Source organism: Paramisgurnus dabryanus, chromosome 15 (genome assembly GCF_030506205.2).
Source record: "Paramisgurnus dabryanus chromosome 15, PD_genome_1.1, whole genome shotgun sequence".
NCBI classification, from domain to species: domain Eukaryota; kingdom Metazoa; phylum Chordata; class Actinopteri; order Cypriniformes; family Cobitidae; genus Paramisgurnus; species Paramisgurnus dabryanus.
Genome location: NC_133351.1, coordinates 599,833 through 671,921, shown reverse-complemented (window position 1 = coordinate 671,921; position 72,089 = coordinate 599,833). Strand labels below are relative to the sequence as shown.

At 37.8% G+C, this 72,089-nt stretch overlaps 4 protein-coding genes and 1 pseudogene across 5 annotated transcripts; 2 read left to right on the top strand and 3 right to left on the bottom strand.

Moving 5' to 3' along the window:
• Positions 1-103: 103 nt before the first annotated feature.
• On the bottom strand, positions 104-9,037 carry akap17a (A kinase (PRKA) anchor protein 17A). The gene is made up of 5 exons (XM_065252426.1): positions 8,892-9,037; positions 7,082-7,875; positions 4,544-4,692; positions 3,358-3,598; positions 104-1,465 (listed from the first exon to the last, which is right to left on the bottom strand). The coding sequence occupies exons 2-5, from the start codon at positions 7,835-7,837 to the stop codon at positions 770-772; spliced, it is 1,842 nt and encodes a 613-aa protein (XP_065108498.1). The 5' UTR covers positions 7,838-7,875; positions 8,892-9,037; the 3' UTR covers positions 104-769.
• A 1,394-nt stretch (positions 9,038-10,431) lies between these two features.
• sowahca (sosondowah ankyrin repeat domain family Ca) lies at positions 10,432-14,324 on the bottom strand. The gene has a single exon (XM_065252432.2). It carries the CDS (start codon positions 14,317-14,319, stop codon positions 12,814-12,816), a length of 1,506 nt encoding a protein of 501 aa, XP_065108504.1. The 5' UTR covers positions 14,320-14,324; the 3' UTR covers positions 10,432-12,813.
• A 567-nt stretch (positions 14,325-14,891) lies between these two features.
• On the top strand, positions 14,892-22,679 carry septin10 (septin 10). The gene is made up of 10 exons (XM_065252439.2): positions 14,892-15,031; positions 16,455-16,569; positions 17,224-17,419; positions 17,511-17,697; positions 18,101-18,262; positions 18,358-18,454; positions 18,875-19,043; positions 21,466-21,598; positions 21,855-22,039; positions 22,239-22,679. Exons 1-10 carry the CDS (start codon positions 15,002-15,004, stop codon positions 22,252-22,254), a joined length of 1,290 nt encoding a protein of 429 aa, XP_065108511.1. The 5' UTR covers positions 14,892-15,001; the 3' UTR covers positions 22,255-22,679.
• Positions 22,680-26,311: 3,632 nt separating this feature from the next.
• LOC135733634 (E3 ubiquitin-protein ligase SH3RF3-like) lies at positions 26,312-71,871 on the bottom strand. Of its 2 annotated transcripts, XM_065252413.1 has the most exons (10): positions 71,321-71,871; positions 44,050-44,325; positions 40,879-40,974; positions 34,947-35,297; positions 33,704-33,804; positions 32,465-32,635; positions 31,261-31,496; positions 30,199-30,518; positions 29,135-29,496; positions 26,312-28,143 (listed from the first exon to the last, which is right to left on the bottom strand). In XM_065252413.1, the coding sequence occupies exons 1-10, from the start codon at positions 71,675-71,677 to the stop codon at positions 27,975-27,977; spliced, it is 2,439 nt and encodes an 812-aa protein (XP_065108485.1). In that variant the 5' UTR covers positions 71,678-71,871; the 3' UTR covers positions 26,312-27,974. The 2 variants fall into 2 exon arrangements, with proteins under 2 accessions (XP_065108485.1, XP_065108486.1); XM_065252414.1 differs by lacking the exon at positions 40,879-40,974.
• On the top strand, positions 69,304-69,420 carry LOC135733681 (5S ribosomal RNA; annotated as a pseudogene).
• Positions 71,872-72,089: the final 218 nt, after the last annotated feature.

The following is a 72,089-nucleotide window of genomic DNA, read 5'->3' as shown; positions in this document are numbered from 1 at the left end:
TGACATCTGAAATGATTTATACCATAAACACAATCGATTGCTATTCGTGTTTCAAAGTTTCTGTTTGTTGTAACTTAAAAGAGATAAATGACAACAGTCATCATGAGATGCAAACAGTTTTATTTGAACCGGATGATTTAACACATGCAAGTCGTGGCTGCACTCCTGAAGCGAAACAGTGTAAATACTGTAGGTTAAATCTAAATCAAGCAATGTAAAGATGTCAACAAAAGAGAGATTCTTCATAAAAAAAGACATCAACAAGCAACTTTGAAATGAGGTTGAGTGTCACACAAAACAGCTCATAGTTCCTACACATTAATATTCAAGTAATAAACATTGTAGTCTATATTGTGTACTAATGATGATGAAAGTTACTTAAAGAAACGTTTAGCACCAAAATAACAACTTCAATCTGTGAGCGTCTTCAGACTCAACCTCAGTCTTTACATACTGGGACAAATAAAAAAAGATCAAACCCTTCTCTTAGAAATGATTCTCTGAACAGTAATGTACCGTAATGTGAATGACAGTAGCGTGGGATTTACTGCTTTTAACTTATGCTGATAAAACAAACAAATACAGCAATGTTAAAATAAATCTATATATGTAAAAAAAAAAAAAGAGTCAGAGAATAACAAACTAAACAGATTAATGATGAGGGCTTTAATGTCATGTAAATAATCTCAAAATCCTAAAGGGAGTTCTTTGCACAAACTATAATGGATTTGATATTGGGGTGAAACAGGAGCTGGATACGTTTGGTTATTTATCGTCTGGAACGGCTGTTAGAGCGTCGTCGGCGTCCTCGACTGGACGACCGACTGGAACTGCGACTGTGACTGCTGCTGCTGCGACTTTTGCTGCTGCTCTGACCGTGACTGTACCTCCTGCGCCGGCCGGGACTCGCTCGTTCACGCCTCCTCGCTCGACTGCTGCTCCTCCTCCTGTAACTACCGCTGCGTCTCCGAGTGCTTCGGCTACGACTGCGACGACTCCTGCGGCGATTGCTGCTCCGCTTCCCTTCGCTGCGGTGCGCGCGTTGACGTCCGTCGCATTGCTCTGTACTCCTCTTCTCCTTTGGTGACCTGCCCCGTTCATCACCTTTGACCTTTTTCTCCTTTTTCTTTGTTTTGTTGTCCTGGTTTTCCATCTTTACTACTGACGCAGACTTTATCTCGTCCGCCTGTAGCGTCGCGCATGTCACCTGTGTCGGAGCGTCACACGGCTGCAGATCAGCGAGGACATGAGCGCTGTCGTGGTTCTGCGTGTTGGTGCTTTTTTTCAGCAGGTTCTCCAGCAGGCGCTCGCGGAGCTCACACTCCTTTCGCTGCAGCTCCAACGCACGCGCCTTCTCGGCCTCGACGCGCCGCAGCTCCTCCTCCTGCAGCCGCCTGCGCTCTTCCAGCTGCTGCAGACGCATTAGCTCCGCCCTCTTCTTCTCCATCTGCTGCTGTCTCAGAGTCTGAAGAGACGAACACAAGAATCAGATCTGAAAACATACTCATGTCACATTGCTCTACATGTGAGGTTTATATCGAGACATTAGAGTATTTATTTAAACATAATGAGGAGTTTTTCGTGCCCTACAGGGGTGTCAAAACCATGTAGGCTGAAATAATGAGGGCCAAACTTTATCATGCTAAACATACAAACAATAAGATTCATCTGAATTTACCAGCTTGACTTCTCTTAAAATGAACACGAACGGAGTAATAAATAAAACCATTAGTTAACTTCTCTTTGGAAATAAAGGTTGTGAGCAGTAATGAGTAGAGTCCATTAGTTCAGGAAAGAAAATGCTATGATTGGGTTTGTTTGCATAATGATTTTTTTTTCTCTAAAATGGCTTATATGCCAAAATGATTTCATTATTAATTAAATATCTTGACAGATTCTTTACAGTCTTTTCTTTTTTGGTAAAATGTGACGGATGTTTTTACAGCTGATGCTTATAGATCGTTTTCATTTCCCTTATAAGTTGTCTGGTTTATTTATGTAAATACCCGCAAACGTTTCATAGTGACAATTAATGATGCAGATACCGGCGGTCATATGACAGAAAAACTTCCTTTCTACATCTCCCAAAATTTCTGCCTGTCACTGTCAAGTTACATTTCTTGTTTATTTTTTAGACAAATTCAAGATGGAATAAGCCATGAAATGAAAGAATATAACAATAAATATTTTTTCTTAAGGGTCGGAAATAAGTAGGCTAATTCAAACTCCTGACATTAACACCCTGCTTTCATGGACAACCTTTCTCTTTTTTGCCTTTTTTACTAGCGAGCAACACATTTTTGATAATAAGAAACAGTGATGCTGCTGAAACTGTTTGTGATGTCATCACTAATGCTGAAATACTGACGTTTGAAGTCTCGTGTTAGACGCGGAGGTCACTCGATGTTTAGCGCGTCTGCAGTGTTTACTGGGGCTTGTAGTGCAATGCTGCGGGCCAATATTAATGAATAAAACTATTGTGCAGGACGATGTAAATGCACAGCGGGCCTTATTTGACCCACGGGCTTGTATGTGACACATGTGCCCTTAACTTCTGTCAGAGACCACAGTTTAATGAAAATAAGAGCAAAATAAGAAGTATATCAAAAATATCTTAGGTCTTTAGGGCTGGGTATTGGCAAGGGCCTACATATCATGATACATGGTCCCATGAAACAATGTGTCACAGTACGGTGCGGTGCACCGCGTGTTGCGGTACATTGCAATACTTTTTCATTTATCCATATCAAAAATGTAAAACAAAATATAAAGCTGACTTTTTTTACTTTTTAAAAAAAGCCAAAGTGCTTCCAAACTTCAACTTCAAAGGCTGCAGGTATTTTCTGCCATTTTCTTACTCCTGCTAACTTCTGAGACATTGGCCGAATATAACAGAGAACTGGACAGTGACAACTACAGCAGCGGTGGAGGAGGACGTTTGATGCACACAGAGGGATTTGATGGTTAAAAAAATATCGATAGTAGAGATTGTAATATCGATACACTATAGTGGAAAAATGTATCACGATAGTTAACTGTATCGATATTTTTGCACAGCCCTAAAGGTCTAACTGGTTTGACAAAATGTTCCTTCTGTTCTGAACTAACCCTCGAGCTGTAAAATAATATAATCATCACAATTAGAAGTAATGATATTAAACTGAAATTTAAAAAAAATGTATGGATTAATCTTCAAAATAATCGCCCGATTACCAAACTACCTGTAGAATTGACGGCCCTAAACAGCATCCTGCTATGAACTGACATTTCCATTGAAATGACTGAAGCTAAAGATATTCTTTTCATTACTAATGTTGCCATTAAAGGGTTAATAATAAGGAGGAGAAGTGTTGTAACCTTTGCTCTGCTCAGTAGTTCAGCTATGAGTCGTATGGACTCCAGGTTTCTCTGAGCCAGCAGCAGTTTTCTCTCCTCTGTAGCGATCTTCAGATGAAGTTTCTTCTGTTCTTCCTCCTGCTGTTTCTTCATCTTCTTCTGGGTTTTCTTCTCTTCTCTCTCCTTCAGCTTCTGCTCTCGTCTGCGCAGTTTCTCTTCCCTTCTTCTCTCTTTCTCCTCTTCCTCACGCTCACGCTGTTTTCTGAAACATCAACGAGATTCACAGACATGATGATGAGATCAAATGTGCTGAGCCATACACACAACAAACACAAACACATCACTTTAAATTCACTCAACAGGAAAAATCTACTTGAGCAACAATAAAGATGATTCATTTATTTCTGTGAACGGTTCAATGAATCGATTCAATCTCTGAATGCTTTATATCAGTTTTTGTGTGGCATGTGTGTCAAAATCTTATAATCTAATGATGAGATGATGAAAGTATTTGAATGTCAAAGATTATGGGGGTCCCCTAGCTAAGCCCCCTATCATTATATGGTGGCCGTGATTTTTAAGATGTGATCCTGGATCAACATTTTTTGTTAGTCCTGGATCAATGTTTTCAAACCCTAACAATTGAATGTGAATAACAGTTTAAGAATCATTTTTAATAGCCCCAAACCCAAATCAAACAATCTGTCAATTCTTATAAAAACAGTGTGAAGCGCACTTGAGAGTTTACATTTATTTCAGATAGAAATCTTTTGGATTCATTTATTGCAAGGACAAATAATGGACCGTTGCGCTTTGTGGCAGTGCAGCATGAGAATTTTAAATTCATGTATTATTTTAATTTTATTAAAACCCAGGGGACCCCCCCAATTATAGGAGGTCCCTCAATGCTTGTAGGAGGTCTGGGACCACCCCAGCCCCCCCTCAATTCAAACACAGGATGAGGAGCATCAGAGTTTGATTTGTCATGATCTTAGTCAATATTGAAGTTGATATTTTCACAGAATCTTCATTACATCATGTATTGAATGATGATCTGATGTAGAAAACCATCAATCACCTCCTTCAGATCAGATTATTACTTCTGTACGTCTTGCATGAAACATTCTGATGGTGTCTAAATAGTGCCAGTTTGAAATGATGATCATAAACATGAAGACTGTTTTTGTGTCATGGGTGTGTCGTGTACCTCTCTTCTTCCTTGCGTCTCTCCTCCTCCTCCTTTTCTCTGCGTTTGTGCTCCTCACGTTGTCTCTCCAGCTCCTGAAGCTTCTCGCGCTCCTGCTGACGTCTCCTCAGTGATGCTTCACTCAGATGTTTACTGGTGTCAAAGGTCACCTGAGGAAACATGAACAACACTTTCAGCTTCTATTTCACACATGAATATAATGACAGCTTCATTTTTCTAATGCTTATATTTTACTCTCTTTATACTCATGTATTATATATACTTCATATATTCTTTAGCTTTAAAACAGCCTCATTTCTTTTGGATGAATACTGACGTCAATGTCCTCTAAATGAATCTTCAGTGATGTCAGGTGTCTGATAATACAGCCTGGACTTTCATTTCATTAAAAGCTCTTGAAGTGAAGCTGATATTCGAGTGCTCGGTTGAATCTCATTACAGACAATCCTCTTCTACTACTGAAGCTAAAAGGAATTAAAAAATCTGCAGTGTTTGACTCCAGCTTTTACACAAAAGCAATCATAAACTCAATTCTTTCCCAGATCTACTTTCAATTATTCATGAACTTATTACACAAATGTGCAGCAATTATATGGACGCAATATAATCTTTGTATATGAATTATGTTTATCAGATAATATATTTAACTTCTTCTGGGTTGATCACAGCACAGAAACAAATAATATGTGAGATTCACGCAGGCTAAATATCAGTGCTGTTAGTGCTGCCATAGACTGGAAATCTGGGAATGATGGGAATCTCTCTGGGTTTGTCCCTTAAAACAATTCAGGCCATACCAACCTAGTGAAGGATTACTATGAGAAAAAAGCCAACCAAAAATCTGAGTGACATCTTGCACCACTTCTGTGTAATATGTATAAGCTCATACTTAATGAAAAATCATAAAAAACTGCTTTCCACAGTTATGCAGATGACACCCAGATCTACTTAAAGGGATAGCTCAGCCAAAACTGATATTTAACCCATGATTTAGTCCCCCTTAAGCCATCCGAGATGCATATGTTTAGATGATCAAATATTCTGTTATTTAAAAAAATGTCCCAGATCTTCCAATTTGTATAATGTATGAATATGGGGTCCACCTCCTACACCATCCATTCTTCACAAAAGAAATCCATACGGCTCCAGCGGGATAAACAAAGGCCATCTGAGGGTAATCCATGCGGTGTTGTCAGAGAAATATCCATATTTTTAACTTTATAAACTAAAATGACTAGCTCACAGTAAAGCCGTCGTCTTAGACTCCTCTGTATTCAAGAGAGAGTATTAGCGTAGTGTACGCACTTTTCTTAGTGATGTAAGACAAATTCGGAGGGCGGAGGCACAAAGCAGCAGAGAACCCTCCGTAAACTGCAGACGCTCTCATCTTGAATGCGGATGCGACTAAGATGACAGCATTACCAAAAGCTAGTTATTTTCGTTTGTAAAGTTTTAAATATGGATATTTCTAAACCTCATGGATTACTTTAGAAAGCCTTTGTTTATCCACCTGGTTCCGTTTGGATGACTTTTGTTAAGGATGGATGCACAAATCTTTGGGCTTGAAGAAGGAGGACCCCATTTTCATACATTATAAACATTGAAAGAGCTAGGACATTTTCAAAAATTAGTGAAAATATGTTTGTCAGATAAATGATGGACGTATGACTCTTGGACGGCTTGAGGGTGAGTAAATCATGGGTTTATTTTCATTTTTGGCCAAACTTTTCCTTTAACCCCATCACTCAATGACTAAAGCCCCACTGACTCTTTATGTTAGTGCATTGATCAAACTAACTGTTGGGTTATGTGTCAAAACTCTCAAGGTAAACATTAGGGCTGGGCAAAAAAATCTATTTTCCAATTAATCGTTTTTTTTCCCGTGGTTGATTCAAAATCGATTCTCACAGGTCACAAATCGAAATTTTCCCCCAAATTTTTCGCAAACATTAGGGCGAGCCTGTCATTTATTAATTCAATATTTTAATATATTATAATATAATATTTAATATAATATATATTCATTGAGTTGAATCGAGAATCGAGTATAAAATTGAGCCGAGAATCGGAACCGAGAATCAAAATCAAATTGATAGCTTGTGAATCGAAATCAAATCGATCTGGAACATCTGAATCGATACCCAGCCCTAATAAACATACATTGACAAATGAAGTCAAAAATCTTGGTCTGACCTACTTTAAGAAAAAACGCTTTTTACCATCTCAGAATATTGATAAAAATGAGATGTTTTGTATCTTGTTCATGCTTTTATCACCAGCAGGGTGGATTACTAGAATGGATTTTTACTGAGATTCCCCAAAAGACCATTGGACAGCTGGAGCTCATAAGAAACACAGATGTTGCCAGACATCTGACCAGAACTAAAACATCTGAGGACATCACTTCAATCCTGGCATCCAGTTACATTTAGAATAGATTTTAATGAAAGACTGAATCCAACGATCGTACCTTATAAAATGTAATTAATAGTGATTAAATTGTTTACAGCATGCAGAGAATCTGGATTTATAACGGACCTTAATATTGCAGGCAACCGCTTTGCCGTCTTCCCCTTTGAACATCAGCTTCATTCCTCTTAAAGAGTCCATGGCTTTGACGAAACCTGTGTGATCCTGGTACTGCAGGTATCCTTCAAAGTTCAGGTGCCCTCCAAATGAAAAGGTGTTAAAGTTCTTCCCTGTCATCTCCTCGCGGTACGGATCCAGCATGGGAATGTCCACGTTCCGGATCTTGCCGAATCGTTCAAAGACCACTTTGAAAACATCCTCGGAGGGTCTGTCGGGAGAGCCGTCTTTCTGGGCGAACCACTTGCACGGAAGCCCCTCCAGATGAACGGTGTCGGGACGTTCTCCAGGCACGGTCTCGTTCATGTCCTTGGCGTCCCTGAAGAACGAGTCCCAGTCGTGGCGTGTGGGAAAATCCACTTTGTTCTCGGCCGCCCGCACCTTCAGGACATCCGTGAATCCGCTTAACTTGATGCTCTTCGCTTCCAGCTTGGCCAGGATTCGCTTCACCACGCTCTTGTTCTCCACTTCACCTTCGAAGCGGATGAAGTCCATGGTGCTCTTGGAGATGCGGAGCGAAGAGAACTGCTCCGGCTGTACCATAGCTTTCAGACGCTCCATCACCTCCCAGTTAGAGATGGATTTGCCCGGCATCTTCAGGTGGGGAAGAGCAACGCTGATGGTCATTTTTGCAATAGGCTTCAGGTAGAGATTGTAATCAGGACACAGATCAACAGCCTCAGCTGTATCATTTACTACTGACGTCATGACGGAGTCCAAAACAACCACGCTTCATCTGAAGAAAACTAAACAAAAAAAAAGATACAGATTTAAGTGAATAAACAGACCATTTATGTTTCTTAAATATAAAGTAAAGAGAGAGAGAGAGAGAGAGAGAAAGAAAGAGAGAGAGAGAGAGAGAGAGAGAAAGAAAGAGAGAGAAAGAGAGCGAGAGCGAGCGAATCTGTGTCCATTGTGACAGTGGTGAGATTGAGACAGAGACACACTTTCTCCTTTACTGTGGTAAATATAAAGAGCTTAGAGAAAAACACTTTGACAAAATCTCAAAGCTCATACTAGAGTTTCATAACTCTTCAGATTCAGATCAAATGAAGATGTTACTGGGGGAAGACAGACACCCATCAGCTGCTGCTAAATTCATTTATCAGTTACACACCATCAGAAATAATCCACAGCCCTGATCTTGTACAGTACTTTTATTTTACCTCTCATCTGCCTCCATAAATGTACATTTGTATACTTCATATGTTTATATTTCAAAGTCAACTTTATATTGTAAATATCCTCTGATTCTATTTTATTTTATTTGCAGTAACAGTACTTCATCCATCACCCAGCACCTTAGCTTAATTGCACCTTAATGTTTGTTAATATTGTGTTATTGTATGTTTCTTGTTTTATGTATTGTATATATTGTAAGTGACACAATCATGCCAATAAAAGTTCTTAAAATTGAAAAAAATTATATTGAATTGAATTGAGAGAGAGAGAGAGCGAGAGAGAGAGACATTAGATTCGTCTGAAGACACATTGCAGAACTGTCGCATTTTTATCGAAGGAATTTTTTATCGCAATCGTCATAAATCTGTTCTCTGTCAAACTAGCAATCAAACAAAACAGATTTTAGCCTAAGATGATAAAAATCTTTTAGTATTCTGAAATGTTGTCATCTAACAGTTACATCTGCGTTAAAACCATTCAGCGTCCGCTCGGTTTCACTGAACAATGACGATGATAAAACCTCTCAGATCCGAGGATAACTCGTGTGAATTAAACATTACAGAGATGAATTATTACTCACCTTTATGAATATTATCACAAACATACTGATGAGCCATAATGATAAATAATAACAACACTGCAGTCACATCCACCCGCAAACACACGGACAGATGATGACGCGCTTCCGCACACGTCACAGGAACCGGAAGTGTCTCCGCGTCGCTCTCATGTGTTGTGTTCTTTGCTGCCTTCGCGTGGAGATTGTTGAACCTGCAGCTTAATCTTTAGAAATCTGTTATCTTATTCTTACATGTTCATATAAACAATCAGTTAGGGTTAGGTTAGGGTAGTAACATAAAATATCTCTCGTCTCTAACAATGTTTGTTGGTTTCAAAGACCAAAAGTCAGAAAAGAAAAAATCCTACAAATTAAAATGACAATATTTCCATATTTTTGTAGTAGCTGTAGATTGGCTTTTAAACAGTTTCATGATTTTGAATTTCAGCTACTGTCTCACTGCCATATCTCACGTCATGTTAATAAAATTGAATGTTATGAAATAGATTGTTATATAACATTAGAATAACATGTTATATAACTGATAAAAACTGAGATTTATCCTCAATTATACAGCAAAAAATATATTTCAAAATATACAAACAAGGCCCCAAAAATATATGTATTTTTCACCGATATTTTTTTTGGCCATTTTTTGTATAAAAAATATTTTGTTAAAAATAAATATATTTGTTTTAAAACAGTTTTGAAAAGTTTAAAATTGAATTTAAACTGCCCAACTGCAAAAATATACTTATCATTTTATACATACTTATACATTGTACATTTTGTAAAAACTTTAATATTTTGGCCATGAAAAAATATATTTTTTGCTGTGGGTTGTAAAATAAGAAATGTATTGTTGCCTGAAATACATTTTGAAATATTTGTTTATATATGAAGGTTTAAACTTAATATATTTTCAAATTCAAAAATATATTTAAGCTTTACTTTCTACAAAATATATTCAGCATATGTTTAAAATAGCCTATATTTTTGGCCAGAGATGTTTGTTTGTTTTTTGCTGTATTGGCAACACCTCTTATGAAAAAAGCTACAACTAATAAAAAAAGTTGGCATCATAAAAAGACATCTACCTCAACCACTCCTCTATAATTTGGGAAACAGGAGTGTTTGCTGTCACACCAAAAGACTCAGACTCAGCTTCTTTATCTCAAAGCTGTCAGACAACTGAACACTAAAGTCAGACACTGAACACAACATTAAACCTTTTGAAGACTTTACACTTGTCCAAATCAAACAATAATCACATCTATAGTGCTACACCATTGTATAATGTTTGCAATCACCTCTATTATATTAAAAGGCTCATAATTGTAAAGTGTGATCAGGAAGCACAAGTGATGTGTTTGGGCATGTGTTGAAATAACTGAACATTTCTGCCTTCCAGCCAAATAAAGCTGTTATACCTGATTCACACTACTGACAACACCACTAATCCCAATGAGAGTCAGAAGTTACCAGTGACTAATCAGTGACCCAATAACAGTTTGTTTGCTTAGTAGTATTGTTGAGTTGATCTGTAGAGATGAAGACAGACTTCAGATTAAACAGGATTATTTTAATGGTCAGAATTAACCAAGAGACTGAGAAAGATCACTTAACCCCAAAACACAAACACACACACATAACCTGTTAACCCGCAAGTCACTCCAAAGTTCTCTACAGGTACAGCAGAATACCAAAACAAACAACACAAGTTCTACAAAACAAAATCTGTTCACCATATTGTGAGAAACTCTAATGCATCTCAAACATAATGGTCAAAACAAATAAACCATGAACACATAACAGGGAGTAAACTGAAGTAATTTCACACCAAATCATTTGTGTTGTTTTCCAGGTCAAACCTCCCCATATAATTTTTAAACCACTAAACTTAAATAATACATCTTAGCGTCTCTAGTGTATCTTGCACCATCTGTGTTAAAGACATACTGTAAGCAAATAAACACGTCAAATTGTGCATTTAGTTAAGAAGACAAGTGATGTTTCTGAACTAATTGTAGGGCTGGGTGATTTTGACCAAAAATCATATCTCTGTCATTTTAAGATGAATGAAGAAGATACACAATAAATATTTTCTACAAAGTGGAAAATGTTTGCATGCAAAAGCCTTATTCCTCCCTGTTTAAAAACTCAACCCAGCCCTAACAAAAAAACCACACCTACAGTAAGAGTTACCCACCCAGAACAACAGACGGAGTCGCTATACAACAGGATTTCTATTACTAATTTGAGAAATGTATACAGGAACAAATAAAATCTTTAAATATTAAAAAAGATAACAATTATTCAGCACTTTTTGGGGGTATGTATGTATGTTATAAAATATTTTCTTCTAAGTGTGATTATTGGGAAAATTTCACTATTCACAATGGTTTCTTTATTGTTAAAAAGGCACTTTAAATAATTAAAACACAGTGATTTGGGATTCATGTATTCTAGGCATATATAAGACAGACACTTTTCATTCACTTTGACATGTCATAATAGCCTAAAAGTGCCTAAATTAATGTATCTGTTAAAACTATATGAACCAGCAGCTATACATGTTCACATTTATAGGATAATAACAGTCATGATTAATGTTTCAAGATCTGGAAGACAGTCATTAAAAGTCTGAACCAGGAGAAAATAACATGCTACAGAGAAATTTGAACTGTTAAGTTAAAAATAATTAAATTAAAAAGTGCATCAGTGTGGCCAAGACTGGCTATGAAATAATCTAAACAATTTATATTCATATACATCATTTCTTTTTTGAAGATAATAAAGATGCACCATAATGTGAACACTTATAGGGTGCAGTCATTCAGACAGAACTAAAGATTACTGCTTAATCTCTGTGCTGTCGTTTCTGTGAAATGAAATAGGGAAAAATCTAGACAAAAAATAAAAGCAGCCTACAAGTTTCACAAAAGCCACCATAAGAGTTATGCAATAGGGCTGGGCGGTTCAATATATTAGGCTTGGGTAATATATCAGTCTTTTTTTCCCAGTTGGATACGGGATGATACAATAGTGTCCATATTATTATTGTGTTATATGAGCTGCCTTCTTCTTTAAAACAGAAGCTCTGTCAGGTCAGACGTAAGCATGTTGTTCAGATGTATATTTTTAAACACCGAGGAAACCCATGTCTATGAATTCATCATACGCTGTGTTATTAAAGGTGATTGTCTCACAGGAGGCTTTGACTTACATGTAAACATTTATTCCCACAAAATACTGAGATATTTACCGTACGACATCATTCAGTCTAAAATGACTGAGATATGAATTTTGTTCAATATCGCCCAGCCCTAAGTTATGAACTATTAGAAATCTTTATAAATAAATAAGAATCCTCACACTGCACCTTTGTCATGAGGGTTTGTAAATAATGGCAGCATTTCTACTAATTCTCCCAAATGGTTCCTGTATCTCAGTGAATTGTTTAGTGTCATAGTACCACATAAAATATTTGCATAGGTTATAATATATATATAACGCATGTAATTATTAAAAACACTATAGTATACTTTAATATTTACTATCCCTACTGAAAAAAAGCATAAGCTAGTGAGCTGGTTTTGCTGGTGTAGCAAGCTGGTTTAGCTGTGTTTTGGTCACTTTTTAAGCCACCTTAAACCAGCTACAAGCTTATGCTGATTTTAGCTGGATTTTTCAGTAGGGAGTAAACTGTAGCAACTTGCAGTAAATTGTGAAACAATGGTCACTTTGTACTGTACAAGCTACTACTGTATCCTGTTGTATTAACTAGAGTATATCAAAGTGATAAACTGTAGTAAATGCTGTGTGATAAGTTTCAAAACACTACTATAGTGTCGAGGTATTTAACTGGAGTTTGCTAGTAAATACTACAGTATTTTTTTCATATGGATGTTACAAAATCTACGTTGATGGCAAAAGTTCTCCTTCAACCGAAGAGATTTGACAATGGCCTTGATTTGACAGGACTCTTGAGTGAATCTTCTCTCTCATCATTCTCTCGGAATGAAGTGCTGTGGACAATCTGTGTCTTAAATCTGTTCCTCTGGATTCTGATACGGCCGATGGACGACCTGCGGTACAGTCCCCGGGCCTTCGGCTGCCCATCCGTTGACGTGTCCTCCAGGGAGTTTAATAAGCGCAGCGGGTTCAGGTTGGACGGTAGGACTTTAGGAAACCACCATCGGCCGGCACCAGGTGCATTCTCCGCATCCGAGTTCTCACAAGCCCCTATGATGTCCTTGATGTCTCCAGTGACCGTGGCTCGGAGGTACTGGGCTGCTTTCTTCCCGCTGTAATCCCTCACATCCACATCAACGTCGTAAGCCCCCACCAGGAGCTTCATGACCTCTATCTGGTTGTGCATGGCGGCCAGGTGTAGAGGGGTGTATCCGGCACTGGAGCGCACGTTCATGTTGATGACAACGTTGTGCTGTTTGGCGAAATTCACCAGCATGGCCAACAGCTCGTGTTTGCCCTGCTTGGCCGCCCAATGCAGACAGGTGAACCCGGTGATGAAGTCCTTCTTCAGGATGAGCGAGGGTTCACAGCCGAGCAAACGCTGGAGGGTGCCCCATTCACCATCTGCTGCGCACACCATCCACTCGTGCTCAACAGGGTCTAAGGTTACACAGGCACAATCCTCATCCACTGAGGACGAGATGAAGTCGCAGTGTCTGGATGAGATGTGATCGAGATGTATCAGTGAACGTCTCACCTGTGGAGAACTGCTCTTCATGAGCTCAATGAAGGTCTTACGGCTGCCTTTCGGGGTGGCGTCCGTGCCCAACCCATCACAGTGTCCGACATGAGCAGCATCTTCAGAGGAGGCCAGCAAACTGCGCTGAGATCCTCTCGATGATCTCCGTCGGATCGGGACGCTCCTGGAGGCGTGAGGAGCTTCTCCTGCACCACATTCCCGTTTTCCAGTTGCCTGTCTATCGGAGAGCTCCGGATCATTTGATTCTGGGTCATTGAAGTTCTCCTGCGAATCGTTTTTCTCGATCAATGCGATGTCTGAAATGCACAACAACGCGTCGGGCGTTTCAGATTCAGCGACGATCATATTCTCATCCGACGCCTCAGATTTCTTATTCACGTGGCATTTTCCGTGTATTTCTTCATCAACACTGACGTTTTCCTTAAACTGTAACGCGTTTATTCCTCTGCTGATGTCTTCATCGCCATCCAGCGCGCGTCCCCTCCGCGTCTCTCTGTATTTTTTCTTCAAACACACCACTTTCTCTCCATCCTCCTGTTTGACATACGCGATATTGTCAATAAATCGCTTAAATCTCTCTTTGAACAACGTCCTCTTAGGATTGTCGCTGCTCAGAAAGACTTTAAAATGCTCGATCAACACTTTGTTTTTCACACGCCCCCCATTTTCTAATAGAAAGTCCAGAACGGATTCTTGCGTGCATTCCGTCGCCATTATATAATGTTAAATAATAATAAATAAATAAACACACAAATCAGTGCGTCTGTGTCATTTTTAAGCGCTGACATCGATAAACCGTTTGACTGAGCGCAAGTGAACACTAATCTGTAGGTGACATGAGTCAGTGTGCAGACAGGGGGCTGTAGCGCCTATAATGATGTTTGCATCCTAGCAACTCTTGTTGGGAGAACAGAATCATTAATGTGAAACTGGAGTACACCGGCGTTCATTGTGGCTCAAAACCGCTGCGCGTGAACGCCGCCCTTGCCGCGCTGTGGTGAGCCAAGATGGCTTCTCATTCCATCGCCGCGTACACACAGAAGAGGGCGGATCGGGACTTGGGACATACCACTTTGCTAGCCCTACGGGGAGTTAATGTTCCACTGATAATAATAGGTGTTCATTAATTATAACGGCCGTCACTTCTAGCTTCCATTAAGGTTAAATTACTATTTTCTTACAAAAATGGCCGCTGACTTATGTTTACATGTAAAATAACTGCGTTTTGCGTACTATAATTAAGACAAATCCCTCCCAAAACTGTGAAATGGTAGAGCAGCTGTTCCCAGTGGTTTGTCAGCTGGAAATTATTGGACGAGGCGACTCACGGCAACTTTTGACTTTCATCAGAAACTAAAGCGATTTCTGTCATTTTCCCTCATTTTTGTGCGCGTAAATGGCGTCTTCTGATGTGGTTCGACAGATGGTACGTATGCGCACAACACATTCCAGGTTCTGCGGGTTTCCCGAGTTCAGTGAAGTTTGTGTCTGTGGGAGTGAGTTGGCGAGAGCGCGCTTGGGAGTGTCCCGCGCTCGAGCTTTAAGTGTGTTTGGTTTGATCATCACTCGAAATAATCCTAATGATCTAAATATATTGATCTAACTTGTCAATCTGCGTGTGATTTGTCTATCTGAATACACAGTTTGATTTATGCGATTTATTGAAATGGGATTAATCTGTGTCTGAATGAACGACATGATGTTACTGCTGTAAAACTAAACACGCACACAGGAATGACCAACATGTATCAACTAATCCAAACTAATAACTAACAATCTCTTAGGAATCTTTTAGTGTTTTTCTGTCAGACTTGTTAGAAACTGTTGCAGTTAAGTTAAGTTACGTTGATAATAATTATGCAAATGAATAGTTTTGGTTTTATTCTGCACACTATTCAATATTAATAGTCAAATGTAAGTTAAGCAACAGTGTGCACGTGACTGCTGATGATGTTAAGTTGAATTAACATTCAGAAATCATGAGAAATAAAATAGGTGTTTCTGTCAGAATCATAAGAACAGCAGGTCTTAATGTTAATGCATGGAATCAGAGAGCTTTATACAGCTGACCCTGGATCACAAAATACACATTTAAAGGTGCTGTAGAATAAAAAAATATATTTACTGAGGCATAGATGAATAATAAGAGGTGTGTACATGGTAATGAACAAGATTGTTTCCTCCTCCTCATGTAAACCTCGTGCATGCAAAAGACCACTGAAAAACCGACCAATCTTAACATAACACCAACTGTGACGTTACAGTCCAGATGTACATCATCAACATTAAATTAAGTACAATGTTATTACAATGCTAAAAAAAGTTGTGACTGCTGAGTTAGCGCTTTATGGTAGTTAATACTTAATGCTAGCGTTTAGTCTGAAGTTCTACTATTGACGTTACAGTTACGTTTTGGAGGTCCATACTGAAAAAATTCACTCAGAAACGTCCATTAACAATCTCCAAACAATTGATTATTCCTCAAAATCTGATACAGACTCAAACATAAGATCTGTTTACACACACATAGAGCTACTGAAGGAGAAACAGCCAATCAGAGCAGAGCTCAACATTATTATTCATGACCCTTTCAAATAAGGTCATTATAGATCATTTCATTATAAAGACAAATCCTAGGGTTGTAAATGGACACATAAAACTGACTCTGGATCATTTTTGCACATAATAAAGTTACATACCTGTAGATATCAGAAAGTAATTTAACATACTGTATCAATGCATTCTTTGGCACCTTTAACAATGGGATCTTTGGTTAATATAAAGAGCAGTCAAGAGTGAATCTGTTTTTGTGTAATGCTAGATTTTCTCTCTCATGTTTTCCTTTACAGGATAAGAACGCTCGTCCTTTGGCTTTATCAGGTCATGTTGGCTTTGACAGTCTGCCAGATCAGCTGGTGAATAAATCGACAGGCCAGGGTTTCTGCTTCAACATCCTCTGCATCGGTGAATATATAATCAGATTTAAATTATCTACAGAATCAGTGAAATCTTTATATTCTTCAAATAATTACAATCAAAGATATTGAATGCACTAATACTCCATAAATGTGTTTTAGCACAATTAAGAAACTAAAGTTATGATACAGCTGGTGTCAGGTTTAATTGTGATTTAGAGATATCTGTTCTTTCCTCATTCAAGATATATGACTTGAGTCTTGCCTGACTGAAATAACTTCCTGGAAGCGTTGCAAACATGTCCGCATAGTGGCTCAACTTTCCTAAAGAGACTTTATTGGAATTTACATAAGAAATAATTGACACTGGTGTACAAGATTTACAAATAATTCAAAGGACCGGAGTCAATTATTCCTCTTATACCACAGACATTGATCTGATGATTATTTTAAGACATCTGACAGATCAGGTGTGTGTTTATAATAAAATAATACATATACCAGTGAATCATTTCTCAACCAATCAGAATAAAGCATTCAACAGACCTGTGGTATAAAGTTGTATAGTATGTAGTTGCTGTTTCAGTGTCATGATTTACTTTTCTGTTCTTTTAGCTGTAATGAGTAGATAGCAGTATAAGATGGTAAAGCGTGTGTGTGTAAGTTAAACTTCTCATCTAATGCTGTTTATTTTCCTCTGTAGGAGAGACTGGGATCGGTAAATCAACATTGATGGACACTCTTTTCAACACTAATTTTGAGAATTTCGAGTCTTCTCATTTTGAACCGAAGGTGAAGTTGCGAGCGCAGACGTATGATCTTCAGGAGAGTAACGTTCGTCTGAAGCTTACTGTGGTTAATACCGTCGGCTTTGGGGATCAAATGAACAAGCAGGAGAGGTTTGTTTTCTTCATTTGGTGTCCATTTGAACAAATATTTCTAAATGAATAGACAATATAAAGGTTCAGTCTCTGTCTTCATCTCTTACAGTTACCAGCACATCGTGGATTACATAGACACCCAGTTTGAGTCGTACTTACAGGAGGAACTGAAGATCAAACGCTCTCTTCATAACTATCACGACTCCAGAATACACGCCTGCCTTTATTTCATCGCTCCGTCAGGACACTCGCTCAAATCTTTAGATCTGGTCACTATGAAGAAACTGGACAGTAAGGTCAGACGCTCATTTTTCACTAAATAAACACCATTGGTAGTTTTATTATATGAGAGAGTCTTTATATTATCAATAATAATAGCCCTTAGTAAGTAGAACCAGGTGATTTATTTTATTTATATATCAACTGTCTGCAGTCAATCTGTGAATTTATTCAAAACTCTGTGTCAATGAGATGCATCATGAATCTGATCGTGGTAAAAACTCAAGCAAAGTGTCTCAAACAAACAATGTCTGATAGGAGAAGTGAATTTGAGGCAGTGTTTGTATGTAGATTGTGTATAAAGGGCTGAACGGATGGAAAGTTTAAACCAAACCAAACCTGTGGTTACTCTAAATATATGACTGCAGTGTGTTATTCCTCAATCATGGAGTCTGTTTTCCCATCGCTGCTTCTCCTCAGGTCAACATCATTCCCGTCATCGCCAAAGCCGACACCATCTCTAAGAGCGAGTTACACAAGTTTAAGATTAAGATCATGAGCGAGCTGGTGAGCAACGGTGTGCAGATCTATCAGTTTCCAACCGATGATGAAACCGTGGCCAAGATTAACACCACTATGAATGTGAGTCACAGCTGTCAGACCAAATCTTCAAATGTGAACGGATCCTTGTGTCCCTGTTGGCGAGTTGACCCATGGTTTTGTTAACTTTGTTTCAGGGTCATCTTCCTTTTGCTGTTGTTGGGAGCACAGAGGAGGTGAACATTGGAAACAAAATGGTGAAAGCGAGACAGTACCCATGGGGTGTGGTGCAGGGTGAGCCATTTTAACAAGCAACACACCGTCATCTGCCATAAAACTATTATAATAATAACTTCTTATTAAAAATACTTCTGGAAATATGCCAAATGATGTTTAGTGACCCAATCAAAACTGTTCTGTATGGAGCGGATCATAAAAGATCACATGAACCCTGATCACTTCATCTAGACTCTTCTGTACGATCAGACTTCTGGATGTCAGCCAATCAGAGTAGAGCTTTCCACACTTATAAAGGTTTTAGTTTTTAGTAAGAGAGGTTGATCTGTGCTACTAATGCATCATAGTTTATAATCACATACTGCAAATGAAAACACGAGCCGAGGCTGGAATCGATCCTCATGACGCTCTGAATGTTATTATGAAAGACTTTGAGGTTTCTAATCATCATTTGGTCTCTGTACTGTGTTTGTTTAGTGGAGAACGAGAGCCACTGTGATTTTGTGAAGTTACGTGAGATGCTGATCTGTGTGAACATGGAGGATCTCCGAGAACAGACACACACGAGACACTATGAGCTCTACAGACGCTGTAAACTAGAAGAGATGGGCTTCAAAGATACTGATCCAGAGTCCAAACCCGTCAGGTAGATACATTTCTCTTATGAAGTTATATGATTGTTTTTTCTAATATATCAAGACTGTGGTGAAAAGCATTGAAGCATGAGAGGATTTATTTCAGCTGGTTCTGAAGGACATTCCTCACATTCCTTCAGTGCTTTTATAAACAGCTGTCAGGATCATTTGAGACTGAAAACACATCAGCGGACGCATTCACCAAAACATTCTTAAGACAAAAAATAACAACATTCTTAAGATTCATTAGAAGAAGTTCAGAGCTTCAACATTTCTTAAAAAGTTCTCAAACATCTTACTTTATTTTTGTCTTAACACCAGGGTTCCAGGGCTCGCAACATTTCAAAATCCCTGGTAGCCCTGCGGCCAGGCACTCTCTAGAAAATGTAAGAAAATGCCACTTGACTTTGTGGGAATAATTAGTTTTACCACGGGCCAAATTTTGCCAATACAAAGCCAATAGGGCCTCTAACCACAATGTTTAATCTTGTTGTTGTTTTGAAAAACATCATCCAGTTACAGATTGGATCATTATGTAGATCAGAAAAATAGTGTCTACTGTCGCTTTAAGAGTGATTCTGCACAGAGTCACATATACTGTAGCCTTTTTCGTAATTCTCTTCACTGCCTGTAATCTATATCACTTTGAAGCTTGCCGCGAGATATTTTTTTATTTTTTTACGTGAGGATAGTTATGTCTGACAGGACAAAGTTGGAGGATTTTGCACAACAAATCCATGACTTCCTGTACTGTGGCTTTGGACGATCGCGAAAGTAAAACTCAAGCAATTTACCCGATGCCTGAATTTCAAACACCACAATTATCCATCCAAATCTGTGAGAGAATGCAAAAGCATTTAAATATATTTTTCATCCCTATAAGTCAAGATAGCTCGACGGGCAGGGCAGGGATGCATTTGATAGCCCAACTGCAAAGCACAAAAGCCCCGGGACGTCGGGGTCCCGATTTTGTGAGCCATGCCTGGGTTGTAGATATTTCACAATACACACTATAATACCTGTCCAATATCAATTCTGAATCACGATTCTGAGGTGATATTATCCACGGCTCTTTCATGTATTATGACTCTTTGATCAGTAGAAAGTCCTTATCGATCTAAAATCACTGTTAGTTTCAGTCGTTTATAACATGTATTTGAAAAAGCAACACAAATATAATCATTATAAATATTCTTAATGATCATGAAAAGGTTTGAAGAACAGTGATATAAATCTGCTTATAGGCATTACGTGGAGATGCGTATTTAAATGGTTCTTCTTCTGTGACTCATATTGAGTTTCTGCACGAGAGCGCCCTCTGGATTTTGGATGTAGCGGCCTTTCACCATAATTCATTTGAGAAGCATAGCAAGAATCACCTGATGTATCATTACACCCCTACTTACGCATAAAATGACAAGCTTTGAAATGAATTATTCTACCTTGCTCATGAGGTTATCCATACATTAATCTTTTAAGCATCTGTGATGATTAACCTGTGAAGTGTTAGGACTATAAAAGATGTTATTCACTATTGTAACAGAGGCCAGCTAATGTATAAATGTGGTGGTGTATGAATTGCCGGTTCGACTGCTGCTCAGAGCGTCTTTAAGCTGTTAATCTTGGTAATTTCACAATGAATGTATTATGGAGGAAGTAAAATGTTAGCTAATATTATAATAATAATATTATCATTAATACTTATGTGTTTTCTGACGACATTACAGAAGTAAGTCATTAAACTTCATTATATCAGAATAAATTAATAATCTTTGGTAATTAAACGGTTTAAATAGCCATTTCTGTCTTCACAATACAGCATGTCACATTTAATTTATAAAACCTCTAAAGCTCAGGATACACTGCACGATTTTTGGCTGTCCCAGACGAAAGATTACCATTGTAAAACAATCGCTGTGATTTCTGTGATCGTCGTTCTTCATCGGTGGTCTTATATCGTACAGTGAGAGAGGTTCAAAGGGGGCTGTTCTCTCGGTCTTGTGTCCAAAGATAGCGTACAATAGTTTTCTGACAGTGTCAGACATTCAGCATGATCAACGTGCGGTGTGTTTGCTGCTGTGACCTGCATACCAGTATTTCTTAACCAGTAGAGCATGCTGATAAAGTCGCGCTAACATGTATTGCAACCATCACAGCGTACGACTCAACGTGTCATCATCTTACAGTCTACATGCTTGTCGTACCAAAGTTTAACTTCACAACTGTTTCTCAAGAAGAGGACAAAACATAACAGATGAAGAGAAATATCTGTACTCAGAACAGAGGTCACATCTGTGACTCAAATATTTGTTAGTTTGCTTTCTATTTCCATCAGCAGCTCACAGCAGGGCAGCACAAATCTTTAGTTTCTGCTTTAAGATTTTCATCAGGAAATGTGTGTGTGTGTGTGTGTGTATGTGTGTGTGTGTGTAGTCTACAGCAGACGTATGAGGCGAAGCGACAAGAGTTTCTGAATGAGCTACAGAGACGAGAGGAAGAAATGAGACAGACGTTTGTTCAGAGAGTTAAAGAGAAAGAGGCGGAGCTTAAAGATGCTGAGAGAGAGGTATGACAGACATGCACACACCTGCACAACAACACACACACACACACATCATGCATGTACACTAACACACCTGCACAACAACAACACACTCACACACACACACACAGAAATCTATGCAGCAACAGAATCAAACTAATATCATAAAACAGATTCTGACCTGAAATAAGAATGTGGAGCAGTTGTATAGATGTAAACGGACTCGTGTGTGTGTGTGTGTGTGTGTGTGTGTGTCGCCCTCTGTTGGTGATGTGTTCAGCTGCAGGGAAAGTTTGAGCAGTTAAAGCGTCTGCATGCGGAGGAGAAGAACGCGCTGGAGGAGAAGCGCAGGACCTTGGAGGATGAGATGAGCATCTTTAACAAACGCAAAGCTGCTACTGAGCTTCTACAGGCACAGACCTTTAACACCAGCGCCAACAACAAGAAGGACAAAGATCGGAAGAAGTGAGTATCACTCGCCATCATCATACAACCAATCTAATCAAAAAATCAATAGCAGTGAAATGAGAAACGGGTCGACTGAAGGAGCAACACGCACACAAAAATATAACATAGTAATACATGCTCATTGGTGCATTCTGGGAAGGTTTTTGTTGTGGTTTTGTTACCTAACTGATTGTTTCCCTGTGTGTGTGTTTTTCAGTTCTGGTTTCATGTGAAGAGTGATGCGACGCAGGCCAGCTGAACTCTTATAGACACACAATGTTTATGCACAGCAGTGTTATATAATGTTTTTAATGTTGTTTCTTTAAATAATTGACTGTAATACTGACACACACCAGCATATTTAAGTATGTTTGTATTTACTGTAAGCTGTATGGTACTGTAATGACACAACAGCGCATCACTTTAATGTGTCCAGATCATAGAAATGATTTTATCAAATGAATGCTGAAGCTCTGATGAGAAAATGTTCATCTTGTATTTTTACTGCTAAATGTTTGTTAGTGGCTCATGGAGAGATGTAAACATGAGCAAAATTATACTAATTTACTATAAACAAATCTTTTACATTTTATACTCTTGTATTTAAACAGTGTTATTATGGGTGATGTTTAACCAAATAAACATATTTTTCTGCCTATTGGATTTTCCATGTTGGACACATGTTAGATTATAAGTGACTTTTTATTAACACTAACAGAAATAACATCATGATATTTGTATAACGTCAGGATAACGAATAATACTTTTATCTCAAGATCACCAGAAAAAAATATGTTTGAGAATCACGACGTGAGAAAGTTAAGTCGTGATCATGAGAAAACAAGAAAGCAAAAATAATATCACATGGCTTCTTTCAGCGGACTAGGGTTAGGGTTTATATTTGACCTATAATTGTGTACATTAAAATGACCATCTAACACATTTTTATACAGAAGTGTGTCTGTCCAAATAACTCACATGTGTTGCTTTCAAACAAAAGGCATTTATTGCTAAAATGTACTTGACATTAAACAAAAAAATCAAAGCACATCATCATAATCTGTATAAGACAATGTTTAAATGAATAAATGTCAAATACCAGAGATCCAGTTTATGAGGAAATATCCCTCAACATCTCCACTCGAGCACCAACAGCATAAAAATATATGCCAGTAACACTTTACAATAAGCTTGGATTAGTAAATGCATTAACCAACATAAACGTACCATTTACATGCGCACTTTTCTCCTGATGATCAGATCACAGATCAGACTACATCACCTCTTTCAATACGATCAACATTTGCATCTGATCAACTTCAATTGTATTGATTCAAGTGTTTACATGAAGGGCTTTTCAATACGATTGAGCCGTCAATATGAAGACAAACAGATTATTTGGTTGCATGTAAACGCACCTAATGAGTAATCATTAACTTATGTTAAAAAAAATACAACCTTATTGTAAAGTCTTACCAATGAATACCATAATAATGATCTCTTTACTTCCAATGTAATGTCCACAGATGATCAAACATATGAAGATTTAAAGCAATAATTCAGCTTAAAACAAAGATTCTGTCATGATTTCCTCGCACTCATGTCCTTTAAACCGTCTGATAAACAGATAACACAACACAGAATAATAGTCACACATTTATTTGTGAGGTTAAAGTAAACCAAACAACCAACACAAAGATCTTCTGTGACTTCACATGAGGATCAGAGACTTTCTCTCATGAATTTAAATCCCACTTCATCTTTTATGATCAATAAGAGATTTGCAAATCTTCAGTGAATAACTGCAGGTGTTTCTCACATAAATCTCTGCTGTCGTTTCACAGATGAGGTTAAAGGTTAGTCTTAGACTAAAACACATGTTTAAGCTGTCTCAAGTGAAATTAACTTCATACAGATCTTAAAATAAACCATTGCCATTGATTTGTCTCAAGATACACACCAGTGACATCTTTATCAAAGTTTATATAGTCCTGGCTTTACCTAAGCGTCGTCTGTGATACCAGACCTAAAATACTTCACTTAAGTCAGATTTAAGAGACATGAATGATATTTGTATAAATAATTTTTTGTATGAATTTGAAATAACATAGCTTCATATTCTTTAAAAATCATCTTTGTGTTTTCCACAGGATTAAATGAAGACATGAGGATGAGAATAACATGACAGATTTAGTTTTAGGCAATTATCGCTTTGGGGTGGTTTCCCGGACAGGAATAAGATTAGTCCAAGACTAAAATAAATATAAGAGCCGTTTAAACTGAAAACAACTTGTTCTGACACATCTTAAAATACATCAATGCCCTTTGTTTTGCCTAAAAATGCAAACAGATAATGTTTTTAATAAGGCATATTTGTTAAAACTAGTTATATTTCCTAATTAAACTAAGGCCTAGTCCTGGTTTAAGCAAATCCCTGACCAGGAAAGCCCCCTTTAAGACTTTTCTTGCTGATCCCAAATAAAAGAGTAAAATCAATACATCTGCTTACAGATCCTCCATCACAGAGACAATAAACAAATCTTCAACACGAAGAGAAATCCAAGAGATGAAGTCTGAAGTGAAGAATAATCTCAATACTGAACCATGAGAACGAGATTCTCATTAAACTAAAGTTGATTTCTTTAATTCAGACACCGGCTGTTAAAAACAGATGCTCTCGTCAAATAAAATCAACTGTAAACGTCAAAGACGTCCATCTGTCCCAGAACAGAAAGATCAGATATAACCGAGAGATTGTTGCAGTAATATCTAATGCTTTAACAGAATAAATAAACCTACAGTCTGTCATTGATCAACTTCTGCTGATGTGTGCTTCACTGAGTTTGTGCGGTGAGATCTTCTGTGAATGAAGACTCTCGATTATGCTGGCTGGAAAAAAACAAAGTTTTCCTGAATGTCTGGCTATGAATCAACAACTTGAACTGAACTGAACGCTTCAACTTCTGGAGACACAACTGGCATGCAGACACTAAAGAAGAACAATCATAGAAAAGAAATAAAAGAGTTTGTGCTTCACATTTTAGTTTCAATGAATAAACTGCATGTAAACATTTACTGTCACTTCTCATGAAGACGTCCAGGAAAGATCACAACCCTCAAACAAACAATCAAATCCTTTTGAAATGATACAAATCCTAGCATCATGTACTTTATCATTTATAAAATATACAACATCTTTTCTTCATATTCCTGTAAAGGTCACAACATTAATAATCCTGAATCTTAACGCAGGACATAAATCCTGTAAAACACAATAACACTGTAATATTTTGTTCATTTAAGGGTGAGATTTGTACTGGATGTGTTCTTGACAGGTTTGAATAAAATTCATTCTTTATCTTCTCCTCCTTACATTCACTTGATAACTTCTGTATTGTGCCATTAATATTTAGATCTGCTCTTCATAAAAGTACAGAAACAAAAGAGTTCAACACTAAATCTAGCGTTGCAAACATCAACCACATCATTTCATCTCCGTCACAATCTGACACCGTTCTTGATCTTCATGCCGAGACTCTGAATCATTTCTGTATGAGGTTTGATGCAAACACATGAGAGGAAGCTGAACGCTTGTGGCTAGAAGGGATACAGCTATGGCCAAAATCTCGTGAAATATCACAGGATGAGCGCTGTTTTCATCCTAATCCTACCCCAAAAACCCAACACTTCACCAGATAAAGGCCAAAACTGTATCCTATCTAAACACACACGTACACACAAACACACACATGCACACGCACACACACACACACACACACACACACACACACACACAAACACACACATGCGCACGCACGCACGCACGCACGCACGCACGCACGCACGCACACACACACACACACACACACACACACACACACACACACACACACACACAAACACACACATGCGCACGCACGCACGCACGCACGCACGCACGTTCTGGTTTCCATGTTTTTTGGGGACATTCCATAGACGTAATGCATTTTATTCTGTACAAACTGTATATTCTATTCCCCTTACCTGCCCCATTCCCTAACCCCAACCATCACAGGAAACTGTCTGATACCTTAGATTTTCAAGAAACATCATTCTGTTTGATTTATTAGCTTGTTTCCTCATGGGGACATCAAAATGTCCCCACAAGGTCACAAAAATACTGGTATTCCTATCTTTGTGGGGACAATTGGTCCCCCCAACGTGATAATTACCCGGCCGCACGCACACACACACACACACACACACACACACACACACACACACACAAACACACACATGCGCACGCACGCACGCACGCACGCACGCACGCACGCACGCACGCACACACACACACACACACACACACAGTTTGCTGTGCTTGGCAGTTTCTCCGGATCAAAGGCACCATTGAGCCTCATCTCATCCGCTTGGAGGTGAATGCTGTCGAGTGTGCTGGACGAGTCTGATGTGTCTGATTCATCTGATGTGTGTGCTTTCTGTCTGTATCTGTTTGTGTGAATCAGGATTTGGTTAAACCACAACAATGTCACACTTTCCATGAATAGGGACAAACAGCATCTGAAATCTTTGGGTTTTTCAGTAAAGATTTTTTACAATCGGTATCAAAATGATCTTAAAAGTTTAAATCCACAAATTGTGCCTTTCTATTTTCTAAGTTAACAAGGGCCAGATTTACTAACATCATTTTGGTGTTAAACAATGACTGTCAGGATTGATTAAAGACGCGCAGTGATCATTAGCGCTGAAAAGGTGTGATCGAGTTATTTTTGGGACTGATCTTATTGCATATGCAGTTTCTCTTTCAGACGCAAAATGTATATAAAGAGATTATTTAAATCGCAACACAATTTAGTAATGTTTGTGCATGTGATATTACTGATATTTGCACCATTATTTAACGCAGAAAAAAGCGTCTTAAATCATTTTGCGATTTAAATGGCTACAATTGTTGCTAAAAAGTGTGACATCAAAGATCAGAGAGCGTGTGGTACAAGGCAGATCATTTTTTTAACACATAACAGTTATTTATTATTTGCTGAAGTAAATAAAAGAGGAGTCACTAGGAGAAGTCACACAATAGCAGGTGTTTTAAAAGTCTTCATCTTTTTGTCCTCTGGTTCTCTCAGTGTCCTATGGCTTCATTAGCTGTGATGTCTGCGGTGCTGAGCTCAATCTCATCAGGTGTTAGTAGATCACCAGCACCTCATCAGCTCTATTTGTGATCCTGAACTCATTTGTGCTGCTTTTAGTAGATTGTTGGTCATTATGGAAATCAGCTGTTGTGTCTGTGTTATTTAATTTGTGCCTTTTTAGTAAATGACCTGCAGATATATAAAACCGCCATCGGCTCTTTTTTCAAATTGTGCTCTTTACGCTACTTTGTCCCATTTAGTAAATTTGGCCCTAAATGTAATCTGTAGATTAAGTTGATAGACTAGTTTAGACCAGATGTTGTAGTTTTTTATAAACTTCTTAAACTTAAAGATTTTTTTAGAAATGTAAAAAAACATTTTTCATTATTTAAATGCTTTTCTTACTTTGGTTAAACGGTTAGATGAGTTTTTGCACTGTGGTTTGTATATAAAATGTTTATTGTTTATAAATATGTATAAAGAGTTTATTGATTTGTCCTATCGAGGTTTGTTGTGTTTCTAACATGTTAACCATGTGCTGTTGTTTATATAATTACAGTTCTGTAGATTTGTGCTTCTTAAAGAAACAGCACAGTAAACCGTATCCATGGAAAGTGTCGTGTGCGTGTGTGATCGATCTGTGATGAATGGCAGTAAAGATGTTTGGGTTTATTTCTGTTCGTCTGAAGACTCAGACAGCAGATGTTAAATAAACAATAAACCCGTCTGACGATATTTCACACGATGTGAAAGGATGATGAAATAATTCACATGTCAGTCACTCCCCAGAGTCTCTCGACACAGCCGTTTGATGACGTTTATTAGAAGATCTCTACAAAACTCCCAGGAAAAAGCCCGGTTCGACCCGTCCGCTGAAGCGTTCCCTTATACCAGCCATCTTCACGTTTCTTATGGACGTAGACGACGTCGCCCTCTTTCAGTTCGATCTCCGCTTCGCTCTGCGGTGGATACGGGACGACCACACGATACCTGACGGATGACAGCAGATGAAGAATAACAAGGAAACAGAGAGAGCACTGCAAAAAAGGACTTTCTTACTTAGTGTATTTTTGTCTTGTTTTCAGTACACACATCTAACAATTCATAAATCAAGATGTATTTTCTTGGTGAGCAAAATATACATTTTATATATTCAATTTAAGTGAACAAGCAAAGAAATCAACAAATGGGTAAGAAAATATTTCTTACATTGTCATGAGTTAAGTGTTTAAGAAAAAAGCTTTTCTTACCCCACTGGCAGATTTTTAAGCACAAATTCCCTTAAATATGATTTTTTTTTTGTTTGTTGAAAAACTGGAATTATTTTCTCAGGTCATTTTGCTCATCAAGAAAAAGCTTTTTGATTTAAGAATTTGTATATATTTGTACTGAACACAAGACAAAAATACTAAGTAAGAAAGTCATTTCTTTCAGTGAGAAATCAGCCAAGTTTTTATCTGACTGCTGGAAATCACCACAGAAATTCATCTAAAAGTCTTTGATGTAAAGTCAGAAATGTCGTGGAGAGATGTTTAGCTGTAATATCTCAATGTAATCTTCAATTGATGTATATTAATGATCAAATCTAAGCCTTCATTGTGTTGATTTATTTGATGACAAACATGTATTAGGGATCTTGAGATGTAGAGTCAAGATTAAATTAATATAAAGTCATCATATTCACACACCAGCAGATGGCGATCACTCACTGAAGACAAAGACAGATGTGTGATGTTTAACATCTTTACATTATAATACTCATTTTAACTTTTAATTTGATTATATTATATGTGTATAATGTTTATTTATGACGAGTATAATGTCTGATGTATAACAGTTTTGTTTATGAACTAAAGCACTAATAAACTAAAGCTCACATGATCAGTCATGAGACTTTAACCCATCTGTGTTTGATCTTAGATTTACACTCATCAATCATCAAAACTCAAAAGATCTTCATTAATATCATGTGCTGGCTCACCTCTCTCTGGATAAAGGTTTAGGTTCAGGTCTGATGGCCAGCGGTGAGGATGAACAGGGTTGACGTGCTGGTGGAGACACAGAGAAGTTCAGATCCAATGAACCGGACTTTCTGTGAAGAGGTTCAATACCCATAGCGCCGTGCATTTCACTCTCAATAGGACACGAGCCGGCTCGACCGTGACCACCGAGAGACCGAAGCTCTGGAGCCATAGCACCCTGAACGGATGAAGAAGAGGAGGAGGAGGACGAGTCCACGACACGCGGCTCATGGGTCGGAGACACGGACGGCGGTGAACGAGACTTCTTTTTTGCTGCAGCTCCAGAAAGAAGTTTAAGCAGACCACTACTCTTCTTCTCTTTCTGTAATCAAAAAAAATCAAATCAGCTAAAATCAACCCTGAAAACATCTTAAAATCATTACTAATAAAAATATTATACAGGCATTTTCTAAAAGCTAAAGTTGCCCAGCACATGAATAGAAAAAGTCTGTGATCACACGACATTATTAACAGAAAATCAGAGTCTTTTTCCTTAAATCATCACTACAGTAACATCTTTAGGCTTCGTTGTCACATAAACATAAGTTAAAGCAACACTAAAGACTTATTGCTCTTTGCTCCCCCTACAGGTTAGACGCGTAATTGTTCATTACCACTGTTGTAAATACTGCAGCATAGCTGGCTCTGATTGGATTGTAGGTCTGCCGTAAAGGACGTTTTTGTAGTTTTCACTCGAACTACAGGACCACGACCCGACGGTTGGAAACTTCTTTAGTGCGGTTCTGGCCGCTAGAGGGCTGCAAAGCGAATGTGAAAGTGCCATTCACCCTGTTTTGAGTGGATGAACCACTGAAACTTTTTTAGAAACGTTATTTTAAGGTAAAAAAAACTCTTTGGTGTTGCTTTAAGTACTGACTCAATGGGCAAAAAAGACCAAAATGAGAATGTGAAGATCATAGCATCAGACAGATTCATGAGATGAGTTTAAACTTTTGTGTGTCAAACAGATGATCTCAATGAGAATCAGTGCAGTATCCTTACAGAAACACATTCACTCGCTCACCTTCTTCTCCTCAAGTTTGGGGAAGCCGGCGACGGCGCCCTGTGCGTGTGCTGGAGACGAGGACGACGGCGGGCAGACAGACGAGTCTCCTCCGTTCAGATGAGCCGCGCTGACGTTAGGGGGCGTAACGGCGATCGCAGCGGAGGTCAGAGGTACGAGAGGGCGTGCGGATGCTGGAGACAGAGGACCGGACTGAAGCGAAGCGTGCGTCTGAGGAGCCGCCACCATTGAGAGCGGTCGACCGGAGCAGGGGGAGCGTGACGGACTGATCTGAGGTCTGAGGGGGCCGACGGCTGACGTGCCTCGTTCTGGACTGTGAACTGATGAAAACACACAGCATTAATGTGTCTGATCTCAGACCTGATCCTCAGATCATCATGTGTGACCTCATCTGCAGCTCAAACACATCTTCATTTATGTTCAGAATCACACTCATCTCTCTCGGATCAAAAACTGCAGACAATGCAACCCAGCAATTACTGCCAGCGCAGGGAGGAGAGACATTTATTACAACAGACATCTTATCTGAGTGTTAAACACTTGAACAAGATCCACTAACACACACTAATGCCTCACACACACACACACACGCACGCACGCACGCACGCACGCACGCACACACACACACACACACACACACACACACACACACACACACACAGAGGCGACCATGATTCCTGTCATCTGCAATGCAGTATGCATGTGTGTGTGTGTGTGTGTGTGTGTGTGTGCCTGTGTGTGTGTGTGTGTGTGTGTGTGTGTGTGTGCGTGCGTGCGTGTGTGTGTGTGTGTGTGTGCGTGCGTGCGTGTGTGTGTGTGTGTGTGCGTGTGTGTGTGTGTGTGTGTTTGTGTTTATGTGTGCATGTCTGTGTCTCTCTCTCTTTCTCTCTGTGTGTGTGTAAGATATCATAACTGAAGATAAATGAGAAGCGATGTGTGACAGGAATGTTAAACAGACGCTTGACCCACCTTTGGTTCAGCTGTCATCAATCATCTGATAAGTGATGGATCAGTTATGTTAAATATTCAAACCCAGTACAGATGAGTTAGTTTCTCTCTCACCTAACTGCATGGCAGAGCGCGTTTGATTGACAGTTTGTTGACTGGACATGCGCAGACAGTTCTTCAGATGCACGGCTGCCGGCTGCAGCTGAGGAGAAGACGGACTGTTGAGCGGAGTGCTGGATCGTGACCCAGATGCCATCAGAACGGGACTAGAGGAACCCGGCGATCCAGGAGATGCCTGAGTCAGTCTGTCTGAAACACACGCACGCGTCTGTCCGACTGCAAACGGAGCCCTGCAGACACACAGTTAATCACACCGACATCATACACACACATAACACACAGATATACACCTGATATGATAAAGACAGGAGATATGATGATGGTGATGAAGATGATGATGATGTGTGTGTAGCTCCTGAAATAAAGCTTAAACTGAGACTCACACATCTACAGACGGCACACATTTACAACATAACAGATCATTTTTGGATCGCAGGTGTTAAAGGATCAGGGGTATTTTTAGCAAACATGTGATGACACTGTATAATGAGAAAAGTCAACTCTATATAACAGTACTGAGATTTATGAGTCTGTTTAATGTGATGTCATTGAAGGATTATAAAATGTTTTATTTACTGAAGTAGAATGAGTGCTGTGATGATTTGATTGTAATTCATCAGCTGTATTATTCTCTCTCTTATCAATGTGACACACTTTCATCATCACAATCACAGCTTTACTCTCATGAGAAAACATCAGTCTGATAAAGTAAGAAAACAAATGAGCTTTATCTGAATGGATTCATTCAGACATTATTAACAGCCTGTGCGTACATCCTATCCTATCATTATTTTAAAATGATTAACCTCTTGATTTAGGGTCATACGTTCAGGAATGTGCTACTTAACTTTATGTATTATACATGTAATATAACGTTAAGCAGAGGAAAGTAAACAGGTGTCAATATTGGTCTGATGCTTGGAAGGCAATGCCTTGTGGGAAAGACACCCAGCATGATGTCACTTCCTGGGGAATGATGTCACTGGCTTGTTTTGGTTAAATAGAGATTTTACAAAACTCAAACAGGATAGACAAAAATACCAATGAACAACTAAACCAATATTCCCAACAAAACCTGTTCTGGACTGAAGAAGATTAAAGAAGACACACATACACACACACACACACACATGGACACACAGACGCACACTCACATACAGACACACACACTTACACACAGACGCGCGCACACACACACCTGGAGACGGGCGTGACATAGTTTCCCGGGAAAACTCCAGAAGCTCCAGAGCGCATTGACGTTCCTTTAAACCATCCGTCTTGACATTTCTCCATGACGCGATACATCTCTCCTTTCCTCAGCTCCAGCTCATCTGCTTTCTGTGGTTTATAAGCGTACATGGCCAGATAGCTACAAATAACCAGAAAACAAACAGATTTACTGCATGAAGGTTTAATGAAATCATTTCTACTGTTCACACATTCAGTCCTGCCATCTTTATAACAAAATATTCACGCAAAATAAAATAAAATAAAATAAAGAATCTGCAGACAGATAACAGGACAGAACCGATGAAACACTCGCCTGTGTTTCCGAGATCATCACAACTTATCAAAGTCAGAGATCAGAAAATCCCACAGGAAATGTTTATGATTTATTATTCATAGTGATTATGAGCTCTCACACACGTGAACGTTTGGAGATTTGTACTAAATCCTCCTGACGTGTGTTTGTAACTTATGCATCTCTTCTCTTTCATGCGGTTCTTGTGTGCATGTGTTTGTGGGTAGACAGATCGGATCAATCCTGACAGCAGGACTTTATTATACAGACCGACCCAGACCTGCTGCTCCAACACACAACCATTTCATTCCGCCACAATAAATCACACAATACAGACGCTGTTCACTTGATAGAAATCCATCACCACACAATAAATGAAGGGTTTTTAACTCTTTTTCTTGCACTTAAAGATCCAATGTGTAACTTTTAGAAACGCAATATAATGAACTTAACTATATGATCAGTGGTCGACTCTATAAAGACCTTTTATTATCTTAGAATGAGACGTTTTTATCTTTATACACTGCAGATCTCTACATGAAAGTCACAGTCATGTTTCTACAGTAGCCCTAAATGGACAAACTGATCTACAAAGCGCATTTTGTCACTATGTTGACTTTGATGATGACATGTTTGTCCATATACATTTACAGTAAAGTTGGGCCTTTTTACATGGAGGTCTTTGGGAATTGATTCCCTTTTGGAGCCTCAAGCGGGCAGTCGAAGAATATCAGTTTAAGTCGCTTCATGACAGAAATCTGAATGTTGTCCCTTGGTTTTTCCTGTGGCAGCTACCATATAAATGTCATTGTCATGTTTTTATTGCACACGCGTGTGTCATCATATGTTGCTCTTTTGTCTTACAGATGTGAATGCGCTCATACGATATCTTGTACTGATGGATGATAAACTCACATGTTAAGAGGCAGCTGGACTTTAGCAGCGGCGAGCAGATCTCCTGATGTAGATGTGACTCGTGGAGCTGAAACGCCTGACGCTGTTGTGACCGAACAATCCTGTCAAGACAAAAGACAACATCTGATTCAACACCAGAACAGATATCAAACCCTGAACATCCTTTAATCTTTCTGCTTAAATTCTAAAGAAAGATTCATACTTCACAAGTCATTGTGTCTGTGATATTACACTCACTGGGTTTTAGGATTTGCTCGACTGTTTAACTATTGATTTAAAAGAGCTGATAGATGTTTGATCTGTAAAACTGAGTCATTCTCAAAGCTTTCTGAAGTTGATAAGGTCTGAAAATCAATGGCTTTATTCTTCTGTGGTGACTCAAGTATTTGTCTGCTCAATAAAAGTGAATTTTCATCTCCCTCATGATGTAAGCAGATGTAGTTTATTGTCTGAGTGATCATTTATGAAGCTCCCCATCATTACAACGACATGTTCTTCAATTGATGCACAGAAATGCTGAGAGGTGCATTATGGGTAAAGATCCATTAGGTGAATTCATACATCTGTTTTACAGCAGCAGAAAGACTGAGATGATAAACGTGCATTTTATTATTTTCTAAATATAAATGAAAACAATACATTCAGCAGCAGCAGACACAGATGAATCTTTTAGCACGGGAGTGACGTCTAACCTGAGATGTTTTATAAAAGCCATTTACAGTTTAACTGATGCCCACCAGTGCCTGATGAAATGATGCGTGTGTTTGAAACCATCCATGGGATGGGACTTTACATACTGTGACCCTTTGGCACCTGAGGTCAATGAGGGATGACCTTTGACCTCTATACACTAATGGAACTGAACACACATGAGGGTCAGTTAAGTCCAGGTCAAAGGTCAACAGACAAACAGCTACAATAAAAACAACAGACTGCAGCTCAATGTACAGTATATACAGTACAGTATACTCTCTCTCTCTTTCTCTCTCTCTCTCGCAATATAAGTGTGCTTTATTCGCATGGTAATAATACATTAAAAGAATAGGAACGAAAAGCTAAACCCAAAGTTTAATATACATGAAGTATCAAAATATAATGGATTTAAATATCTGTATATCACAGAAGGCTGTCTGGAGGTGTTAATAATAATGAAGAAATCTGACAGGTTTGATTTGTAATAATGAATGGACTAAATCTACATGTTCTAGTAAAGACATTACAGTTTAATAAAAGCGTGTTGTACCTGTGAGGTGGGAGCGCTGGAGGAGAGATGAGGACAGTCGCCGATCCGAGCCGCAGCTCTCGGGTCAGAGGAACTGATGAGGACCGGAGCGCTGATCTCCATGGAGTGTCTGTTGTTTCCCAGCACCTGTGCCGTACGCTGAGTCATACTGAGCGCCGTGAACGAATGTCGCTTCTTGGCGTTTTTCTTGCCCTCCATTCGTCTGTGGATGCCATTGCCATTACAACTGAGAGCTGCGCTGGATCCAGAACAGTGAGGAGAAGCAGCCGGAGGAGATCCTGGATCAGTACTGGGTCCTGGTGTTAATGTGGGCTTGTCAATCTCCATTAACTGCTTAGCGGTCTCATTCAACTGCAGAGAAGAAACTGAATGAATTATTTATTCACTACTGCAGAAATATTTCACACATAAACCAGCAGCTGGTGAGTGTTTGCTCACATCATTCACAGACTTCATTAACTCAGACTTTAAATGTCTTTCATGATCCTTTATTCTGGGGCTTTTTCTTACACTTTTGCGTTACAAATCACATCACACGAGACAGATTACTTTCACAGGATCAAATAAATAACAACTCCTAAATAACAATAACTTTAAAACAACATGAAAGCCCATCACAGGTTTATTTTTGAGCTACAGGCAAAAGTATAAATGTCAATTTTGGTCAAAATGAAAAAAAAAGCTACATTAAGCCCTCGTCTAGCGATCTCAATGCTCTAAATGATCATTAAACATCAAAAATGATCTTTATTTGAATGTTTTCTGAGAAGTGTATCGTCCTAAATGATTTAATCTAATACAAAGATGAGTGTACATCCACATGTGCGTCTGACATTTTGGTTTGAAAACTTACAGGAATTAGAAAATAAAGTGCAGGACTTGCTTGATATTAAAATAGTTATTAAGAGAGATAAAAAGAGACTCAAAAACGATCTTCCTCACACTGACTGAGGGATCGGAAGCATGCACACAGATCCCGATACACAAAAAATACTTTTAAATATCTGTTTTGAGAAAAATTCATGCAGATAATCTTTCTTAAGTGAATGTTTGGTTAACTGTTAGGGATCTGGGCCTGGTTGCATAAAGCACCTTAAGTTTTTCCCTTAAGTATGACACTTAAGGGGTAAATTCCCCTTACCTACTGTAAGAGAATAATTTAAGGAAGTTGCATATAATCCCTTAAATGGTTCTCTTAGGTAAGGGTAATCGTTAAATGTTTCACGGCAGTGACCCATGTTTGTTGTTATAAAATACTATTGTTGCCATGGAGATGCAACAGAAAAAACTTCAGTGTTTTTTTGCAACACCCTTAAGTTTAAGGGAAACATAAGGGTGAACTTAAGGGAAAATTACACTTAAGGTGCTTTATGCAACCGGGCCCTGATGTGTAAGATTATATTACATCCTTACATTACTTAATTAACATTAAAACTGTTTGTCTCAATGTCAATCAAACAATAAAAGAAAGAAAAAAGTTGAAGATATATTTTTCCTATAAATATTGTTTTTGACTGTGTGCTAAATCTATTAGTTTTACTGTGATTTTCAACATATGAAGGTTGTGATTTAGTTTTTGAACCTTCAAAAAATCTTTAACTCAATTTTTCTCTAAATTGAATTTGCTGACTTTGTCAACTTCAAACACTCTGTCATATTAAAACAAATCAAACATTGTTTTAAAGTTTTATTAATAGAAAATGTCAAAATATGAATAACTGACTGGTCACATATGTTTAGACACACGTGTGGTTATATATGCACATGGATTTCATTTCAGTGACTCCATTACTGTACATATCATATTTAAGCAATAAGGTACGAGAGGCTGTGCTGTAACAACTGATGTGAAGTGGAGTCAATGCAACCCCTTCAGCCGTTACTTATTCACGATACAGCACTCGCCTCGAAAACCTTATTGCTTTTATTAAACGGTTACCACACAATATTAAAGTAAAAAAAAAATATTAGTGCAACTTTCATGAAGTTAAATCAGTAAAAGCATTCCTTCCGCATGGAAAAAATAGTCACAGCTATTGACCAATCAGAATCAAGGATTGGAACTAACCGTTTTCTAATCAATAATAAAACACTGTAAACCTTCGATAATTCCCTCTAGAGAGACTTTATAACAGTTCTGCTTATATTGACATGCACTCTTCTTTAATGGGGTTTCTGACTTGATTTTAAATCTTTATGAAAAGATCATCAAATGATCTGAGCATCATGATAGAGAGAGAAAGAAAAGACAGAGAGAGCGAGTGAGAAGAGAGCGATAGCGAGAGAAAGGGAGGAGAGAGAGGGAGAGAAGAGAGAGGGAGAAAGAAAAAGAGAGAGAGAGAGAAAATGAATGGTTGATGTGAAAGCACATTGAGGTTTGAGGACAGACTTTATTATTTGGTAAATGAGTTGATGTTTGTTTCATATAAAGAGCTGAGAGTCTGCTGGTGTTTCTGCCCAGAGACAGATGAGTATGTGGATTATTTGAAGATAGTCTGCGTTTATTTTCACCCACGCAGGACTGAAATGAAGCCAATCCTCATATTCATCTGTCCTGATCTGAGACCAGCACACACACACACACACACACACAAACAGATCATTGAGAGAAACCACTGTTTACTAACCCATATGATGTTTGTGTTTCTTTAAATGCTTCACATGACGCACGCACGCACGCACGCACGCACGCACGCACGCACGCACACACACACACACACACACACACACACCCGTAGTAATGCTCTACAAGACACAACACTCAAGTCTCCATCATAACTCACAATACAAAGATGTTTAGTCCTTTATATTTCAAGTGTAGATTATTCAGTGTTTTCAATCTACAATGAGATCACAGCAGCAGAATTATACTGCATTTATGTGTCTTTTCTATATTCAATATGCTAATGACATGTAAATGATATGTAAATGAAGCTGATTGATTGACCCCACAGATGCTCTGGTGGTCCCTGTGGAATAACACTGATAGTCTACTGAAGGTCATAATTTAATTATTATAACATTGGGTCAGAAGAAAGAAACCTTTGAAACCAGACACGACTACAATCCATTTAACATCACAATCACTTCTAGACAAAACAAACCTTTAATGCTGTCTGAAAATCACAACAGACTCTAAATCAACATTTCTGTAAAAAAAAACTTAATTTCCTACAGTCAAGCTTTGAATCTTTAAATATTCAACAGTGAGAGAAAATCCTTCAGTAAATACACAGATTCCCCACCAGTCTGAACTTCAGGATCAATTACACATTTATAATCTTTAATATTGTTTACAGTAACTACAACCCAATAGAAAATGAGGATTAATTCTAGATATTGACCTAAACACAAAGATGTTTAAGGGTTTGAATCAATGTGTGTAGATGTTGTTTCTTTATGAAGGTTTTGTGTTCAGCTCATTACTGAAGTGTGGTGTGTGTGTGTGTGTGCGTGCACGTGTGAACTATGTGTGTTGTGTGTTGTGTGTATGTGTATGGTGTGAAATGTGAGCTTTCGCACAGAAGTGAAAACTTCAGACGTCTCACAGTCTTCAGTTCAATAATGATACTAATAATAAAATCTTTCATCATGTACAACACAAGATGATGAAAAAAAATCATAAAAAGCACAAAATGTGTAGTAAAATAATGACAACAACTGTCAACACTGAAATAACTGGCAGAGTTTCAATGACACACAAGTAGAGATGTTTGCCAGACTTATATGAGATATGTGTGATTCATGCAGTCATGGATAAGCAACAAACACTTTCATGGATGAGACGCTGTGATTTTACCACAGTAAAACCTCTTCACATTTCTCATGTGTTCACTTGGACATTAATGGAGAGTTTAGATAAAGGATTTAACTGATAAACAAATGAAGTTTTTCTTCATGTTTCCAGTAGAAAGGAATGAGAAAAGGGTCGTTCACAAAATAACAATAACTATACAATCATAGTTATAAAAATCATTTCATATTGAAGAGAATAGCGGAGTTTACACCACAACTATACAGATAAAGATACAATGAACGATATCGTTGGGATTACTTTCCAACAGATGAACGATCAACTATTGACAGCCAATCAAATCTAAATTGCACCCACATTAAAAAGACAGATGACACTGTGAAGAAGCTCAATGCTGAGGTCTATAACATAAAATGACCTCAGCGCTGTGCAACTGACTTTATAAATGTTTTTATTCTACTACTATAACTATTACATCAAAAGGTAAGATATTAGATTACACAAACTACTAGATTCACTGTTGAAGACATCTGCTGGTTACCCGTGGTGCTGTGTAAATGCAATAAGAACAGCATATTTATTCCTTTATTGACATGTGAACAATTACAAGCGTTTTTGTTCAAGGAAATATGCAATATTAGTTACTGTTCCTCACAAGCAAATTAAAGTTCTTGTTATGATGCAGTGGTATGGACGCTAATATAGTTATTGCTATAGTTAACGTTATAGTTATTGTTATAATGTGAACTGCCTGTAACCCTGACGGTTGTATTTCCTCTGACAGGTGGCCAGAGGCTCGTTCTCAATGATCTTTATATGAGCGCTGTGAAGGAGGCAGACCCCAACATGACCACAAGTAAAAAACAGATAAACATCATTTATTTTCTCATTATCATCTGAGGAGAAACCCCAGGCAAAGAGGAGCGAGTTCAACACATTCAGCATCGTCTAATCAATCCGACAGAAATCCCTGAATTACGTTTCAAATGAAGAAAAGTCAGCCGATGAGAAACGACAAATAACTTCTGTCTGAAATCTCCATGAGAAGAATTACAGCCTTAAAGGATAAGAAGATGTTTGTGTTTTATCAGATTAACACACACAAAAAAAAACACCATCCATGCATACAAACACACAAAGTGAAACGGGTAAAGATCATGTGATGAGATTGATTCTGAAACACAGTAAAGGACATCAGGACATCTCACAGTAAAGCAGTCAAGTAGTTTAAACTCCTTTATCTCTTCAATCTGGGTCTGATTCTCTCTCATGCTGAAAATAAATCCTCATTACTCATCAACACAAACCAATCCACACAGCATTCAGTACTCATCATCAATTAACCCTCATGTGATTATCCTGCTAGTTTATTTCCCTGTCACCTCTCTTCAATAACCACTTCACATTATTCTGTAGATAGCAGACAGAAAGATCCTAACTTTAAAATCTTATCTTACCTGTTTGATAACCATCATGGTAATTCAGTTAGGACCTCATTTAAGATAAACGCTAATTTAGAAACCCCTAACATCTAACAACAGAAGCCTCCTAACTTGACAAGAATAATTAACTTTAAGATAAGCTCAGAGGTTATGTGTTAAAGAAAAGATGAAGACTTTAATGTAAGCCATCACATGATGAAAGCCCTGCTGGAGAACTGGTTGCTTGGTAACAGACCTGAGAGTTGATAACCGAACATGACTGAGTGATTTAACAACTAGAGATCAGATGAGATTTGGTGAGATGAGATTTCTATAATTCTGTAATACAAATGTGCAAAAATGTAACACATTATATATAAGGTTAAGAACGTGTTTGTAATATGCCTTCAGATCATCATCTGATTGGATGAAGTACACATGCATGAATGCAGCAAACAAATGACTGAGCAGAACAAATTCATTCATATACTTTTATATTATGATCAAATATAGGAAAGTTCTCCATAGTGTTGCTGTGATTTCATGCTGTTTATTAATATCACTTTATTTCAGTGGCTTGATGTTGTAATTAATCAATGACCTGAAGAATAACCTATTATTAAATCACATATCTGATCCTGTATGAGAGTTGAACTATCGTTATGTGTTAGGAATTAACATTTATCTTCATTTTTAAATGAAGTCTTTGCCTTTTCTTTAACACATAATGTATGTGCAGATATTCAAGAGCATTTACCTCCACATACAGGATGGGAAAGATCCCAATCTTATCTCCCAGCATTCCTTCTGCCCAGTTATCATCCACTCTCCGTATGACTGTGAGAATTTCATCCTGTGACAGAGAACACAACATGCACGCACGCACGCACACATACACACATATACACACGCACACACACACACACGCACACACACACACGCACACACATAGACAGACAGCTGTAAGTTTTTTATGGCTCTTATTGAATGTCAGTCATATCTCTCTCTGTACACTGTAATTTGTGTTTCTGTTTAAAGTTCATTACATGATGACTACAATATTAAAGAGATTATTCTTAAGAGCATCGCACACTGAGGTGAGAAGCGCTGCGTGAACCACAACTTACAGGTAACGCACACTGGACATGCACATTCAATAACACAAGCATTGTCAGAGTCTACTTACAGCAAAATATGTGTTAGCAGCCTAAGTTAATGGTTAAAGATGTAGGACAAATATGATGTTATTTAATGTTTAATGTTAAACTGTGTGAGTGAGGTCCAAGCAGTGTCACAGCGTACGGCTGCCATCAGACGCCGCCGGTGTGGTCATTCATAGAAAATAATGGCTAAGATTTTTAGAAACGCGACGCAGCGCTTCTCGCCCAATGTGTGACCCCCTTTATGCTCTTTCATCACAATCCTACAGACAATCACATTTACTTTATACATTATTACACTAAAATATATATATTTTAAAATAATAGTGCCATGTCTTTGTGTGTGTTGTGTACAATATGCTGTGTGTGTGTGTGTGTCTTTGTATTGTGTATGTCTGCTGTGTGTAAGGTGTGCACTATATGGTGTTGTGAGGTATTGTGTAATGTGTATGCCTGTGTTTGTGTTGAGACAGATGGACAGGAAGTCGTTGGGTTAAATGACGAGACTACAGAGCTCCTCCAGTGTCTTCACAACACCTGCTGTACAGCAAAGCATTGTGGGTAATGAGAACTGATGTACAGAAGTGAGTAAGTGCTCTATTAGTTCATCTCATATCTGAAAGCTGAACATCTCTAATCGTTCTGTAATCTGTTGTTTTACAGTAGATTATACACAATACATTCACAGACAGGGTAGAGAAGTGAATACATGTGTGTTTCTTCTGTCATAGATAAGATGTTAAGATGATATATATTATATATATTTAGTGACTGAGATCATTAATAATGCAACTAACTGGTCACGTTACTGTTGATAATTTAATCTGTCAGATGTCAATAAATCAGAGGATATTTGAAACCGATCCTCATATAATCAAAGTTAAAAAGGCCCATCTGTCCAAACACAAGAGTGAAGTCAGGACCGGACAGGACAGGAGGTTTAATGGACATCTTTGTCTCTGGAGATCTGATCCAAACCCATCACGCTTCATTATATCATTTACGGCACATTGGAAACATTAAACAACAGAACTATAAAGTAACCTCCACCTTTATTAAGATTTCATTTCTGAATGCTACAATACCACAAACAACATTAAAGGGTTTGATTCAAGTGATTCATAAACCATTACAGTGATCTTACAGTAGTGAGGCGTCTGTATGTACAGCTTAAATGTAATGCACTAAATTCATTTTTATTTTGTTTATTGATTTGATAAAAAGCCAGCAATAAAAATATCATAAAATAAATATTTACCAGTAAAGTTCATCATACAGTTGAATTGGATCTGAAAGTGTTGCTTTAATAATGATGTGATAATAATTCATGATTCTTTAGTCAATAACGTGTTAGTTAGTTTTGTTAGTGAATATTTTAGTATCCAGCTTGTGTCTCTCTCCTGTGACTGTCTCTCTGTCTCTCGTCCAGAGCTCATCTGATTTTCATCACACATCTTTCCGTTTCCTCTGTGGAGACTCAATTGAGTCCATCAGTACAGAGGATTTCATTCATTCACACAGGGCAGCTCTTCAAAGCACTCATTCAGATCAATCTTCAAAGGCTTTAAATGCTTAAGAAAAGTCTTCACAATAATGTTTTACATGATCTTTAGGTCTGACAAATTAATTTTTTATTGTACACATCTACTTATCAACTAATATACAGTACATACATATATTATACGTACATGATAATAAATAAATGTGCTGTTGAAAGCAGTTTGACATTAAGCACTGCAATCACACCGCACATCATTCTAATGTATTTGAATAAATGAGGATTAATGATGCAGATATTATATAATTTGTAATGAGACAGATCATATCTTGGTCATTTTGGGGTGAATGTTGACCCATTAATGAACAAAAACCTCTAAATCAACTTTCCACAGTTATAAACAACAGAAACACTAAGGGCCGGTTTCTCGCACAGGGTTTAGATTAATCCAGGACTAGGCCTTAGTTATATTAGGACATTTAAGTCGTTTTTGCGAACATACCTTACACAAAACATTACTGGTGTGCATCTTGTGACAAAACAATGGGTGATATATGTTAAAATGTGTCAGTGTAAGTTGTTTATAAATGAAGGCAACTCAATCATGCATTTTAGTCTGGGACTGGGATAAGATCTGTCTGGGAAAACCACCCCTAAATGTTGACATCTCTGAACTTTACTGAGAGTCTGTATGATCTCCTAAACGTGTCTGATGATGAAGGATTACAGTAAGAGTACAGTTGAGATGAAGAATGAGAAGATCCAGTGTGAGGTCCTCATCAATGCATATGAATGAACCTCTAACAGATGAAGATCAGTCACTGTGACATTCACATACTAAAGTAAATGAGGTAAAAACAAGGTAAATGAGGTGCTTCTGGCTGTGTCTCTACATTTACACAATTCTGCCATGAAGATACAAAAAAGTAATTTATTCCAACAACACACCAATGACCTTAGATATTCTGATCAAGCATGTCAGTCCTGATTGGATGAACAATGTGTGACATCACTGTGGACTGCACGCATTCACCTGTGACCTCACATTTTATATAAATGCACTGAACTGCACTGTTGCTAGGCAGCTACAGTATAAATAGTCCAGAGAATGGTGAAACAAACGACTTTGATGATTAATTATGAATATTGAACACCACTCGCTGTCACAATAATCCTGTTTATTAATATAAACTAGTTCACTGACAGACTCGATCAGATGATACCAGACCAAACAAACAAACAGGCTGTAAATGTGTGAAAGTGTCTTTACCTTCGTGAAAGTCAAGCAGTCTTTGTCCTGGTCTTTATCTTTAACCTCAAAGTCATAAAGAGCTTTGCCCTGCGGAGGCGTCTGGGAGAGCGGTCGGATGCACTGGATGTAACTGGCCGGCAGGAACCCGTGACTCCCGTTTAACTCCCCGTGATACCAGTTCTCATCTACCTTACGTCGCAGAATGATGATGTCACCTTTGTTGAACTTGAGGTCGCCCGGCTCTTTCCCCTCATAGCTGTAAAGAGCTTTACCGCACGGCAGCTGAGGAACATTCTGAGGAATAAGAAGAAAAACAACACATGACGATGGATTGGTCATTACAGTAGGGTCACACTGCTGTACAGTAATAGTGTTAGAGGTACACACAAACACAAACACACACACATTTACATCTACACATTTGACAGACGCTTTTATCCAAAACGACTTACAGCGCATTACAAGGTAAACATGGTGTTTTTATCATGAAATAATTTTCACACATTGTTGTAATTAGTTTTATTAAATATTTTGCAAGGTTTACCTGGCAGTAAATATGAATACACATAACACATATTTAAAAGTAATAATTCCAAGAATATATCTTTAAAAAAACTGAAAATTCTCCATTAGAAATAAACACAAGAAAGTCTCTTAAATATAAAATAAAATGCAATCAAAATAAACTGACTATACCAAAACAGGCCTTAAATAGCAGCCGATCCTACTAAGGTCATATAAGTACTGGACCACATGGCTGCATGGCTGTAAAAAAATTACTTCCTTACAGATCCTTAAGAATAGCATCGTTCACTTCTCTAAATTATGAATTGCTGTTTTGGAAATGTATGTTTTACCTGGCAGTTCATACTGCTTATCAAAGTTTTGCAGCATTTCTTTAAATACTGTTTTTTCCACTGTATTTAATTGATTGGCAGGCAATGTATGGCGTTACACTGTCAGTTAAAGGAACATGCCCACATTTGGGGAATTTAGCTCATTCACTGTATCCCCCCCCCCCCGAGTTAGATAAGTCCATACGTACATTTCTCATCTCCGTGCATGCTGTAACTCTGTCTGACGCAGCCCCCGCTAGCTTAGCTTAGCACAAAGACTGGAAGTGAATGGCTCCAGCTAGCATCCTGCTCCCAATTAAGTAAAAAAATAATACCAACATTTTTCTACTTAAATGTTGTGATTTGTATAGTCACATCATGTACAAATAACAAGGTCATATGAGACACAGACATTTTTTAATCCTATAATTCTGGGAACTATATTCTCAGGCGAAGCAGTGCTGCTTGGGTGGAGTGATTTGCTTGCAGCACCTGAGTGAGAAGCCCCATGGTGAGGAGCAGAGCGTTCGCTCAGAGTTGGAGTAACAGAGTTAGTGATTGCTAGATAGGAAATGTATTATGACTTTTTTCAAAAAATGGAATTTGCCACACGGACAACGAAATGTGTGCTGAAGGATACGGACATCCCATCAATCGTACAAACAGGACAAAGTGGATCACCTGTGGCTATGGTTAGTGTTCTGTTATGTTTTTAGATGACTAGTTTACTGTAACAGTGCCATTAGCTAGATGTAACGTAACAATTTGCTTTGTGCTATTACTTTCACCTTATTGTATAATAATAATTATTTGTACACAATGTGACTATACAAATCACAACATATAAATAGGAAAATGTTATCGTTATTTTGTCACTTATTGGCAGTGTTGGGTGTAACTAGTTACTAAGTAATTAGTTACTGTAATTAAATTACTTTTCCCTTGAAAAATTAAAGTAAGGGATTACTCTTATTTTTCTTGTAATCTAATTACAGTTACTTTTGATGTAACTAAATACTGTGTATGGACTCTAAAACTATTATGTTAACAGTAATACAAAGGTGGATTTAACATGGTTTAAGTTTAAAATTATCACTATTAACTGGTTGATTATTAGCATTAATAATAATGAGATGCTGGCTGTTTATTAATGCTAGCACATATCTGATTCTGCAAAACCTTATTCTACGTCCTTAACCCTCACCATTTCTACCAACAACTTCTTTTGTATTAATAAGCAGTATTTGGAGTATATTGAGGCAAAAGTAGTTAATAGTTAGTTAATAGAGATGATTGGACTCTAAAGTGGGACCAGAATAATTGATGTACTTTTATATATGATTTTTTTTAGCCATTTCAAGCCTATCCTTGTATCATGTACTAAATAGGATTTAGAAAGTAATTAGTAATAAGTAATTAAATACTTTTTTTAGAGAGTAATTTGTAAAGTAATCTAATTACATGATTAAAGATGTAATTAGTAACTAGTAATTAATTACTTTTTTTGAGTAACTTACCCAACACTGCTTATTGGGAGCAGTTTGCTAGCTGGAGCCATTCACTTACAGTCTTTGTGCTAAGCTAAGAGAGCGCGGGCTGTGTCAGACAGAGTTACAGCACGCATGGAGATGGGAAAAGTATGTATGGACTTATGGGGATACGGTGAATAAGCTAAATTCCCAAAATGTGGGCGTGTTCCTTTAAGGAGAGCCATCTGATATGGTCTCATTCATACAGGGGCTGCAGGTCCCCCTTGTGTTTTTTTAAGAAATGTGCAATCATTGCGGTGATCTAAAATCATCAGGATGAGGTCAATCAATTACAATGAAACGATTAAAAATATTGATACTGCTAACTATCATGATAAAATTTTCCATGATAGTGTGTCGGTATTTCAGTCTCTACTATAGATATTTTAAAAAAAAAAACAGACGACCTTTTCCGCCACTGCTGTAGTTGTTGCTGTCCAGTTATCTGTCATATACGGCCATTCGGCCAAAAAAAGTTTTTTTTACGTCATGTATGTGTGTGTACTGTGTAAAATAATTATGTATGTATATATAAATATACACCGATATTTAACAAATATTTATATGTATAAATACATTTTATATTTATATTTAATTTATATTATATATAACTATCAATACTTAATATATAAATATATTTTTTCTTAAAATGTTGGGCTGAATACAACCAACAAAACATATATAACTGAATCAAAAAGTTAAACGAACATCTTTAAGATATATGTGATATAAAGAAAACATGGACCTGCAAAATGGTCTAAATAATTATTATACACAGTGCACACATATATATGTAAACAAAAACTTTTATTCTGCAAACGATCATTATTCAGCCCTACAATAATGTTTATAAAAGAAATAATAATGTTTAACTGTACAGTATTAACAGACACAGCCTGTCTCTCTCTCTCTCTCTCTCTCTCTCTCTCTCTCATTGATTTTCTGCAATATTGATCGTCTCAGCCTGCATTATTAATGTTGCAGTCTGTGTTTCACACAAATGTTGATATAAGGCTGTAAGAGCTAAAGAAAATCTTTTAGATGTTATACACATCACAACCTCAAACAAACATTCATTTATTTACAGACGACCTTTGTCTGAAACATCATGTTTCTGTAATGGCTAATCCAGCAGTATCTGTAAACTCTTCACTCACAAACAGTAATATTTCTAATGCTATAATAACTTATATATATTAGTTGTTGTTACATGAATGTTTGAGTTTCCTGTTATACAAAATCAGAAAAAATAATAAAGCACTTTATTTATTGATTTTATCTAGATGCTCAATCACAGTTATTTACTTTCAATCCTAGAGAAATACGTTTTAGTTTTAAAATGTTAGGCTTGATTTATTCATGACTTCTGAGAGAAGCTGAATGTGCCGACTCAAATTTGGGTAAAAAAACCTTTTATCTGTAACTCTAGAGGAGAGAGTCCCCACTGTAGTGCATGGGTCTTCAACAGGGGGTCCGGGGACCCTTGGGGGTCCGTGGTGGTATTACTGGGGGTCCCCCAAATATTATTTGAATTCAATGTAAAAACTTGATTGAAATGAATGTTCCCATATATAATATAATTACTTTACTAAAATAAAGGTGCCCTGATATGTAGTTATTTCAAATGTAGGTTAAATGCTAATTTAAAAGTATGTTAACAGTATGTGAATATGTATACAAAAAAGATAATTGTATATATTTGTAATGTAACCATCAAAACAAAAAATATAAATCCAGTTTTAATTTGATACATTTATTGGGGGTCCTTGGTCCTCCTCTCTATCCAATAAGGGGTCCTTGGACTGAAAAAGGTTGAAGACCACTGCTGTAGTGAATTAGAGACAAATAGACAGATGATGTAATAAATAATAATTATAATGTACTATATGAGTTAAACACACACATTTACTGTCTCTTGTTACACATCTAACATTATAGTGTTGGCCTTTAGACTAATCATTTGAATAAAGGTTTTTGTTTACATCATATATGTGTGTGTGTACTGTGTATAATAATTATGTATATATAAATACACACACATGCAAGAAATATTTAATTTTTTAATTTATATTATATATTTATAAACACTTAATACATATTTATTTTCTTAAATACTTGCATATGCAAAACAATTATTCGCGTTTAATCGTGTTATGCAGCCCTACTGTAGAGTTCCCAGCATGCCTCTGTTCTTATGTGCTGGACACATGACTTAAATCATCACTAGCATGCGTTCACATTTTCTCTCATACATAAATCCCACCAAACTGTAGTCTACGCCTGTTAGCTAACAGCTGGAAAACATCAACGGTTTTTGGATACGAGCTAATCCTGTTGTTGCTGCTGGCCCGATGCCCTGTATGAGACCCTTCACACCATCACAAACAACAACAACTAACATCGATCTCAGAATTTGATATTATCAGAACTATATCATTAGTCTGAGTCTGATCAGATCTCTTTGACTGCATCATCACAGATGAAAGGAACCAAAACCCTGACAATAACATACAGATATTTAGTTGTAGTTATTTAAGAAACATTTCATTCATTTTGAATATGAGTATAAATGAGCCTGAATTAAACTATACTTGCCAAGACATTCCAGCTCAAAACTGACTTTAATGAACTGGTTTAATAAACTTCACTTTAAACTTAAACTTTACAAATCATCAAACAAGCCAATGTTTTCTGTATGAGAAACACCCACATATGCAGCTCTAAATAATCAAAGTTTTTTAATAAATCATATTTACAGCGATCTGATTCGATTTCTAAGCTGTGAGCGTTCAGGAAATGTGCCGAGTTTCTATGTGGATTTATCAGACCCAGTAGACACACCAGCAGTCTGTAGTCCACTGCACTTCATTACGTCTGCAATGCATTCTTCTTGTGTTAGGTCAAACATCTCTGCATCTTTCTGGACTATTTTATTTTTTGTTCTTATTACAGTGCCTGAGGCTGAAACGCCAGCACACGATTTACTGCTGTTGGAGAGAAACGTGCACTAAAGGTCATGAACACAAGATGATCAACGATGAGTCTCAAAGCTAAATGTACACTACAGTAATTATTAGGACGCTCTCGTGAGGCATCAGACACAACGCATTCAGCCTGCAGGTGTTTCACGACATAGAGAACAGATGAGGGAACGACTGACATTGAACTCGTTCTTAAACACAGAGAGTGAGAATTTGATCACACGCGGGGACGCAGGGGCTGAAAATGACTTCATTTATCACCGTCTGTCCCTGCGGTGGGACTCACTATACACCGTTCACACACTCGTCTCTTGTGCCGTATACACACACAATAATTCACAGGATATGAGAAAAGCCAACGGTGCCGAACACCGCATGACTAACATACTGAATATGGCCAAAGTCTGCTGCACATCATTCTGACTGTGAGCCAAACCACAACACTTTATACTCCGAGTACTGTACTGTACTGTACGTATATATGTGTGTGTAAGACTAAGAAACAGATTAAATGATGTCTGATCAGCTTTAGGCACTACATCATAGTCATCACACAGTGACTGCATGAAGATCAGACAAGGTGGTTTAGATGAATGAACACAGATACCAGAACCAGATGAGATCTTTGCTTATCCTTGACCTACAAAAACCTCCATGACAGAAACCAAAGGCTCTTATTAATCATACTGTAAGGTGAATATTTACACAGTTATCTCTAGTTTTTATATTCTACTCTAATAGATAGTGTTAAAATAAATACAACTGTATAAAGACTTGTGGTTTGGTGTATATGGATGAAGATATGACAGAATGTGTCATTGATTCATTTGTCATTCTTGTTATTAAAAGCTTTAGATGGTCCTATAGCATATAAATTAAACAGTGATGATTAAAATAAATCTACCAATTCAACAGTATACCATACTCTACTCAAATAAATCTTTTTATTATTTTTTAATATATTATTTTATATTAGGTAGTTTGCATCATTTTGTAGTATGCATCATTTTGCGAGGGTTGCAACTTTTTATAATCAGGCGTTTATTCTTTCGTTTAATCGACTATTCAGATAAAAAAAATCCATACATGTAGAAGTGTACAAGTAAAAGTGCAAAAGCCACACACTACTACAGAGTTTTACAAATATCATCTTTTTGATTCTGATATTTTAAGCCCTAAAATAAAAAAGTTTGTGCAATTTTTAAGTAAAACATCTTTAAATGTCAAAATATAAATAAACAAAACAAATTGAGTCTTCAGGGAAATTTTGCCAAACATGAATAAACTCATTTTAATCTTCAGCTTTAGACCTTGATAAGAGTTAACATTATTTGTTATCAACAAAATAAATAATTCATATAATGTGAAAGTGATATAGCCTACATTGTTGTTTGAACCTATTACAGTAATAAAATAATTGATTCCCCCCTTACTTTAAAACAGATGCTTAGTTTGTGGTTCGTAATATTTTTATGAAAACCCAACAGCAATTAATCAAATAAAAATTAACTTATATTAAAGGAAATTTAACCTTTATTAACCAGCGCTCGTTTGTGCTTTTGCTTCTGTCATTGTCCTGTCAGGGTTGCCAGATCCGTGTAACAAAACTAGCCCAATGGACATTCAAAATAAGTCTAAAAGCATCCCAATGATTATTCAAAGCCCAAATACCAACAACTAATGAAATCCTTCAATCTCTAACCCGCAGAAAAACATCAACCTGCAGAAACCCAACAAATTTCATTATTGTTTTAAGTTGTTGCAGCCCTAAATGTTGCTGTACACATCACATAGTATGAACTGCAGAAAGACTGAAGAGTAAACTACAGTATGCCATGTCACAAAAAGCCACAGTTTTCATATAAAATCACCTTGAACAATAATCAAACGTTATATTTCACTGTAAAAATGTTGCTGTAATTATGCAGCTGGTTGCCAGTAACTTACTGTAGAAGATAAAGACTGAAAATGTTTCATGTTCATTTAACTTTGAACAAACTGTTGCCAGTAAATAAAATAAATGTAAAATCTACAGTAAGTTACTGGCAGCTAGTTGTAGTCAGTGTAAACTGTAGTATGAAGGTGATGTAATGTGTGATCTGTCATAATTCTCTAGATGCTTCAGGTTTTGTGCTGTTGACGTACACAAGATCCTCAATCATTTACAAATAATTTATGGTGAATATATGCAGGAGAGTCTGTCAACATTTATGGATACAAACAGTGACATACGGATCCAATGCTCTTTGTTCAAAACTATAATAAAAAAGACAGAAAGCAACCAGCATCATTCAGAGAAACACATGGACACTGAACTGTAATTATGTTACCATGGTAACAGTAACATTTCTGGTGAGAATTATGGTTAATGCAGTTATCTAGTTGACCTCAGAAGTCATAGCCAACACATCCATATTAAGCTAAAAACGGATGATCTCTATAGAAACTGATCTGAGAACAGTGTAGACGTGAGAAGATGAGGTTGAGACTGTTACCAGCATGTGATTATTAATGAACTTCTGTAAGAGCTGTTAACTCCAACACTTGTGATGATATCATCATGTCTTAACTTAACTCTCTATATGAGGTTCATCTGATGGATATCTGTTCTTGTTTTCTTTGTTTCCTGATTTTCACCCTTCAGTCTCTAATGGTGATGTTTAGAGGAATCAATAATCTGTCCCATCTACCATAACACTGAGCTCATTGCTTCTGTTATTAAAGAGAAGACAGAAGATGATGATCTGCTCAACCATTTAAACCTGCAGCTTACAGCCGGGTCTGAGTTTATGAAGTTAATCAGACAGAAATGCATTGGAGAGAGAAGAGAGATGTGCATTGATTTTTATGTTCCTAAACCCAGAAATAATAGAGAGACAAGCAACACCAGTTACATTACGACATTTACACCACCTGCTATTAAGATGCGTTTTTGTCGATCGGATCACAAGTGGACGGACGACGTTTAAGGCAGAGGTGTAAACTGGGTGTAAAACGTTTGGAGCTCATCCATTTTCGATCACATTCAGAGGTAGTCGAAAACCCTTTGACCGGATTGCTTTTGTGGTGTAGACGCTCCTGTAGTTAAACGTATTATAACAACCACAAAACACGGCTTACTCTCTGCCTGTTGATCTAATGTGTGATGTACTGAGCACACTGAGTGCGTTTACATGCACAGAATAAGCGGATAACTATTAAAAATCTGCTTGTTATAGAAAACTGTTTTCATGCGTTTACATGCAAATCAATAAACCGGCTATGCAGACAACTGCGTTTACATGGGACTTGAAGAATTATCAGTTTTCTCTCAGGCAGTGACGTCACCACCTATAGTACACAATAGTCGATCAAAAAGTCAACGACATATCTGTCGTAAGCTGTACTGTTGTATCTCTCCTCGTGTCTGCAGAACCTGTAAATGTAACATGAGTTTTTATTTTCACAGTTTCTCTGCCAACTGCTAGTCGAGCGGAGACTTTTATGCGTTACCTTGCGCTTACTTCCGCGTGTGACGTTTATCTTTCATACGCGGGGACATGCGCACATGGACAAAACCGTGAGAAAGCGGGTTAAGGTGTTTACATGCCACGCGAAATCGGCGTAATGAGCAAAAAACTACCTGTTCCGATCGGTTTTTGCTCACGCTGTTTATGGGCTTTCCCCGATTAAAGAAAACCGCTTTACGTGTTTACATGACCCCACGTGTTATCAGTTTATTAAGCATAATCGGCTTAAGACTGTGCATGTAAACGCACTCAATGTTTTAACTGGACTCTGACCTAATATTAGTTTGCGTCAACTTAAACTCGTCATTACTGCGGCTCACATTTAAAGCAAAGGTGGACAAAAGAGACGGAGTTAAGCATCAGGGGGCGTATTACAGAAAAGTCCTAACTTTAAAATCTTATCTTAACTGTTTGGTAACCATGGTAATTTCAGTTAGGACCTCATTTAAGACAAAAGCTATTACAGAATGATGTTTCTAAATGCATTATCTTATCTTAACTGCAGATAGGAAAGTGGTATTACAGAAGCATCCTAACTTGACAAAACATCCTAAAAACGGTCTTAACTTTAGGGTAACCTCACAGGTGTCCTAACTTAAAACTTTAATGATAGCCAGCTGAAACAATCACATTATGATAGAGATGCGGGAGAATGACATTACATTTTTAACAAAGTGGAGGATGAAAAACATCAATGTTTGTTTTTGGATTACTCTTTGAATGTTTTTTTACCTTCACACATTCACATAATCACAATGTTTCTCACTACTGGAGCGGCCTTTCAATTTCTGTCATCCCTCATTATTAAAAAACAGTTATCTTATCCGATGATGGGATTATAGTGAATACAGTACATACTTGACTCAGCATCTATTTCTTGTCATGTCTCTATCAAATGTTGAAATGTACAATAGTATCCTAGCACTAAGGAAGAATAATTTTTTTAATTTGTGTAAGTCACATTTGCTTAATATTTAAATTGAATGGTAACTGATAGATGATGTGCTAAAACACTAATACAAAAAACACAGACTATAATTACTATGAATTTAATAAAATGAATTTTTCTGGCCCATTGAAATTAAAAGGACAATTCTTTTGTTTACTGTAGCAGCAGCTCACGCATTGCTGGTTGCTTGGTAACAGACATGACAGTTGATAGCCGAACATGATTAAGCGATTTGGGATTTCCTAACTAGAGATGAGATAAGATTTGTTGAAATAAGATGAGAATCTTAAATCAATTTAAGATTTGCTTCTGTAATATGAATTTGTGAAAAATCTTAACTTAACACATCATATCTTAAGTTAAGACCTAAGGTAGAAAGTTTCTGTAATACGCCCCCAGGTGTATATATGACTGTCTCCATCGTCCACTTGTGATCCGATTGATCAAAAATACATCTTAATACCAAAACCAGGTATAAACAGCCCCAGAGTTTCAACTAAAATGAATGTTTTGTTTTAAATCAATCAAAGGAAATTTACAAAATCACTTCAGACAATAAACCTAAGCCAAAGAGATTCAAATTAGTATCACATGGTTTGATGTTTGCATTGTTTTACTAAATAAAAACAAGGAAAATTATAATTAAGAGTTTTCCTTTATATGTAACAGTGGCGTGCCGTGATGTGATACAAAAGCAAAAATATGTATCCTACAAACTAATTTTGTGTAAAAAGACTGTAGACTAAACTGATATATTTCAGCATTGAATGATTCATATTTATAAAGCAGCTTGTATATTTTAGTTCATCTGGCAAATTTCTGTTTTCTTACGGAGATTGTTGAAATGCATTCTGGGATTGCCTCTTGTGTATAATATAAACACCTGTGATGCTGAAGTGTGTTCAGAAACAATAAATCAAACATCAGTAAGTCATTAAATAAACATTCAGATCTGAAGAGAGCTAATAAAACAGATGGCAATTAACAAACCAAACCTCAGTAGTGTCTATAAACTCTGACCTTTATATAAATGCCAAGCACATCATCATTAAACCACAGTCACTCAGAACCCAAGACAAATACTGACTGCAGCTCTACACTTACTCCACACTATAACCAACACTGGGTTTAACAGTTAAACTCTCATTATAACTAATCTATTCATTAAGATTGTTTTAAGTGGAATGCCATGGTTTATTAAACCCTTTATGATTACACAGTCAGAAGCCCAACCCTAACGCTGTAGCCTATGGCGTAGCCTGATGAGCACCTCTCAAAAAATGTCTCCAAACACATCAGTTCTACAGACTGTAAGCATTGTGATTGGTCCGCTTCCATCAGCATCAGATCTGCATGATGTGTAATTGCATGTTGATGCGAACAACGATGCCAAAGCATGAAATGAAAAGGCTACGGCAGGACCAATGCAAAAGTATAAACACACTTAAGTGTTGAGAAGTGCATCAGATGCGTTATCTCAGCAGACTTTAGTTTTCTCTAGAGAGAATCACCAGCTGATTCCTTTATTATTCATGAATCCTCATTAAATATGACTTCAGAGAAGAAACCACAAAAACACACTTGAAAAGACTACAATGTACAAACAAACACAAGCATGAACCTATGTCTGAATAATTAAAGATTTGAATGCAGATTTTAATAACAATACTACTGCAAAGAGTATTTTTCATTCTGCTCTTCATGTGATTCTCATTTACACAGAGATTCTCTGAAGTTCATGATCTTAATAGGTCAAATATTTCAAAATATGCTTAAGAGCATGAGACACACATGAAAGATGAGTTCTTCTGTATTTGAGCCTATAAGACACCTGCTGATGTTCACCACCGTCCTAAATGATTCATCATTTCTCATCTCTTATCAGATTTATACTCTCGCAACACTTTGACTGTGAGAAATACAGACATTAAATGACAGTAAATAGAGTTGTGTTTTAATAAATAAGAAGAAGTTTTTTCAAGTACAATGTATTATGGAGTCAGTGCACAGTGTGCAGGTTCATCTCTGTACATACATTTTATTTCTGACACACATATACGGTACAGTAGTGTCTCATTATAAAACCATTTAGCATTGATTTGTTTGTGACTTTGCATTATTTTGCTTTCTTTCTATGAGAAGCTTCTGGCTCTGCATATCTTTTAGCAACACTTTAATCACACTTAATACTCAGCTTTAGAAACTATGTAAAGCAGCATGTGTACATCATAATCACCTGAGCTAAGACAATTCAAAGATGTAACTTACAATTACACTCCTCGATTTGCTTCGAAAGGAAGCTATGGTTACCATCACAGGACAAACATGTCATCATCTGAGACAATGTAGTGACAAACACCTTCTATAGAGCAGTTTGTCCATTTAGGGCTACTGTAAAAACATGGCAGCGCAAAATGTCGACTTCCATGTAAGGGGACCTGCAGTTTATAAAAACATCTCATATTAAGGTAATATAAACAAAACAGTTAATTTTGTATGCACTCTATAAATATCTGTTATTTTTTACCAATAATGTGTAAATATTGGACAGAACACGTGCTGGGTTAAAAATGATGTTATGCAACCATGGGGTATAATAACCCAGCAGTTGAGTTATAATAACCCAGCATTGGGTCTACCACGTGTTCTGTCCAATATTTACCCATTATGGGTCATAAATAACCCAGATATTTTTAGAGTGTGGTCTTTATACACCACAGAAACACAGTTATCTGTATTATATTGCATTTCTGTCAAAAGACCCTTCTAAAATATACACACTGCACCTTTAATGTATATATGCTCATAGATAGATCATTGATAAGTTCATAGATGGATTATTATTGGCATTCATTATAAACCTAAGCTGTTATAGCAGCAAAGTGAGGATTAAAATGCTTTCAATAAACATTACTAAAGTAAATACTGATGTCTCAGTTAAGTAATTCTCTGTCAATTAACAAGCAGTTCAGTGTTTACTGTGACGTCAGTGTCTGTCCAGCATCTAAAGAAACAAGCATCTGTGTTGTGTACTGATATACTGAGAATGTTTACTCGTTGTGTTTATCAGAATCAAGGGCTGAGGTAGATCATGAAGACGTGATGATGATAGCTGACAACCAACCATCCAGCACTTTTCCTGCACTAGCTAAAATCTTTGTGTTTTAATGAACTGCTATCCATTCATACTGAGAGATAATGAAGCATTAGATGAGTGAACATGTGCTTATGTTTGTAGATGTGTAATAATCTGAACATGACACGCTGGGCCAGATCACATGATTGTTAAAATGATTTCATCCTATGATCTGATTAAAAGAAGAAGAAAGTTGAGAGAAAGTTTGAAGATTCTTTCTGAAAATCTAGACTGATTCACGAGCTATCATCACAATCAAAAATTAATTATCAATATTTCTGTTTGGAAAATGTATGCATGACAAATTAAGACAAAATGCTGAATAAGATTATAACCCTATCACTTGAACTCTATGAAATAAATGTAGTTAAACATATAAACTAAAATTCAATAGATCATATATAAAATGTCTAAAAAGAGCCTTCATTCAGAGAGAGAGAGAGAGAGAGAGAGGGAGAAACACTTTTTCAAAACAACAGAGAGTAAAAATAGGTCCATATAATCCTTGCTGAAAATAACATGAGCACTGTGTTAGTCTACTTTAGAATAAACACACATGAACTGTCCAGTCTAAAGATCTTGTTTAGGGATCTTCTGAAAAGCCAGACGTGGTTCTTCTGACCACAAACATCTCTGCCACCCAGCCTGCAGTGAAACTCTTGGGTCAAATCTACAAACCTCAAACTGTCTTTATTCTTCTTTGAGGGACATCATCTGATTTCATCATGATTCACTAAACTCTTGCTTTAAGATACAACAAAGTCTGATGATGATTGTTGTTGTTGTGGGGAAGATTTCATGGTGACTTTTAGTCAATTTAATCCAACATCTCTTTATTAAATCAAAGATAAGTCTCCTCTATGTTTAGTCTCTCTTACATACATGATCTATAACACTGCCGTAACATTCATGGAAAGCATTCAGTGTGAACAAGAGGCAGAAACAATGCTGTAAGCAGCGTGTCATAGTGAGGACGCACGTGTCATCACAACAAGAAGTTATGGTTCAGCTCTTTGACACAGGGATTTAAACACGGATCAACATTCACAATGAGAAATATCTGTAAACTGTACTGAATCAGAGATCAACAGTATGACAGAACAGCGCATCGCACGCTCCTTATGATCTTATCATAAAACTAAAATGCACATGCAGATAATTAGCAAAACTCTGAGCCTGTTGAAAAAACCTACCAAGTGCAGGACTTTAAACACGTCTTGTGTCTTTATGGGATTTTACGGTATGTGTGTGAGTGCAAGAACAGATTCTGGAAAATCATTGGCAGTGTGAATGAACTAAAAATCAAATGATCCCAGAAAAATCCTGGATGCATTTTCTGTGTATTTTATCGTAATCTCTGTGTAAAAAGGGTTTCTGTGGCTCAGTGCCTGTTGGACACAGGACAAGATGACAATAACCAGCTGTCAGGTGAACTGATTTATGTCAAATGAGACAGATGTAACAACAACACATCATCATCATCTTATACCACCGGTCTGTTGAATGCTTTATTCTGATTGGCTGAGAAATGTCCCATGGTTGTTGATTATTTTTCTGTAAACCGCACACCTGACATGTCAGATGTCTTAAAATATCCACCAGATCAATGTCTGTCTGTGGTAACCGTAGTAGAGGAATAATTGACTCCGGTCATTATTTTCCAATCATTCAAAGGACTGGAGTCAATTATTCCTTACATATCCAATCTGTGTCTCTCTATGTTCTCAGATGTTTTTATTTTATTATTATTATTATTATTATTATCATCATCTTCTGTAAAACATTAAAACAATCAACACAAGTAGTGTACTGTAGTTAAATTTCCAACATTAAAGTCCAAACAGATGTTTAGATTTGGTTGCAGTTATTGAATTGTTTCACAATGATGCTTTTCAATCTTCTAGCAGTAAAATGATCACAACAGAAAATAACAAAAATGACAGCCGTACTTTCTCTCAGCACATCTGCACCTGTCTGAATTTATACAAATGAAACAGATGCAGAAGTTTCTGGATTCATTTATTCATTTGTAAAGCAGCAAGAACTCTGTAAAAAGCAATTTTCCCACTAAACGAATCTAAATTTTCAGCTCATTCCAGAACGTAACCATAGTGACCACCGGCTCATGACCCTGGCTGATGATGTCATAACTGTATAATGCCAGCTGCCTAATGACATCACTAACATCAGACAGCTGAATGAGCAGTAGATCAGATCACACATCAGATGCACCTGCTGCACACTACACAATACTTACACTTACACAACTGTGAGCTGAGTGTTGGGCACAATGAAAAATATCATCTTACATTAACAGAATATCAAAATCTTAAATAATTTAGTAAATTACCCAAATAAAATGAACAATTAAAACCCAAAATCCCAAGATCAGATAAGTTATCAAGTATTTTGATTCTGTGCTTTGAGATATCTCACAGAGATGCACTGACATTTCAGCCGCCATAAAAGAAAACCGGATGAAAACATTAACCCAAAATTAAAGGTGCTCCACTTCTCAGATACACAACTTTAAAAAAAACAAAATTTAATTCTTTTCAGCCAAGTGCATTCCAGAATGTTCATTTCGGTGCATCACTAACATCTATTATTACATGGCTTTCCAAAATGCTTGTTTCTGATTGGTCAGTCGTGACATTCCAAGGTCTGTTATTCCGAGACAACCGCCTGAAACTAATAACACACGGTAAACTGGATGCTGCAAAAAAAACATTTTGACAGGTATGGTTTAACATTAAACAAAAATAAATATTTCATCTAATAACATAATATGACATTACATTTACAAATGATTAAACCATATAGTGTGTTCGTGACATTTTCAAGTCTTTTCTTAAAACCAAAAGTAAACGGGGTTTCCTCGTCTGTATTCGTTAAAAATGAGCAAATAAAATATTTCAAATGAATATTTAATGTTCATTACATTAGTTATAACGTAAATAGCTGTGTAATAAGCTGGATAATGTATTACACTGTCAGTTTATTTCTGTGATAACAACCTGCTGCCTATACTGTAGATTATCCCTTACATATAAATGATCTTTAAAACTGCAGTAGATGTGATGATGTTGAAAACATATTTGTGCTCCTGTAGCCCATCTCACTGTATTCCCATTAGTTGTGGTTAAATGCCAGTTACTGTCATAGATTACATGACAAACAGAGATGTAACCAATCATTTGAGTTCAGAACGAGACCTTTAGTCTCCTTCTGTCCCTGTCATCATCTGAAAGAAACGTCTGGTTTGAAAACATCATTCTTCTCATAAACAACAGTCATTCATTAGTTTCAACAGGAGCAGAGCTTCATATCATCGTCTATTGTTTCCTCTCAATCTAATAATAATAATAATAATAATAAAGCTCAAATCTGTCTCTGTACCAACAGCAGCTCAGCATCTGTAAACGTATATTAATATACTGTAAACAAACACATTCGCTGCTATGCTGTTTGTAATTAACTGAATAAAGTAAATCATTGTCCTTTTCTTCATTTAGTAATTCAAGCACTTAAATTACATTACATGTGAAGTGTTTGGTGCCCACGTTACAAATGTATGTTTCAACTTGATCAGGATGACAACACCTCCAGTTCATTTAAACTGATGTCCAACATTTAAATAAACACATTTATCAATGTTACTGTACTGTATGTCTCAATAATGTTAATCCAGAATGTTCAGTCGAGAATATATATGTATAATATTCAAATCTGCAGTGGATTAGTAAAGATAATGCTTATTTGAACATTTGCTTAGAAAGATTTGGACGAGATGCAGACGCAACAGCGAACATCAGTGATCGCCTTTACAGCAGACCACCATCTGATCTGGGCTACAGCCCTGAAAGGGATTCCCTGGATCTGATGTTTGATGGTCAAAAATGAGATCAAACCAGCAGTACATGATTTTTATTCATATTTAGTGTATTTTTTGTTGTTATTGGTTTGGTGTGAGGTAAAAGTTCAAAAACTATATTTATATCAACCTGATCTCACGAATTTCCGTGGCATAGTCACGGAATTTTGTGCTCATTTTTCCGTGGCATTCTCACGGATCTCCGCATTTTTCCGTGGCCCTGCTACGGACTGTCTTTTTCCGTGGCATTCTCACGGATTGGTTACTCAACTGTTTTGTCCTATTTTCTTACCATTTTCGCTTCGGTTTAGGGTTAGATTTACATGAAATGACATCCCTACCCAAACCCAACTCTAACCCCAACGCCAGGCGACAATTGTTTAAAGTTTAGAAAATATAAAAGAATACATCAGAAAAAATTATATAAACCAATAGTTAAAGTGACATACTAATGCAAACACCAAATCTAACCCTAAACCGAAGCAAAAATGGTTTGAAAATAGGAAAAAGCAGTTGAGTAACCAATCCGTGAGAATGCCACGGAAAAAGACAGTCCGTAGCAGGGCCACGGAAAAATGCGGAGATCCGTGAGAATGCCACGGAAAAATGAGCACAAAATTCCGTGACTATCCCACGGAACTTTGTGAGATCATGTTGATTTATATACTATTGCCTTTCCATTTAATCTTACCGCGGTACGAGTACTCGCTTTATTACTGGACTTTGTTCTTGTCAGTACCACATAAAACAGAATAATTAAGTGTTTTGTTTTTTTTATAAGTCAGAGAGATGTCTCTGCATGCTGCTTATAAATATCAGTGGTGATGTTTTATAGTCAGGTCACAGAAAACTTAATTATCAAGTGTCCTAATGTAAGAGCCAGTATCCTTACCTGCAGTTCCAAACGCTGTTTTTGCGTCCTTTAAATGGGAGGAGATCGCTCCAGAGATTGTTTTTATTGCTTTATTCCAAGTGTATTTTACACGATGTGACATTATTGCACGTTTACATCCAAGAGCGTTGGTCTTCTAGGGGCTTAGGGATAATCACTTTCGATTGGGATTCACAGACTGCTTCACAAGCTAGGAAACTTATTGAGACACACAGAAAGTGTTTAAAACAGTGTTTGTGCCCGTGGATGTGTGTGTGACCATCCGCCCTGGAAGCAGCTTTTCCAGTTAGAGATATGTGAGCGAATGACTCACGTGTTTAAGGAAGCCTCCCTCACTAATTGTAAAATGACCAGTAGGTGGCGGCAGAATGAAACTAACGGTAAAGTGGTAACTGTGGTGTTATTAATAGAATATCGTATAGCTTAAAAGATCTCAGATTCGAGAACCTGATAGAACTGTTGTAAAATATAAACACAGTTATGGATCATGTAGAGTTATAATAATAATGATAATCTAACAGCAGACACTTCTGAAAAAGACCTGAGAAATGTTTCTTAAAAAACATTACAACAATACTCAGCTGCAAGGAGTCAGGGCATGATAAACCAAACTGTGGCATAACGCTCACACCAGTCAAACCAACCAGGCTCTGGGGGTCAAATGCACCTGGGCATGGTTCGGATGGGATAGTTTGAGTACACCATGAGAATCTGTCTTTATAGCACCAGCCTGTTATACTATGATGATGAAGATGAATGATTCGCCTTCCAGACGGCAATGTTTGTTTCTATGGTGATAAATTATTCAGGTTTCTGTTTGTCTGTTTCATATCTGCATGGTTAAAAACTTCTTCTTCATTTCCATATCTACAAAGAGCTTTGTTTGTGAAAGGTTGACCTCTGAACCACAGAAGAATAAAAGCTGTGGTTGGCTGAAAGCTCTTTGACCCTAGGAAGCATCACCTCCTGACCCACATTTTTCTTTCTCTGGGAATCACACCACAGATATATCAAACATCACAACATCTTCACGCTGGTTTCTCTTACAGAATCAGAAGAAATAACAACATCAGATCAGAAATGGACAATAATGAGCAAGATTCACAAACACTTCTGTCATACCACAGACTGCATCTGGTCCCTTCATGTGATTCTCTGATTTTCTATTATAAATTACAAAACTGTCACCAAAACACACCTTGGAGTTCAATCAGTAGAGCTTCAGTTTTGCTTGTGTTTGCATGATGAGTGTTATAACTTCAAATTCAATGTTGGATTGAAATAAACACCTATTTGTGAAGTTTAATGGTTAAATACAGTACCCGCAGGCCAGGGCTAATGCTGTGTTTTGCTCTGGTACCAAACTTGGTACAGAGAACCATGTTTTTTTTACTGGTACTAGGAATGTGCACTATGACTAATTTAGCAGCTGTAAACAAATACTCGATTAGTTTTAAAGATAAAATGCCCCACAATAATGCCCAAAAACCTGCGTGTTTAACATGCATCCTTTATAAATATGATACATTTATTTATAAATAAACAGATATCCCATTATTATTGCATTTAAATAAAGGTTATAAAAAGTGGTGCGCAAAAACTAAATTTACATTAAAAATTATGCATAATTATCCACTTAAAAATATACATTTTACTCTTTTACTATCTTCTTAAGAGGTTTCTGCATAGATATTTTAGACTTATTTATTTGTTAATACTTCTAGAAGAAACAAATGATCAAATGATGAAGTAAAAAGTTGAAGTTTATTTGTTTATTTGTTATTTTGTGTATTTGGTATAATACAATGTGTTCACGTGGTTAATGGTTAAAATAACCCAACTTTTTTCACATACCGTAAATTTTTGTAGCTCCAGATATTCCTGCCTTTCTCAAAATGCATCGATTTGAAAAGCTCTGTGTCTCTGATTGGCCAGCTAATCTGTACGTTGTAATTGGCCTGAATACCTCTGACATCAGCTGGAAATGCGACACTCCTTACCATGTTTGAAAGATTCACTCACAATGCAATGCTAACAGGAGTTAATTTACAGGCTGTGAGTCTGAAGTGGGAGGAGTTATGATAATGTCGGTCTTTACTACATCACCAATCCCAGGAAGTAAACTGTTGCCTACAATCTGTGTGTAGTCCAAGAAAAGAGATTTACATTGGAGATGATAACTTGTGTCATCATTTACTTTGAGGGTTGTACCTTTTGCATGTCGTTAACATGAACTAATACACACTTACACACCAAAGGAAACGTAAAAACGTGAATCTGATAATTGTTGCTGTTTATAGTTTTAAAGGAACATGCCCACATTTGGGGAATTTAGCTCATTCACTGTATCCCCCCGAGTTAGATAAGTCCATACGTACATTTCTCATCTCCGTGCGTGTTATAGCTCTGTCTGACGCAGCCCCCGCTAGCTTAGCTTAGCACAAAGACTGGAAGTGAATGGCTCCAGCTAGCATACTGCTCCCAATTAAGTAAAAAAATAATGCCAACATTTTCCTACTTAAATGTTGTGATTTGTATAGTCACATCATGTACAAATAACAAGGTCATATGAGACACAGACATCTTTTAATCCTATAATTCTGGGAACTATATTCTCAGGCGAAGCAGTGCTGCTTGGGTGGAGTGATTTGCTTGCAGCACCTGAGTGAGAAGCCCCATGGTGAGGAGCAGAGCGTTCGCTCAGAGTTGGAGTAACAGAGTTAGTGATTGCTAGATAGGAAATGTATTACGACTATTTTCAAAAAATGGAATTTGCCACACGGACAATGAAACGTGTGCTGAAGGATACGGACATCCCATCAATCGTACAAACAGGACAAAGTGGATCACCTGTGGCTATGGTAAGTGTTCTGTTATGTTTTTAGATGACTAGTTTACTGTAACAGTGCCATTAGCTAGATGTAACGTAACAATTTGCTTTGTGCTATTACTTTCACCTTATTGTATAATAATAATTATTTGTACACAATGTGACTATACAAATCACAACATATAAATAGGAAAATGTTATCGTTATTTTGTCACTTATTGGGAGCAGTTTGCTAGCTGGAGCCATTCACTTACAGTCTTTGTGCTAAGCTAAGCGAGCGCGGGCTGTGTCAGACAGAGTTACAGCACGCATGGAGATGGGAAAAGTATGTATGGACTTATCTAACTCTGGGGGATACGGTGAATAAGCTAAATTCCCAAAATGTGGGCGTGTTCCTTTAAAGCTAGGATTTTGTTTGAGTATATGATGATCTAATGAGTGTTGTTGTGTTTTTGTCCCTGAGCAACACAAATATATAGTCAATCTTAGAGTGCAGTGTCAGCTGTTTATTATGAGATGACAGATGAGAAGATGACATTCTCAATCTCACTGAAGAAGCTTCTGTCTTGTGTACTCAATATATATCAACCTCATTTATAACAAATCTATAATTACAAGTACTTTAAAAAGGTTTTATTGTATACATAATAGATCCAGCATTGTGCTGTGTCAAGCACTGACACTGTGAGCATTTGACAGTTGTGTCGCTCGGCTCTTTCAGAAACGACGAGAACATGTATGACATTTTTAATGACGGTCTACAGTGGAACTACAGCAGAAGATATTCATCAGTTTATTTATCAATCTCTGTTGTGTCTATGAAGACCATTTGTAATGACAAGACATCTGTGGTCCTGTGGCCTTATTCTTATATATGTCAGAGTTAAACAGAAGAATGGTTGTAAATATTAATAAAGGGCAAATACACAGTAGAATCAGGACCTTCATGAATAATAGACTGAGGAGCAGAGGCAATGGCAATGTCACGCTGCGGACAGCATCTCTCATCGAGTTCAGGATTTATCTCTGGATAAAAGTCAAAGCGGAGTTGGAGAAAGTTGTTCTTAAGAAGTTTTTAGGTATAGGCAATCCAATCCACCATCTGATCGACCTTAATTGATATTGATTAAGGTGTTGACATGAAGGCTTTTCCAATACAGTTGAGCTATCAATACGATTACTAATGGATCGTTTGGTTGCATGTAAACATAGCTATTGAATTACGGTGAAATGCCGCTACAATCCAAAAGCAAGAGGGTGCTTTTGTGCAGAAACTCAATATGCACGCACACGAATCTCCAGGAAATGGCTTAAGCATATATTAATAATCGTTGTTTAAACCTTTTCAGGTATTTTCATGATAATAAAGATTATGTAAAATGATTATGTTTGACGAGTGTTGCTTTTTCAAATGCATGTTATAAACGACTCAAACTAACAGTGATTTCAGAACAATAAGGACTTACTGACCAAAAGCCGTCGTACATAAACTGTGAATAATATCAGTTCAGAATAGTTATCGGCCACATATTATTAGTCTATATTGGTTTTAATCGTTGAAATTGACCCTTGTTTTAGATCCTTATTTGCTGTAAATGAACAGTGTCTGAAGATAATCACAGCAGGTGTTAGGTCAAATACCGTAAGCAGTGAAGCCTACAGAGATTAGCAACAGACCTAGAATTAAACATCTTGATATCTGATTTCCATAATCTATTTTTGCTTTTGCTGTAGAATTAAAAACCTGCAAACCAAACCATCCCCATATTACAAAGGGACTAATTCATCATTCACTTCTGTGTTTTTTCACACCTGTGTCGCTTGCTGTCGCCATATTGAATATGACAAGTTGAATTTAGCATAACATGTGAGACACAAAGGTAGCGTGAAAAGTTAAATTGCCTTTTGATGTTATCTTTGACACATTTCGTTTAAAAAAATGTCCAACATTCACAATATTCTTTCATTTGATATCTTCAGAAGAATGATCTCAACAGTATCTAATATCAAATCTATCACCCATCTCTAGAAGTCTGTGTAGACTCACTGTGTCCTCCTGACCTGGTCATATCACATCACACTCATTCACAAGCTGCTCCAGTGTGCCTTCAACAGACAGACACAAAGATCTACACAAGACTAACAAAACAGTGACAAAAGTGACTCTGAGTCCCACACCCAAACAAACTAATGCCAAAGAAACACTTCATGTGTTCATAGATGCTCTTCACTATCATCATCCTAACTTATTTCAAAAACTACAAGTCAACCGCTCATTCTTTACGTTTATTTTCCACATTTTAGAATAAGAAATCATCAACTATTAAACAAACTAATGTATGGGAACAAAACAGTGACCAAATCAAAGCCGTCAAATACACATTAAGCATCTAGCAGATGCTTTATCCAAAGAAGATGTGATATTGTGTCTTTCACAGGTCTCCAACAATCACAGCTCTCCAACAATCACAGCTCTCCAACAATCACAGCTCTCCAACAATTCCAGCTCTGCTGGAATCACAGCTCTCCAACAATCACAGCTCTCCAACAATCACAGCTCTCCAACAATCACAGCTCTCCAACAATTCCAGCTCTGCTGAAATCACAGCTCTCCAACAATCACAGCTCTCCAAAAATCACAGCTCTCCAAAAATCACAGCTCTCTTACAATCACAGCTCTCCAACAATTCCAGCTCTGCTGGAATCACAGCTCTCCAACAATCACAGCTCTCCAACAATCACAGCTCTCCAAAAATCACAGCTCTCCAAAAATCACAGCTCTCTTACAATCACAGCTCTCTTACAGTCACAGGTAGCTTACAATCACAGGTCTTCTACAATCACAGCTCTACTACAATCACAGCTCTACTACAATCACAGCTCTACTACAATCACATGTCTGCTGCAATCACAGGTCTTCAACAATCACAGCTCTACTACAATCACAGCTCTACTACAATCACAGCTCTCCAGCAATCACAGATCTCCTGCAATCACAGCTCTGCTGAAATCACAGCTCTCCAACAATCACAGCTCTCCTACAATAACAGCTCTACTACAATCACAGGTCTCCAACAATCACAGCTCTCCTACAATCACAGCTCTCCTACAATCACAGCTCTCTTACAATCACAGGTCTCCAACAATCACAGCCCTGCTGCAATTACAGCTCTGCTGCAATCACAGCTCTCCAACAATCACAGATCTCCTGCAATCACAGCTCTGCTGAAATCACAGCTCTCCAACAATCACAGCTCTCCTACAATCACAGCTCTCCAACAATCACAGCTCTCCAACAATCACAGCTCTCTTACAATCACAGGTCTACAACAACCACAGCCCTGCTGCAATTACAGGTCTCTTACAATCACAGGTCTCCTACAATCACAGCTCTCCAACAATCGCAGATCTCCTGCAATCACAGCTCTCCAACAATCACAGATCTCCTGCAATCACAGCTCTGCTGCAATCACAGCTCTCCAACAATCACAGATCTCCAACAATCACAGCTCTCCTGCAATCACAGCTCGCCAACAATCACAGCTCTCCAACAATCACAGCTCTCCTGCAATCACAGCTCTCCAACAATCACAGGTCTCCAACAATCACAGCTCTCCTACAATCACAGCTCTACTACAATCAAAGCTCTACTACAATCACAGATCTCCTGCAATCACAGATCTCCTGCAATTACAGCTCTGCTGAAATCACAGCTCTCCTACAATCACAGGTCTCCTACAATCACAGATCTCCAACAATCACAGATCTCCTGCAATCACAGCTCTCCTACAATCACAGCTCTCCTACAATCACAGCTCTCCTACAATCACAGCTCTCTTACAATCACAGCTCTCTTACAATCACAGCTCTCTTACAATCACAGGTCTCCAACAATTGCAGCCCTGCTGCAATCACAGGTCTCCTACAATCACAGGTCTCCTACAATCACAGCTCTACTACAATCACAGCTCTCCTACAATCACAGCTCTCCTACAATCACAGCTCTCTTACAATCACAGCTCTCTTACAATCACAGCTCTCTTACAATCACAGGTCTCCAACAATTGCAGCCCTGCTGCAATCACAGGTCTCCTACAATCACAGGTCTCCTACAATCACAGCTCTACTACAATCACAGCTCTGCTGCAATCACAGGTCTCCTGCAATCACAGGTCTCCTACAATCACAGCCCTGCTGCAATTACAGGTCTCTTACAATCACAGCTCTGCTGCAATCACAGCTCTCCAACAATCACAGGTCTCCTATAATCACAGCTCTCCAACAATCACAGCTCTCCTACAATCACAGCTCTACTATAATCACAGGTCTCCAACAATCACAACACTAACACAATCACAACATTAACACAATCATAATACTAACAGAATTACAGTTTTGCTTACAACTCCCCTGTAGGGATGTCATGAGAACAGATACTTTGATAACAAAGTTTATTTTTTACATGACGCTACTTGTTTTCTGCAGTACCAGAGGTACAGAGGTTAGCAAAACTCTTTCAGTACTGATGGGGGCCGAATATACGTGCATGTGTATTTGTCGCTCCACAATGGTTAAAGAACAGAACACTGTACAAGCACACGGGAATCCCACTCTAAAGATACAGTGTAGCTTTGTTCCTATCAAACAGAATTTGGCAAAGCTCAAGGTAAGTTTTAATTCATATTAACAACATCATATACAAACTTTAATCTTATCCCGAAACCCCGGGCACTATATTCAGCAGCCATATCACCCTGTAGCCCAAGACAGTTTGCCCACTGAAGCTAAGCAGGGCTGAGCCTGGTCAGTACTTGGATGGGAGACCACCTGGGAAAACCAGGTTGCTGCTGGAAGAGGTGTTAGTGAGACCAGCAGGGGGTGCTCACCCTGTGGTCTGTGTGGGTCCTAACACCCCATTATAGTGACGGGGAAACTATACTGTCAACAAGCACCGTCTTTCGGATGAGACGTTAAACCGAGGTCCTGACTCTCTGTGGTCATTAAAAATCCCAGGATGTCCTTCGAAAAAGAGTAGGGGTGTGCCCCGGCATCCTAGCCAAACTTGCCCATTGGCCTACTAATCATCCCTTCATACTAATTGGCTATATCACTTGGTCTCCTTTCCACTAATAAGCTGGTGTGTGGTGGGCGTTCTGGCGCAATATGGCTGCCGTCGCATCATCCAGGTGGATGCTGCACATTGGTGGTGGTTGAGGAGATTCCCCCATTCATATGTAAAGCGCTTTGAGTACTGAGAAAAGCGCTATCTAAATGTAAGGAATTATTATTATTATATTATGTTTATTTGAGGCAGCTGGCATTAATGCCGTGTAACCAGCTAACTTTATGCTAGATGTAATGTTTTGTGTTATTTGTTAATGACGCTGCATTTGCAACATTATAAACCAACTATTAATGGGCTACCATGCATCGCCATTTAGCCATCCTGTGCGCGTGCATCAAGCACAAGCCCTGAAAAGTGAAGCCAAAACTTGATCGACCCCCCAGTGACTGGTCCCAGTATAGGTCATAAACCCCGCCTTCCCCATGTTATTCAATGGTACTTGAGATCAATTAAACAATTTAATTACACTTCAATTATCTTTTTGCCGAAGCTGGTTTCTGTCATTTACTGTAGTTTTTATCACGCTGATGTAAATTCAAGTGTTTGTTTTTATAATAAGTTTGTTTTTAGTTCGTTATTTAATGCTATAAAAACGGTTGTGTGATGTAATGATTGACAGCTGTGATATGCACATTCTGCTCACTACTGCGCAGGACTGGTCCTGAAATCGCTACTGCGCAGACTCAAGACGCAAAATGTAAGCACCATATCGGGACACCGACAGCTTCACTTTTCACCAATGGTAGAGAGCAAATGGGCGTCATTAATCTTTTTTTACAGTCTATGGTGTGCATGTGTTTATGAATGCACCTTAGCATCTGTAGCCTTCACTGATTTATCAGTCATTGTCAGACAGTATGTTTAATAAATAAAATATCTTTCTTATTCTTATTCTTTTTGCCAGTATCAGCCAGAGGAGGATGTACACCAGGAGAGTCACTCAGGAGAAAAGTCAACAAACATTAACACAGCCCACCTGAACAGAAGCTCTTAAAAGTTTTCTATAATGTTGAAATGTTTTGATTAAGTATAATTTTTATTTTTACACACTGTCGTACCGACTTCAGTACTGAGTACTTTTTTTAAAAAGTGGTAGGTACCGACTACTAGGTTTTTGGTACCATGACATCCCTGTTCTCTGCATGCATTGTGTGGCAAGCTTCACCTCTCCATCCCTCTCTCTCTGAGAACACTGAGCATCTCTTTGCTCTCAGACATCTGATGCAGTGATGTCTGAGCTTGATGTGAGACAACCAAATCACCTGCAGTGACGTCACCAAACACCACTTAAACTAAAGTGGTCATGCGTGCAGCAACAGTCCAGCAAACACGATCAAACTTTTCCAGAACTCTCTGCGGCTGTGTCTTATGTAACTATAGAGATGTCTGATGTTTCTTACATATGGTAAAATAAGTCTATGTGTGGCCTCGAGATCGCCGTGTATTTACATGTATGTAAGTTAAACCTGCGCATACCTGCACACATACACACACCTCTCACTGTACACAACGACAGCATCTGTACCACACACACACACAACCTGTGAAAGTACTCGCGATCTCTTATCAGTACGTCACAACACCTTCCGTTACTAAGCGAGCTTTACTGAGGAAAAAGTCGCGCTAACCTTAACCGGAGAGCTTCGAGTGGCAACGGGCAGGTCCCTTACAGCCGTCCCCGGGGGCGAAGAAGCCGCGACGCCGGCCGCGCATCCCGCCAGCGACGGTTTTCCTCCGCCGTTCCGTGGCCGCTGCTTAATCCCGTCCAGTAACCGAACCAGGAGGATGTTGGCGGGCAAATCGTCGACCGCGCAGTCCACAAGGATGCGACACTCCGGGCACCGCAGTTCGTGGCGGGAACTAACGATGTTCTCGAGGCAACGGCGGCAGAAGGTGTGCTGACAGGGCAGCACGCGCGCGCTCGCGTCCAGCCGCTCCAGACACACGGAACACTCCAGCAGATCCAGCAGCGACGACTCGTCCATCTTGTGTCCTAGTAAACGACGCGCGGGAGACGCGGACGGGCTCGGCTCGCGTGCGTTAACGCGCCGAGAACAATTCGACACATACCGGCGGACTCTGCGGCTCCTGCGCGCTTGCTCGCGCACCGCTGCTGCTGCTGCTGCTCTATCGCACAGCTGTGAAGAAACGGTGAGGTCACGCGCAGCGCGCGCTGTGAGAAAACACCGAGGACGAATAGAATAGCGGCGCCGCAACATCACTCGTGACGCTCAAACGCTTGCTGTTCATTGGCGTTTAAATCAGGCGTCGCTATTAATGTCGCTCGTGCCGTACGTGAGATAAATATGCACAAATGAGGTAAACAATAAACATGTTTCCCAAAAACAGCACAAAGACTTTAAACAAATTCAGCAAAAGAAAAACTGTAATAAATAC

Excerpts from the sequence above, each read along its gene's own strand:
- akap17a (XM_065252426.1), bottom strand. The coding sequence starts at position 7,837 with ATGACGTCAGTAGTAAATGATACAGCTGAGGCTGTTGATCTGTGTCCT. Across the intron at positions 4,693-7,081 it reads CGGTTGCCTGCAATATTAAG|GTGACCTTTGACACCAGTAA; the intron begins GTCCGTTATAAA and ends ATGTTTCCTCAG. Across the intron at positions 1,466-3,357 it reads AACTACTGAGCAGAGCAAAG|ACTCTGAGACAGCAGCAGAT; the intron begins GTTACAACACTT and ends TCGTCTCTTCAG.
- LOC135733634 (XM_065252413.1), bottom strand. The coding sequence starts at position 71,677 with ATGGACGAGTCGTCGCTGCTGGATCTGCTGGAGTGTTCCGTGTGTCTG. Across the intron at positions 44,326-71,320 it reads CTCGAAGCTCTCCGGTTAAG|AATGTTCCTCAGCTGCCGTG; the intron begins GTTAGCGCGACT and ends CTTATTCCTCAG. Across the intron at positions 29,497-30,198 it reads CCAAACTTGAGGAGAAGAAG|AAAGAGAAGAAGAGTAGTGG; the intron begins GTGAGCGAGTGA and ends TTTTGATTACAG.
- septin10 (XM_065252439.2), top strand. The coding sequence starts at position 15,002 with ATGGCGTCTTCTGATGTGGTTCGACAGATG. Across the intron at positions 15,032-16,454 it reads CTGATGTGGTTCGACAGATG|GATAAGAACGCTCGTCCTTT; the intron begins GTACGTATGCGC and ends TTTCCTTTACAG. Across the intron at positions 18,263-18,357 it reads AGATTAACACCACTATGAAT|GGTCATCTTCCTTTTGCTGT; the intron begins GTGAGTCACAGC and ends ACTTTGTTTCAG.
- sowahca (XM_065252432.2), bottom strand. The coding sequence starts at position 14,319 with ATGGCGACGGAATGCACGCAAGAATCCGTTCTGGACTTTCTATTAGAA.